Source organism: Megalops cyprinoides, chromosome 12 (assembly GCF_013368585.1).
Source record: "Megalops cyprinoides isolate fMegCyp1 chromosome 12, fMegCyp1.pri, whole genome shotgun sequence".
Lineage (NCBI taxonomy): Eukaryota > Metazoa > Chordata > Actinopteri > Elopiformes > Megalopidae > Megalops > Megalops cyprinoides.
Window position 1 is genome coordinate 14,407,095 of NC_050594.1, and position 60,948 is coordinate 14,468,042.

Below are 60,948 nucleotides of genomic sequence, written 5' to 3' on the forward strand. Positions count from 1 at the left end.
TACATTGTTTTAAAGGCATAAATAAGGTTTTATTACCCCATGGTGTGAGATAACACATGTAAATCCAACTCTCCTATTTAAACGTACAGGAAGCAATGAAGAAGTATTGAAAGTGTATTAAGTTGTACTATGCAGGTGAAAATGGACCTCTGGACATTCCATCTCCTACTGGCAGTTCTGTGTATTATGTGCAATAAACAAACATATCAGAAATACCCAGTCCCACATGATTCATGGCACAAAATTCAGTTTACCTCTAACTGTGTGCAGTTTTTACATGTATGTGTATTATGTACGTTTAATACGTGTCATTGCAATACATTTTTGTGACACTGAAATGTTTGTAAGTGGTGTTGCATTATTCTTGCCCATATAAGCCAGCTTTTAAGATATCGGGTTTCGTCACAGAAGAATATGATGGAAAATGATGGCTTGGCTGCCTCCGTTATGCGTCGGGGGGTTGAAAATGGACTTCGTCCAGGAGCCAGCTGGACCAGCTCACTTTTTCTCATGTCCAAGAATGGATCGCGTTCTTGTGATGTGTGGGAAGTCTTATCAAGTTTTCCCAAACGCAGTGCATCTCGCATCGATGGGGAGGACTCACCACATGTCTGAGGAGGACATGGGTAAAGTTTCACATGAGCTGCAAATTAGGACTGAGGCTTGAGTTTCTGGGGATCCAGTTAAAGTAATTATACAGTGGACATTTATTGTATTTGTTTAATTGCCTTGATACTCTCCCATCATGAGCAAATGTGAGACAAATCTTAGACAGAAGATTCTGTAGGGTATCATAATAAATATTAAACAGAACATGATACTTTATAAATAACCATAATGATCAAATTTGAAGTGTGAAAAATTTATAAGCATTCATTTCCAACATTTCCAATGCTAGAACTGTACACAAACAGTTTGAATATGACACCAAGAGCGAACCTGCATCTCTTGGAAATCAAAAAATGCCAATATCTTATGTGACTGGGTAGGAGTACCTACAGCACCAAAGTTGTGATTTTGTTTAGAAATGTGGCTCATGTTCTAATCTCTACGTGACAAACGCGTTGCATGCCAGCTTTCAAGGAAATTTCAAGGAAAGGCTCGCGCTAAGGCCCGTCCCGTCTAGCACGGAACGTTCCCTTTGTTTCCACGGAGAGTCTTGCTGCGGACGTGCCCCGGGACCCGCCTGGCGCTGAGGCGGTGTTTTGCCTGGCGTGCCCGCCGTAGGCACCGCGGCGGGTGGGAGGAGGCATGGGAGCGGCGGAGTGGCGGAGCGTCGTGCTGGGAGGAGCGACGTGGGTGTCGCCTCTCCGGCTTCCTGTCCTCCGCCCGTGTCGGCTTCGCCGCTGCGCCTCTTCGTCTCTGCCCTTATCTGCTGCGGGGATCTGCTCTCCGGGATTTCAGCGAGCATGATTCATCACGTGTTCCTGTGAGCGGCGAAGTGACGAGCCTCATGCACGCACACACACTCACACACACGCATACACACACACACATGCGCAAACGCCAAATCTAGAAAAAGCTTTTGTAACCGCAGTAGTCTGATTTCACTTGCTCTAGTTTTTCTTTGTGCCTCTCATTTCCTGACACCTGTGTGTAGGTGTGGACTCCGGTGCAGGTGCAAGCTCTCTGAGGTTATTTTTGTATTTTTACAGATATTTTTGCACGTCTGCGTGTGTGAAGTTTTATTTTAGAGGCATGTACATTTATGCACTTGAATGGGGCAGAGAGTGGCGCACATATAAAGGTTAGAAGAGTCCACTACAGGGGGCATGTCTGTCTCTCTGCTTGTGTGCTATCCAGATCATCTTTGATACCTCTTCACTTTGTAGATACAGATGTCTAAACTACTTCATCAGCTGCATTTCCAAACTCAACATGCTGTGTAAATCAACACATATAAATGATCTTCTTAGTAGTGCTTTTTTAAATTTCTACGTTTGTGCTCGGAACAAGAGTTAAAGTTTGACACAAGGTTCTCGTATCATAGAGCGGACGTCATCCAGGATGAGAAGGAGCCCAAAATGAAGCAGGGGTGTTAAAAGTGTGGGTTTTTCCCCTCGCTTCTTGTTTTCGCGCAACAATGAGGGGCTTGACAGGGATTCCAGTGGGGCCGAGGCATATGGAGGGGAGGGGCCTGCGCTTCCTGTGCCGCCGGCTCCCGGTGGAATGCGCTGCGTGGGACAGCGAGGGGCGGGACAGGATGGGGGTCGGGTCCGATGATATTGGTGACATTGTGTGACAGCGTGAAGGCAGCGAGTGTGAGGGAGCCAAATGCGTGACACTGGGCCCCCTCAGCCGTGCTGTCCAGGTGCAAGGCCTCCCTCTCCTCTCTCTCTCTTTTTCTGCTCCCTCCCTCTCTCTGTCTCTCCATCTCTCTCCCCTACCATCTTAGTCTCCTCCCTCTCTATCTCTCTCTTTTTCCCTCTTTCTCATTCCCTTCTGCTGTCTCTCTCTCCCTCCCTCTCTCTTTCACTGTCTCTGTTTCTCTCTCTCACTCTCTTCCTCTCCCCCTCTCTCTTTCCCTGGTTGTTTCTCTCTCTCTCTCTCTCTCACTCTCTCTCTCTCTCTCTCTCTCTCTCTCTCTCTCTCTCTCTCTCTCTCTCACCCAGGATGGCTATGCTCTGCAGCTATTTCAGTACTTCCTGCCGCTGGCTAGTCACAGGTGCAGCCAGCGGGCCCACAGCCAGGCTTTCACACGTGCAGCTAGACCGTGCTGGCGATGACACCAGCGTGGGTGTGTGTGTATGCGTGTGTTGTAAGGGGGGGGGGGGGGGTGAAGAGGGTGGCAAAGGTCAAATGCCAAAAGGGAAGCTCTTGTGCAAACAGGCCACCGGTGCGTTCGTGTCCACAGGGATGCAGATGGGCGACGCCACAGCGCGTCCGGCCGGCTGCCGAGACAACGGCGCGCTTCTTACGCGGCACAGAGAACCCTCTGTGCTCCCGGGAGAGGGCGTGACGCCCTTATAATGTACCCGGCACAAAACGAAGGGGACGCAGGCACATCTGGAGCCTGCCCCTGTGGGGCTCCGGCCACAGCCACATCCGATCAACCCCCTCCCCCACACCCCCCCACCCCCCGCCAAAAATATCTGGGGAGGTCAAACAGGCTGAAAGGGGGGTACATTGCAACCACCTTGGTGGGGAGGTACATTGCCCCCTGACTGTTGCGTATGCTGTGGGACCGTGTCTTCTTTGTTCTCACAGCAGTGCGTTCTCCCTCCTCCGTGCTCCGAGTTTTGGGGCGGGCTCACGTGGGGTGAGAGAGAGCGCGTGAAACAATGCGGCGAGGAAGAGTGGAAGGCAAGGCGTGGAGACGGCGCAGACGGTGCAGAAAGTACCGCAAACGCGTAGGCGTGAGCGTGCTGATGTCTGATTGGCTGCCGAGGAGGATGGGGGGGTTGGGGCAGGAACGGGAGAGGGGGTGGCGGGGTAGAGAGCGTGCACCTCTCTCCCAGGACATGAGCAAAATGTGCCAGCGGCGGGTGACTCATCCTCTTCCTCAGTTCGCCCGCTTCACCCCCCAAAATGACGGAAAACCCCGCTAAAACGGTTCCGAATGCATGTTCCCATCAGCTGCTGCAGGCCAACCCACCAATAGCAGTGAAGCTGAGAGACTGAAAGGGCGCGCGCAGGGATCGTACGATGTTCTGAGGAGCAGGGGCTGCCTTTTCGTGAGATACGTCTTGCACGTGTTGCGTTTTCCCCTTTTGTGCAGAGAGCGGTTGTCACTCCGTGCGTTTTAATTCAAGAAAACGTCCCGAAGATTAACAGAAAGTAGATTCCGCAGATATAAATAGTTTTGGTTTTAGCATACCCTAGTCCTGCTGTAGTGCAGATCAACACACTAAAACTGGTGGATTTTTAAATTTGAGTAATTCTTTCTTTTTTATTTTTAATTTCTTTCTTTTTGATTGTATACAAATGCCGTGCATTCAGATAAGTTTTGGTCCAGGTTAAACCAGTATCTTAAATGGCAAATATAAGCCCCCTTGGGGGCATAAGACCTGCCCAAACAAGGCCCAGGAGCATCCCACCTATCCCCACTGTGGTTTGTCCTTGGGAATGTTAGAGTCCTCCTCTCCCTCTAGTGGTAGGTCTGTTCTCTCCCTCTTCTCTGTCCAGGGTATGGACAATCTCACCTTAATACTCTGCATCACTCTGAGAGTCCCCTACACACATGCATACGCACAGGCACGCACATACACGGGTTCACGTGTACGTGCACACATACATGCACTCACACACACATGAATTCACCCACAGGTGAATGCACACACGTATGCACACGGCATGTGAAGCTGTTCAACAAAGGCTGCCAAACGCCAAAGCACCCATTCACCCATGCCATTTCCAACATACTCCTCTCCCCTTTGCTCGTCTTTTCATCATCCTCTTCTTTTTTTTTTGTCGTTTGTTCAGCTGACAGCTGCAGGCGGTTCTGTATTCCCCTTTTCTTTCTCCCCACATGTGTCTGTCTGCCTGTGTGTTTTTTCCCTTCTTCCTTTTTCTCCATTTTAATTATTCCCCCATGAAGACACAATGCAGCAGGTTATTAAGTGCATGTGTGTGCGTGTGATAGTGGGAGAGATAGGCCCATTCTCTCTGTCTTATTTGTGCCCAGCTGTACAGTAATCAAAGGCCCATCTGCAGACAATGGGCCTGTTTGGCAGCCAGGCCCTAGCCGGCTCCAGCTCCCCCCTCCCAGCTGGGTGGGGACAGGGCAGTGTAACCCAGGAAGGCCCTGTGGGCTCAGTCTGCCCAGGGGCACTGGGAGATAGTGACTGGGATTTGAACATATGTGTGTGTGTGTATGTGTGTGTGTGTGTGTACCTGCGTATGTGTGTATACAAGTGTCTGTGTATGTGTGTGCATTTGTGTGTGTGCGTGTGTGTGTGTATCTAGTGCCCAGACATAATCTTCAAGCCTGTCAATATTTAAGCTGTACAACTGCAGTATGGGGTATTGAGCAGACAAACTCTGAATGTTTATGTGTGTATGTCAAAGAGACGCTTTCTGTGGGCACAAAGTTGGTAGTGGACTCCTGTCAAATATGCAGTGCAGCCACAGCTCTTTGAAGCTGATGCTTTATGTCTGGTCTGGTACACGCTGTTCTGTACCTGTGCTGTATCTTCATTTCTACTGTTCTTGCCATGTACCTAATGTGTGTATCTTGTCAAGATGACCTTATAGGAAGTTGTTCTGAATAAGATTGCTTGCTGCTTGAGTAAACAGCTGCAGCAAGTGGAATACAATAGCCTGTTTTGTTGATCATTTATGTGAATATATATATATATATAGAACCTGTGCTTATGATGTTGAACGTTAAAAAAAAAACTTTTCTTTTTTAATCTTTTCTGCGGCTTTGCAAGTATAGCAAACCAAGGGTTAAGACGCGCACGAAAAACAGGAAGTTCATCTGTCTTTTATTAGGCACGCAGCTCTGAGCTGCAGGTGATGATCTGATCTGATCTTATGCAGCGTCCTGTTTGCGTCGTCTCCGGCGCTCATGCCCACTCCGTCACCTGCTCCTCTCTCCTCAGGTCGCTCCGTCCCTTCCCTGCGCCCTCCCCGCATCCCAGACTGCAAAGAGAGCACCCAACCCCTCCCATCCCCCCCTCCCCTGCTACTCCGACAGGCCCCGCGAGGGCACAGTGCCGTGTTTCAAACATGCTGCACTGGGGTTTTGGAAACAGCATATGACACCATATGATACGATACAAATTTAATTACTCCCTTTGTGCAATTAGTTTAAGGGCCCCAGAGTTGCATCAAAACATACAGAGGTACTTTGACAACAGGCTAGACATGGAACAGAATATAAAGTCAGTAAAAATCTAGTAAAAGTTAATGTATGTTATGAGGGCAATAGACATGAATAAAAATAACAGATAGTCGAATAGAAATAAAAGATAATAGAGAACAAAAACAATATGCATAGAATAATAGAGAATAAAAATATACAGTATACAAAGAAATATTGTCAATTCATAAAAGGAAAGCTCCATAGTCAATGCCAAAATAGCATTCACTGCACTGCTGGCGGTGAATTGTTTTCACTTAAAATTAAACAGGTAGAAAAGCAAATGAGCATATCACAGGCACACATTAATGTTGCATCTTTTACCCTTGGTGCCTCAATGTGAGCAGTAATAATCCTGGTTCTGTAATAGAGCAGGAGGCATTACATGCTTTAACAAAAGGCCAGCCTGCTTGGGCCCAGAATTAGGGTGGATACCTGCTGCCATTTAAGTACTGAGGAGCACATAGGTCCTTTATAACCAGGAGCTCTGCAGATTGTGAACATGATGGGTAGACTGCAGGCAGTGTGTCTCACTCTAAATAAAAAGGGAGAGAGATGGAGAGATGGTGAAGGCGCCAAAGGATCTTTGTGTGTGTATGTGTGTGTGTGTGTGTGTGTGTGCGCGCATGTGCGCGTGTGTACGACGAGGAGAAAGGGGTCGGTCGCCTGCACTGGGAGGAAACCACGGCTGACGTCTCTCCCAAGCAGCTGCTCCTGAACACCCACTCTCTTCCTGTTGGAGTGTGTGTGTGCGCGTGTGTGGGGTGTGTGTGTGTGTGTGTGTAAGCATGGCAGCGCAGACCCTGATCCGCTTCACACCGGCAGATGGGCCCAGCTGCACCCTACCAAGCCCCCCCTACCACCACCCCCCAGATGGTCCAGCCCCTCACCCCACAATCCAGCCAAGGTTTTTGGCCAGAGCGCCGTGGAGCGGACAGACTCCCCAGCAGCAGACCCAGGCCCTGGTCCACAGCAGCTCCAGCAGATGCCTACCTGTGATGTGTGACATCTGTTACATCTGAATGCACACAGTGTTGGCCTACCCCTTTCAAAACAACTCCTGCAGGATCTCTGACAACAATGTGCGATTTTTACAGCGATATAACCTGCCCTAAGGACGTTTTTAGGAAAGCAACAAATTAAACACAGTTGACCTGTGGGTGGTGTGGGCCGAGTGCTGCCCTTCTTTTTTTAAAGACACGTGGCCTCGATAAACATCCGGCAGTGGGAGTGAGGCTGGCAGGCTGCGGATGGAAAAGAGAGGCGGCAGTGTGACCACACGCGCGGTGAGGTGGCGAGAGCGCCACGCTGCGCCTTCAGAGGAGGGAAAATCAAAGGTGTGAGAGTTTAGGCCTTCAGGCCAGGGCTTTTTTCTTTTTTTTTTTTTTTGAGGTGGCTCGAAAGTTTCCATTCTGAGCGGACAGCTCATCGGAGTCTGTGAGAGTTCAGAAGTCACGTCCGTTTGATTCTCTCACCGCAGCCCAGTTTCCATTGATGATTTTCAGCAGGTTTGCTTTGCCTCTGCTTGAGTATCAGATTATTCAACCGAACTTGTCAACATGTCAACATCTAAATCTGGGCCTAAATGATGCACCCTCAGGCTGTTGTAAACTACATAGCTATATAAAGCGAAGCTGAGTTGATCTGGTCTACAGAAATGGTCTATGGGCAGGAAGTCCTTGTGGCTAGGCCTAGGTCAGGCCTTGTCTTCTCTGGTTGTCTCTGCTCTGGCTGTGTGGGTATGCACTCTCTTTTTTAGTTTGGGTTGTGACATTGAGGTACATTGGCCATTGTCTGCCAAAGACCCACCTCAGACTATCCATCTGATTCCTTCCACCAGAGGCTGCAGGTTTCCAGGAGGGGAATCTGGGTTTGTGTTTGGGCTTGGATTCAACCTCTGTGGCTTGCGTGACACAGAGCCATGTCCACTGTCTGCTTCCGGTCTGAGAGAGGCAGAGTGCCCTGTGACAGCCTATGTTGCAGAGGGCGCTACACTAAAGCACAGTTTCGTGACAGAGTATTTGATTCAGCCCAGCTGGCTCTAGCCCAAGGTGACAGCACCACACAACACCAGATCTGCATGACCCGTAATGGTTCTAACTCCCACTGCCACCGAAACACATAACTTGTAAATGACGGAGCAGCAGTATGACTAATTGGGTGAGTTTAACCTCCTGCGCTTTCAGTTGCCATGGGAAGAGGCACAGTGGTGAAGCAGTTGCCATTGGTATGGGGGGGGAGGGGGAATTACACTGGTGGCCTTTGGGCATGCTCGTATGTTGCGTACACGCTTTTAGCAGCAGGGGTGAGAAGAGAGTATGTGCGAGTGTGTGTGTGTGCTGTGGTGAGCCACGGACAGAAATAGCTGCTGTACTTTTTTACACACGCAGGTCCTCATCGGGAGGCCGTCTTATCAAGCCTCAGAGTCAGCTTCGTGTGGGGGCGGGCGGCTGCAATGGAAAATGCGAAGGGCGGGGTTTGGTTATCGGAGGGCCTGGGAGTGATGCTCACGCTGTTACAGAGAAAGCGATAAACTAACCAGCGCACCGCACCTGGGAGCTCAAATGCAGAGGACTCGGGACGGGGGGGTCGGAGGGGGATGGGGGGGGGGGTCGGCACCCGGGGGGGGGGGTGGGGCGCTCTGAGTTGGACAGGCCGGGCAGCACAGCATGCAGTGAGTCCATTGGTGGACCAGCGGGGTGATGCAGTTGTGGGAGTTTGGATCATCAAATGGCATCGTAAATATGCATATGAAAATGTAATGACTAGAACAGCCCATATAGGCCTCACAGTCTAGAGTGCTACACAAGGAACATTTCATAGCAGCGAGCCAGAACTCTGTTAGATGAAATCTGCAGGGTTTTTGATGAAAAATCAAACTCCAGCCTTTTCTAAAGTCAGAGAAATCATGATTCTACTGTGTCCTGTGTGTTGTGCTATTAACATGCAAGTCACATTTAAATCAACTGAAACACTGTGTCACCAGGAATAAATCTAATGTGGATTCTGGATTCTGAAACTCCATTGAGTAGCTCTAAACCAGATCATTTCAGAACGTGCCAACATGCACACATTGTTTTCAAGCTAATAATCTACACATCAAAAAGGTTTTTTTTTACAGGTTGGAGAGGTGTATTGCTGCAGTGGATAGCATCCAGTATGACCATCTAGTGTGATAGGCATGAGTGGTAAATGTTTTATTGCTTGTAATAAATGTATGAAATTCATTTTTTTCTGGTATGGACTCTGATGCAGTCAAACATATTGTAGGAATAATAGCAGTATGACAATGATTTGTTGATGTGACACATTCTGGTCCTGTCTGTCTAGTAATTTCATTTCAAGTTCATTCAGTTATTTCTAGCTAACCAACAGCTGTGCTTTTGCAGTAAATGTACTGCATATTCCTATGAGACTGAAGTGGCCAGGGAGCAGCTACTGCAGGTGGAAGGATTCTGCAGATTTCAGTCCATTTTGCCTATCTGCCCGGGAGGAGTGATACCAAAAGTGAGAGGTTCTCTTTAAGAAAGGAAGCATCTCAGCATCTGGCTTTTGCCACTGGAAAAAAATAACATTTGTAAGCTGTTGTGGCACTGTGCTTGCTGGCCTGATTAGCTCTGAATCTACTGATTGAATGAAAGGATGTGGTTACCTTGAAACGCTCAGGAACAGTTCACAGAAAGTAGTGAAAATCATGCTGCTGTTACAGATGTGTCCAGCAGGGCTGCTCTTGTTTTGTGGGAGACAAAACTGCATAAGTGTGCATATATGGACTGAGAAAAAAAAAACGGAAATCAGAATCTGCTCGCAAAAGCATCAGCTCGAGGAAAGCTAAGCTCATTGGCAGGTTTGCCTTAGGACATGTTTTGTAGGGTTTTGCCCAAATCAAGTAAGAATTCATGTCAAAGATACAGTTGGAGTTCAAAACCAAATGACAATGAATAAAGTTCATTCACTGCGCATGTAACTGAAGTGGAAGATTTTGGAAGAAACAACAACACAAAAGAAACACTCCTTGTGAGCTTGATTTACTTCTGTATTTTGCCCTTGAGATGGGTGCTATTAGTTTAATTAACATGGGTTGGAATCTGACTGTTTCCATAGCTACAGCACCTGGCTGGCCAGAGGGGGTGAGGGATGGCGTTAAGGCTGCCTGCCCCACCTGCTGGACCAACAGCCTGCACCACAATCATGCTTTTCATCAATCAACCCGGAGCCGTGAAGGGCCATTGTAACAGGGTGACAGTCCTGCGGTGCCAAGTCCTTCCTCTGTCTTTAAACAGTAAGGGAAGGGAAAAGTATACGCACACATACATACACACACACACTCTCACAAACACACACATACACACACTCACAATCACACTCACAAACACACAGGCACACAAACACACACTCTCACAAACACACACCCACACACACATAGTGAGTCTATTCTGAGTACCATGCAGGGTGTTGACAGGTTATGTGAACATGTGACTTTGCAACTAGGCCTGAGGTAAATACTTTTTCCTGTCGGTACTTTGACCTTTTCCTCACAGATCTCCTGAATAAGTGTGAAAAGCTAAACCAGACTGGCAAAAGGGAGCCTCTGCTGACAATGCCACCCATGTTGACAAAAGGAAGATCTTGTTCCCACAAGCGAGCCACTTCCCTGTTCCTCACCCTCCGGGCACAGTGAGATTGTGTTTCTAGACCCCTCGCAGATCCCTTTGCTACTGTCCGATACTTACCCTCTGCAGTGCATAAGGGTTTACAGTGTTTGGGCATTTCCGTGCCCTGACTCATCTAATCTACATGAACAGCTATTTCAGAAATGGCTGCCAGTTTCACAACTTGTGCTGAATGAATGAATCAGTTCCTCCAACAGGCAGACGCCAGCAAATTAGGGCATAATTTTAGTAAGCAAATCTGGGGTGGGGAGAAATGCAGTGGTGAAACTTGTGAGGTGTAACAAATGTAGGCCCTGCCATATTGTCTACAGCGTCATTTGTCTCTCTCCCCAATCCCCTTTCAGGTAAGTGTTGTGCCACTTTGATGTGAAATTCAGTTGCCCTCATGGTCAGGGCCAGGGAGAGCAGTATGTTTCTGAGGGGGCCTGACATGAGTTTGCCCTGAGCGTCTCAGCCGTTAAACCACACGAGCCTGACTGGGGACTGAGTCAGCCAGTGTCAGATAAGGCCGCAGCGAGTCCAAGACGCTCGCTCAGCGGGTCGTCGCCCACCGCCCCGCAGGGCCCACGAGAGGAGGGGAGCCACCAGAGGAGGGAAAATTACTCGGGCAACTGGGCCCACGTCTTCCGGAATGTCTCAGGGGTGACTCTGCAGCCATGGCGACATCTGAGAAGAAGCTGCAATTGAAAAGGTTTCCTGAAGGCGGTGGAGCAAATCTGTGCGCCTGTAGTGAAGAGTAGACTGAGAACATCTGCCCGGGGCTGAACTTGGTATTCAGTACGAGAGTGCCTGAGTGTGTTTATTCAAAACCACAGGATAAGTGCCCACTGTCTGTCCACCAACCTGTCATGTGTTTTTGTATTTTTTTTTTTTTTTGGAGGAGGGGGGGGTCAGCTTAACAAAACACAATTCACCCAGATGGCTCCAGGAAGCTCCCACTCAGTCAGACCCTGCAGTTTAGGGACACGTGTGTGTAATTGTGCCGTTCCCCTGTGTGCCCTTCCCGTTCGGAGCCCCGGGATGTTTGCGGGTGTGAGCACACGCCGTCACGGGCCGGGCGGGACCCTCTTGGCGCCAGGCAGCAGCGCCCACAGAGACTGGCAGCTCCGGTCGGGGCCCTGTCACGCTGGCACCACCAGTGGCATCATTTTGAAAGTAGTATTAGGCATTTCCTGCTGTTTCAGTTGGTGGAAGGGGGGTGGGGGGGTGCACCTGGCTCACGCAGCTGCAGGCCTCCCTGCAGGGTAGGAGTCATGTGCCAGTAGAGCTCTGTGTGTGACCGAGAGCTAAGCCTGTGGGGGTGCACCTCTGTGACACTCTGCGTATGTGTGTGTGTGTGGATGTGTGTGTGTGTGTGTGTGTGTGCGCACGTGTGTATGTGTGTGTGTGTGTGTGCGCGCGTGTGTGTGTATGTGCATGTGTGTGTGTGCACCCATTTGTGCTTATATACGTATGTGTGTGTGTGTGCGTGTGCCTGTGCGTGTATGTGTATATTTGAATACACTTGAAGGGTCACTGACATACAGTTGTGTGTATTCTGTTGTTTGACATTCGTATACTGGAATGAGCTGTGTTGGACATTTACAGTAAAAAGGGCAAATACAAGCATGCCATCTCTTTCAACTCGTCTGTGTGTGTCACTTTTCAGTAATTGCACTGTTTGGAACTAATTTTTATCAGATTTTCTCTCCAAATCCTTAATCAGAAGAGGCCGCTGGTTCTTTGTTTTTCATTGCTTTCTGCTCTGTCTCCTCATATTGTGTCTCAAACTGGTGCACTGGTGGCTTTTGAACTTTAATTTAGAATTCACACCCCGTTGAGCGCCAGAGGTCACAGCCCACATTGGAAAGGGACATTTAAGGAAGACCTTCTGCCAAGATGACAGATTGACCACAGAGCTGAATGCAGAAAAAAAAACTGGCTATTTACTAAAAGAGGTAGCGAGTCTTAGAGGATATGACCTTCAGACCTTTTCAGTAAAGTGTTCCTGAAGGCCGTATTTCCCCATTCTTAAAATGACTCTTCCCTGTCCTCTTGTGAAACCGTGTTAGTTATTAGTCCTCCCTAAAATGGTTTCCTGTCTGCAGATGGCTTATTTCCCCAAGAAGACTGGACATTTCTTTAGCACTTAGTGGGTGAACTTAGTACATTAATGAGACAGGAGTTATTAGGACATGAACCACTTTAACATTACCTAAATAACACCCTCCTCACTCTCAGACACACACAAATAAAAACTAATTCCATTCAACTGTGATAGTAGCTTGGGTACACTTGGTATGGATAGAATACCAGTACCAATATGGATAGAATACTGCCCTCACGCTGCACCCGATGGGTGAAAAACTAAATTGATAAAGATTCAGGTCTTCTTGCAAACAGCATGCCTCAGCTAGAGAATGTGATGGTGATGTTCTCAAAAAGAGCAAATGAAAAAAAGGCTAACAATTACTATTCTCATGTTCCACATCCTATTTCCCCCAACTCCTATAGTCTCTTAGAATCATCTGGTTTTCTCAGAAGCTTGTTTGTATTGTTTAGAAAAGAAAAAAAAACCAAACCACATACCTCAATGCGATTGTTTTAAAATTACATGTCATTATGCTGGTCACTTTGCTGAGTGTGTGGGAATGGCAGATGTGCCGGAGGAAGAGTTAGCGTTTCTGGATGAGGTTCCGGCCGGAGTAATTCTCGCCGCTTTCTGCAGAGGGAGCACTGTATCTGAGAAACAGCTTGGGCTGCCATTGTCCACACAGCAAAAAGGGTGTCTTGTCCACAGGTAGTTCGATTTGATTGGCCTTTATGTACTGTAATAAATATGTTAAAATGAAAAGAGCATGTGAAAGCATCCGTGTGAGTGTGAGTATGTGCGGGCCCGTGTAACCCCCATCTTAAAATCAGGAGTCTGCTGCACACAGCTCACTGTCCCAGACCCTCGTTCCCAGCCTCAGTTCCATTTCACAACCGAACGGGCAAGGAGGTCAAGTGACCGGGACAGAGGTTAACAGTGTAGATCCTGATCATCGGAGCTGAGGAACAGGACAACCGAGCCCCCCCTCCGGGCGTGCGGGGGCTGTCGCACTGTAACAACACCCACCGTGCGTCGTCCTGACGGGAGGAGGGAAACCATTCAAATCTAATTTAGAGTGAGCGGTCGCCTTGACCCGCTCTGAAATCAGGGCAGCGGGGGGTACTGTGCACCACAGTCCTGCAATCCCTTACACTGTATATCGGCTTTTATAAGCCATTGAAACCCTTCAGTGATTTCACACACACACACACACAGAAACCTTGAATGAGGTCCAATCAGGGCAGCCCTGTGAAGAGTGAAGCCCCTGTGTTCTGATGGCATTTCTAAATAACCATGGGAAAGCCTACAGACTGTACTATAGAGTGTGTGTATTTCTGGTGGTGGGAATGTGAGGGCCACACATGAAAAAAAAAAGATCTTTTGACCTTTATTGCAAAAGAGTGACTTTACTATTAAGTTAAGCCTCACTGTGGGTCAGAACTAAGAGTACTCTTGCCTTCTAATTTTGAACACTTCACAGTTAATTTGATTTCTAAAAATAGAACACAGTGTGTAAAGAGGTCATTTGTCCAGTGTTTTTACCTGGTGCTCTTGCTGTTTTGGTCTTCAGTGGAAGGGAGATACACTCCTCCTTATGGGGCATTTAGATAAATCGAACAAATAATAGTACAACATTAGTTGTGTGATGTCATCAAATTAGTAGTCACTGTAAATTGTTTGCTGTCTATGGCCTTCAAATATTCTGCAGCAGTGGTAAGCAATGATGTGATTCAGTAATAGTAATAGTAATAGTTTTCTTCAAACTGAAAACCAGAGGGTGGCGTGTAAATATTATACATCTGGCTTTATTATATAACTGACTCGGTGTGTTTCAATCTGTGACATCACCAGTGCGTTACTTCACAATCTCTACCATCCAATGACAAGTTTCGTCCTTTTAGTCAATCAGATGTATTTTGTATTCGATCCTTGCAAGCCGGTTTGCATGTTGCATCAGAGAATGACTAATGGAAAAATGTCACAAAGGTGTTAGCGATATTTTTTTCCACTCTTCAACCACATCCTCACTGTGTTTTGTTGCAGGGATGTTTTTGTGTTTTTTTTTTTTTTCAAAGTTAACATCCACGCAGACCCCCTGGTGCACCATGGTCCGTGTTTCTTTTCCTTCGGCCTGAAGGCTGAGGAGAAACGGCTCCATCTGATCGTTACTTGGGGGCTTCTTTAACAATCAGAGCAATTGGATGCCTCACCAACCAGAAACACATGTTTACGAATGGCAGTTCAATTAGTCCTCGGCCTAGCCCAATTTCACGGTGTGTAGCCTCTAGACCTGCCTGGGCCATCAATTGCCCTTCCGTTTGAAGGAAACAAGAAGGGAAGGGGGCGTGTGCAATGTTGATGGATGAGCACACAGATCGGCTGATAGGGCATGATTTCAATCGCATAGCCACTTCCCAGCTTAGCCTCCTTCGAAAATGGGTGAAAACACTCGTTTCCTGTGTATACACGTCGTTTTGAATGCATGTGCCTGTGTGTATGCATGGTATATGCATGTTTTTTCATGTGAATCTCTGTAGGAGTGTGTGGGTTGAGTGTGGTGTGCTCTTGTGGAGGAAGCAGGCAGACTGGTAGGGGGGTAGGGTGTTAGTGTTACTGAATAAGTGTAGTCACAACTGCGTAGCGGGAACCTGCTGTGAGGTCACAGAGGGACCGGCAGTGGCCCGGCAGTCACCCTCTCACTTTCCTCTTTGTTCCAAAAACGTCGTCACAACGCTGTTTTCACATCGTTACTCCACTGCTCACTTCCTCCACCGTGGCAAGCTCCCTTAGTGAACAGTTAACTGTGGGGAGTTGCAGTCCAGCCGGGGTGCAAGGAGAGACCCTCAGTCCTCTCAAAGCAGAGGCTAACTGTCGTCTGCGATCACACCACGGAAAAACAAAGGACGTGCATGGTGTGATGGCAAACAGTGCACCCGTGGAGTGAAATTCCACTGTAAACACTGTACTTAAAGCAGATGTGTTCATCAGGGTTTACATATTGTATGAGCAACCACCTGAGTGTATAAATGCGCAATATTCCCAGGGCTCATAAAAGTGTGCTATAATACAAGAAAAGAACAGTATAGGTGGGACGGAGCACTATTCCGTACCTGGAAATCCCTGAAGATGCAGCATGTTCTGCCAAACACACTGTTTTGGGCATGTCGTAGCATGCTGTGTCTTACTGCTGAGGGTCCAGTGACTCCTTTTCTCTCCCCCCGCTTCTCACGGCCATGCAGGCTCAGTCCTCTCCCCCGCAGAAGGGAAAGTGATGTGGAGGGGGGAGGAGGGGGGGGTGCTATGAGCGAGGGACCCCTCTGCCCTTACTGTCTCCAGCCAGTCTGCATCAACATCTGGATCTCACATCAGTCCAGGGAAGGGGGAGTCAGGCGAGGGGGGCCTGAGGGAGAGCAGGACCAGGGCTGTACCCATCACTGCCAGACGGCCTGGGTCAAGCAAACACCCTGGTCTCCATCCATCACGGGCCCCCTCCGTCCCCAGCTCCATGCTCTCCCTCCGGAGTTTATCTCTGCCGGCCTTTCCCTCTCACGGCGCATGCCTGCGAAGATGTGCGAACGGAATGGAACTGGAAGCCCCGCGTAGAATCTCTGAGCGAGAAACCTTTCTATTCCGGAATGCACCTCTCGGGGGGGGTTCCGTTTGATCTCACGGCTCCTTGCACTGCGGAGGGCCACACTCAAGGCAAATGCCTTTCTTCTTCTTCCACGGCTGCAGGCATTTTGGTGCTGCTAGGACGCTGCATGTTGCTTGCGGGTTGACCCCACTGCGGAAATTTGCACAAAAATAAAATTTACATTCGAAATGAATGTTGTTTTGATCTACAATTTGATCTGACACTTCTTATATAAACAGTCTTTTACTCTGGGCTACCTAAAGTGTATTCTGCATTGTAGGAGAATGCAATGCGCATTCTCTTGGCAGGGATTTTTCTCTTACAGAAAACAGACCTGGAACTAGTGGAAAGGGGGTGTGGGCCTGGAGGGCAAATAAGCATAAGGCAGCTCAGCCAAAAGAGCAGTTGCCTGTATCATGCATCATGCTGTGATATTATGCATTAAACTGTGCTGAATAATGAGGAATTTTGTTTTGTGGTGAATTATAATTTGCCATAAATTAGCCATTTTAATTACTTACGTCATCTTCAGATGCCCCAGAGGAGGCCCAAGGGATATAGCAGATCTCAGTTTGGGAAAAAGAGGAACAAAGACCTTTCAGTAACTATAGTGACACAAAACAAGCATTATACATGCTATGTCAATGCAAATATGCAGAAAGAGGTTATATTTTGACGCTAATCCTTGATGCTGGCTAGCAGCTGCCTGACTAGATATGAGTAATATCTGACAAAGTATTTGAACCCACATCAAAATGACAACTGAACTATGTGTTCTCAATGGTCACATTCACTTGCACTTCGTGCCCCAGGTTGGCACCCCAGTTTAGTTTGACAACAATATGTTCTTTTGAAATGTGTTTACCTCTGCTTGTATTATCGTATTAGATATGCCAACAATGCATGAATGAGGTTTCTCTGGCTGCATGAGAATGCGAGCAGCCTCTGTGGCCTCCATTCTCCCTCTGCAAACCTTTCTGCAGTGCACTCACAGGTGTTTAAATCAGCACCTCCACCCATGCCATGCTGGGTGTGAAGGAGCTTGGTAGATTCTTACATGGTGAGGGGGAAATGTCATTCATTACAATATGATATTAGAATAATAAAAGTGGGATAAAATGAATTTTCAGTTCCCTTTCACCTTGTGTAATGTTCTGTTATGTTCTGTGTATGTTATGTGATGCAAGATATAAAAATTTAGAGTCTTTCCTTCTCTTCATTGTGAATTTATGAGGGTCATGCCATTGTATGTAAATAAAAACATATTGGTTCTTCATTTGCACCATAGCTTTAAACAGGCCTGCTTATACTTAGCCCACACATGGCCATGTCAAGTATCTTATCAAAAAGAGAGAAGTTTGTCTCAGCCTGGTATCTGGTATACCTAGAGGCCCCAGGCCACCCTGAGGCATAGATGAATCTGGCCTAGTATGAATGTGGCATAACATCCTGTAACACGCCCCAGCACTACCAAGTCTGGTAAAAAGCCACCAGGTTTCCCTCCTTGCTATGTGTTATCATCTAAAAAGCTAGCTAACTGCAGAGGTTTCTTGGCGTGTTGTACTTTATTCGGTACAGTTTTAGAAAGTCAAACCGGCTTGGCACAAAGGTCTATCTCTAGGCGGACATTGCCCGGTCAAGCCTCCCCATGGCACCATGCCAAACAAAATCCTTTATTTCACACACAAAAAAACCTCTGTAAACAAGGCTAAGCTAAAAAAAGAGAGAGTCAGGAATGGTGTGATGTATGTATGTTCAAAGTGCATTCCACAGGGCTCAGTTTGTATGCTCTGGGGTTGAATCAGCTTGGGCCCATCTGTATATATTTGTGTGAGTCTCTTTCTCTCAAGACAAGCTGCAAAAAAATAAGCTAACTGTGTCTTATTTTCTAGCCTATCCTACTGACATCAGGTATGAAGAACACCTCCCCCCTCCCTTTATACAGGAACTGAATCCTGAGTTTACCAATCAGAATTGGTGAAAAGATCAGCAGAGCTCTGCAGCCAATTCCTTTCCATCTTACAAACCCCAGTTTGAGAAGAGATAGTTTACTTGTTTGAATGGAATCATGAGAGAATCCAAGAAAGGATTCTGAACTCAAAGTTTTCTATAAAAATCACTCTACACTAGTTACACTAGCACTTAACTCAGTATCTTACTGATCTCCTGTAATGCACCTTGATAACTACTCTTAGCATAGTGATACACTTATTTGGAAGTCGCTCTGGGTAAGAGCGTCTGCTAAATGATGTAATGTAATGTAATGTAATGCAAGGCCAGCGACAATATCTACACAAGAGAGCTTTTCTGGTGTCCTTTATGACAGTAATTGTGAGTGCAGGGGCAAGCAACAATACACAAATGTGGGTCAGAAAATGAGGAGTGCACCACATGCAAGTAATGAACTCTTGGGTCCCATTTTACACTGAAGCAGACCTGGGAATTTACCAAGTGGGAGCTGAGTACCCAGGAAGACTCATTTATACCAAAGAGAAATCCTATGAAAAACCCATGCCATGCCAGTGTAGAAGGGTTTGAGGTGTGCAATAGTTATGGCTACACTAATTTTACTCCCCCCATAAAAAACACAGGTAGCTGTGTACTTATCAGTTGCACCACCCTGACACTCATTGGAAAAAAACATCTTATGAGCTAGATAGGCAGCACAGAATGTCCTGGGAGATGAAAGCTTGAGAACTCAGCTTGGGGACTGAGACAAAGACGTCTCCTTAGGTGTCTCAAAAGGGTCATAGTCCGTGGTCATGTGACGTATTAAAGTCTAAGCACTGCAGTGGAACAGCTGTGTTAGCCAAGATGACGAGAACAACTCACACTGTGTATGGTACTGACCACAAAAAGCTTCAAAAAGAAAAAATCACGTTTAACTTTCTTTTTTTTTTTTTTGTAAGTGCATTATATGTGTGGCATACATTATTTTTAGGAAGTGCATACCAAGAAATGCAGTGTGACAAAGGTTCCACCAGGGCGCAGTCCGGCACGGTTCAGTCAGCGGGAAGGATGTGGCTGAGATCTGCCTGTAACCCTGACTTGTTTTGGTGTACAGAATAAATAAATAAAACACATCCTTAGCCAACCAGTGCTCTGTTTAAGAACCATCATCTGCCTGTAGACACAGTCATATCACCATCTGCGAAACACTCAATACGGCGTAAACAGAAATCTGTTGTGAGGGTGGTTTGAGGTCACGTGCTCATTGCTCTGCGTGACGGGTCAGTGGGTCGAAGGTCAGATCGCAGTCTGCCCGCAAGGCGGGATCATGCAGATGTGTTTGCATTGAGCGTCTTTCTTGTTAGTGATTGTTAGAAGTAAGTAATAGCCAGTTATAGCAGTGGTGGAATTATGAATAACAAGAAGAATAAGAATCCCCCTCTGGTCAAAAGGTCATGACCTGCATCTGTATTTGTACTTCTGGCATGGATGAGTCATAGATATGTCTTGTGAAACAGCTGGACATGATTGTCCACAGTCCATGAGTGTAGTGTGAAGACAAGCATGTTGTTGAATCATAATGCTACAACCAGTATAGGAACCACAGCAGCATTTCAGCATACCCCCACATAGATTGTATCCTGTTGTAACAAAAGGTGTTCCATAGTCGCATGAATCGTCTTTGTTTCAGGTAACTGTACAGTTTCTGTACTTCTTTTGCAAGTTTCATTTGTGAACAGAAAGTAAAAGGATTTACTTTAAGATGTGCCTCTTCCAGGCAAATCGAGTGCAGCGTGTACCAAAGAGGTGAGAGAAAGCTCACAAAAACAGCTCTGGATTGGGCAGTACATAATGGATCTCCCAACACCCTAGGTAAGGCTAGCAAATCCCTGGCAGATAATGGTACAGATGCATTAGTGCAGTTATGCGCAGTCCTCTTGAACGATCATGACAGCTATCACAAACGATGTGTAACAGGGATAACAAAAGCTGTCTCATCAGTCTGAACGCAGGCACTGGGAGAGGGAGGGGGAGGGCCTCAAACTGATGGTTTGTGCTATTGATTATTCATAAGGGGACTGAGCTTTTTCTGAGTGTCCCTCTAGCATGATGAAGAAGGGAAAAATGTGTTGTACCTGCAGGGATTGTATCACCGATAAGTGGGTTAAGTGCAAAACAGTGTCCTGTGAGTTCGGCATTGTCCCACATCATGCTCAGAAGCCAAGCTGCAAAGACATCTGACCATACTTAAAGAGGGGAGGGGGGGGAGGGGGGGGGGCACTCAGCAAACAGTGGTCAAACAGCCAACTGAAACCCAAGGGGGGACTGATTTTTAAATGACTTAATCTTTTCTATAAACAAAGTGTACGGAAGTGTACATGCCATAAAAAGATGTGGGAGAGGGAGAGATGAAGAAAGCTCAGCTGTCATTGCTTACTAATAGAGAGAGAGAGAGAGAGAGAGAGAGAGAGAGAGAGAGAGAGAGAGCAAGAGAGAGAGAGAGAGAGAGAGACTGAGAGAACGAGAGAGAGAGAGACTGAGAGAAAGACTGAGAGAACAAGAGAGAGAAAGAGAGAGACTGAGAGAGAGAGAGAGAGAGAGAGAGAGAGAGGGAGACTGAGAGAGCAAGAGAGAGAGAGCAGACGAATGGCAGTTAGCTGCAACAGCAGGCTGCCTGCGACAGGAAACGCTGCAATCTGCGAACTTGCAAACTCTAATGGAAAATTCACCCAGAAAGTGCGGGTGAGAGAGGGAAATTTATTTGATGCGCAGGCTTTCACGTCTTATCTAAAAATAAAAATTGTTAGAACGCAAGCACACGCATGACGTATTAGCACCACTAACCACTATAGTGTGCTCTCAGGAATTGGCCTAGATAACACATGGGGGCCCTTTTTAAGAACACGCCAGTGTCGGCAGTTTAAAAAGACAAAAAAAACAAGATAAATAAGATAACCGCTGTAGGTTTTAAATATTTTGCACTATTTAAAGTATCTTCTTCCTCTTTTTCTCATGTTTTTTCCTGGTTTATCAGTGCAATCAGATAAAGAGGGAAGTTGCAAAATTATCTTGAAAGGCACCCTCTTTCACAAGACTGCACATTTTTGACTGCTCTCATTAATGTTTATATCTTGTTAATGTTGCACACCGCAACCTGCCTACCATTTCCCTGTCAATGTGAAGGACAAATGTTCAGTGATTCCAGGCTGAGGGCAGCAAATGATTACATACAGCAAATGATCACAAATGAAATTTATCCATAACTGAAGGGTATTCCAAAGCAAGACTGTAACCGACGCACTTGGCTTGACATAAAAATAAGCGTCAAAGGCTAATTGAACACTATGAGGAGGTTTCAGAACTTGCATTTTCAGTTCTGCCTTCCAGTGGTCTGTGATAGTGTGAAAACTTTCAGAAGATTACCACATGCTCTCTGATGGCTCTAAGGACACAAAAGAAATGAAAAAGTTCATTCACAAATTTCTCCAGGACCACCCTGAATTATGACAGTAACTATCGGCCAAATTCAAGCAGACGGAAAAGAGGTACCGACCAAGGGAAGATGGAGGTAGCAATGGCTGTCTGGGTGGAGGTGTTTATATTAAAAAAATACATTTTAAAAACACATTTGATTAATTTTGCATTAAAGGATTGGATTCTTGAATTTTTTTATGGATCTGATGTGTTTTAAATGTCTGTGTGACGTGTTTTGAGGGAAAGGCATTCATTCAGAGAGAGGAGGCTATTTTGTGGTTGAAAGAACGTTTGAATGGTTTTCAGAGCTGTTCAGAAATGATCAAAGGCAAGTGCATAACATCAGCGTAGTGCATTGGTGAGTTCAAGGAAGGTGATTGGTAGGGATCATGTGGGTTGTGTTGCAGAGGTTGGTAAAGGATTCCAGAGCATCTTTTGTTGTGAGTGAAAAGACTTGAAGACTGCATGTAATGCCTGAGAAAATGATCACATTTAGGCAAGTCCTGGAAAAGCTCTGGATTACTTTATTTACCTACACACAATCATTTTCTCATGGATTACATGCTGTCTTACAATCTTTCCACTCACAAAATGAGCACGCTGACATGTTCTCACAAGCGCTGCACCAGTCATGATTCTCATTTCATGCATAACACTATTATCCATGTGTCATATTTATACAACTCTAATATTTGATTTTTTGTAGATTAGGTCCCATAATATGACCAAAGCTGTCATAGAAACACCTTCCCTATCTGATATTGTGCACTCAACATGACATTGCTATAACAAAGTTGTGTTGGTACATAGAAACTGGCCCTTTGATTGATTTGATCGATTAGGCTGATGAATGTAGAAATACATCCATTTTGTAACATTTCTTTTTCTGAAGACCAAGAAATGTGGAATTTATTCAGTCAGCATCTGTTCCTCTTCAATATACACAATTAACGGATTCCCAAAGAAAAACAATTTTAAAAATTAGGCCTAGAAAACAATCAACCAGTCATTGATAAGAGTCCTCATAAGAACTCGAACTGCATTGTGGTGGAAAAAAAGAGACCAGAAATCATGTTTAAAAAAACAAAACCCTCCTCCATAGAGTTATGTTTTTGTCAGTGGGTGTGTTATACTGGGTGTGTGTATGGGGGTGGCGGGGTACCTTAATGTGGCATTTTCAGCAGCTGTCTCACCAACCCCCCCCATCCCCCTCCCATCTCCTTTGCCACACAATGAAACCAATACAAAGAAACAGGAAGTGCTTCTCAATAACAAGACACCAATCAAAGCCATCATTATTCTCCTTGTAGCATTTTTACAGAAAAATGCCTCTCAAAATATGTCAGCTGTGCGTGCATGTATCTTTTTTTGTGCATGTGTGTGTGGGGGGTGGGGTCGCCAGGGGCACTATAACAAATGGGGATATAGACAGGGGATATTGCACAACACCCACAATGCAGCAGTGTGAAAAGCACATACTCAGTATTATTGTGTCTTTGCTGAGAAGTTCCTCTGCTATGGCTGTAAAGATCTCTGCACATCTGTGCACCCTGTTGAGCAAATGCTCAGAGCTAGCTCTGACCTGGGCCTGCATCTGTGTCAGTGCCACCTGTGTCAAAATATAACAGTTACCAAGCTAACAAATTCATAATTCTCTCGTCGCATCGGTGTGACATTGGAGCAATGACTCGACACTGCCACAACATTGTGAGAATTGGGTAATGGGACTTGGAGACAGCAGCTCATGCCTCCTTTGATGCCATGTGCAGATTTCTTTTTGTGTTTTGACTAAGGTTCTCAACAGTCACATTCACTCACATTCTCACATTTGCTGGCAGAGGGGAAAAATACTGCAAAAATGGACACAGAGGCAGAATACAGTTCTTTAGTTCTTTATCTGAAAAGAATTGTGTAAGTTCAGAAGGCAAATGTGTCCTGTTTAACACAAACAGACGTTAGCTCTTGATGTGATTATCCAACCATCTCCAACAGCAGGGCTGCAGCAATTAACTCAGTGCATTGACTCAGGTGGATGTAACTAGAGTTTATTTACTATGTTAAGGGCGTCAGGGAGAGAGTTTACTAAAACACATATGGCAAACACATATACACACACACGCACACACGCACGCAGACACAAATCACAGAAGTGAAGCATGAGAGAAGCAAAAGTTGAAAACGGCAGCAGCAACAGCAGGCCTCTGAAACCCTAAGTCGTAAGTTACACCTCCAGGCTTACCTTCCCACCTGTGTGAGTGACTTCCACTCTTGCCATGCCACCTTCACCTCAAGTAAAATCCCACTCTGATTTCTGACAGTTAATGGCACCCCTTTCACACTGAGAGGGCCGTGCCAAGTCGCGTAAGGTCACACCCTGCCAAGCCTTGCCTGAAAAGGCTTGCTTGGTTTTCTATTGTAGGATGTATGACACAACATAGAAGATGTATGACACAACACTTGTTTGAACAGAAGCATAGCAGTAAAACATACCACCTTAAATACCTTAACAGGAAAAAAGTATATCATCACATAGCTGTGTTTTCCTGTCAAAATTAGTAGGCATACAGTGTGGTCAACAGTGTACCATATTGGTTAAGGAGCAGGACTTGTAACTGAAAGGTTGCTGGTTCAATTCCCCACAGGGGCACTGCTGCTGTACCCTTGGGAAAGGTACTTAACCCACAATTGCCTCAGTAAATACCTAGCTGTATGAATGGATAACATTGTAAAAACCTGTAATTGATGTAAGTTGCTCTGGATAAGAGTGTCTGCTAAATGCCAATAATGTAATGTACAGCCGACTGTGTTTAACTAAGGCTGTCATGTGTGTATTATTACAGAGGGCCAGAATAAATGTTTGATGGGAACATATGATGTGCAATTGTACATAAAATCTTTTGATCACTAAAAGGCTAGCTACCCTTCACAGAATATCATTGGAGGCTTTAGCATTGACTGAACACAACACAGTTTGGTAGCACTGCTCCAGGCTATCTTGAAGCCAGGCTGGGCACCAGATGGATCGTGGGGCCACAGTCTCATGGTTCTCAATGGACAATAAATCCAGTGAGGAACCAGGCAGACCCATACCAGTGGCAGTGAACATAGTGTTGGCACACCATTTTGGAAAAAAATAAATTAATAAGGTCGAAGGCTCTTCAGTTCAGCCATGGGAGGATTTAAGCAGTGTTCACAGTAGCACAAAACCGAAGGTCATCGGTTTGTGATGAGATGGGGGTGCCACACTGATTTCACGTGACAGAAAGCAATACAGTAAAGGGTGGGCAGAACCTGTGATGGAGTGGAATTTACTTCAGCTTTCACAGCTGTGCGCCATATAGTGTCAGTCATGTGACTTGTTACTTTCAAACCTAACGAAACATTAAGGTTGCTGGGAGGGGGGGGGGGGCTGTTTTTAGCACTTGGTCCTTTGTTGTGAACCTTATCTTACCTGCTTTTTTTATCTCACCTCTGTATATTAAGGTCAGCAGCTCAGTATCTTAGCTATTTGCTGTTTGTTCAGTAATGCTTGGAAGGATAATTGATGATAATTAATGGAGTTTACCATTTTCTTGTACCCTGGGGGAAAATCCAATTCTCAGCACATTCTCAAGGTGAGCTCTAATCCAATCTTGTAATTTCTTACATCAGCAGAGGACTCTGCGTAAGTAACACTCACTGGTGCTTTCCCCACCCCCTCACACAGCAACCCCCTCATCCCCCTGCTGCTCAGGGGCTGTCAGAGTTCACTTTCATTAGGGTGGACTTTTTGAATGCGACTCATCGAATGCCGAGGCTATACAGTCGTACTAGCACACTGGCATAGTTAGCAACCCTGTGTGTATGACACCAGAGAATTTCCCATGCTGGTGGTGGGCACCCATGACTGGACTATTAGAAAGACCTGTGGTGGGTTGTGAGATCAACCCACCTCCTGAAAAAATAAGTCAATGTTTCATATCATATGAAATATCTTATGATCATATCACATAACTGTAAACCTGTCCAGCCTACCTAGTTCTTACACATCTCCTGACCCTAGAAAAATGTGTACGTACATGATAGCCATGAATGTGTGATCATGTTTCCACACCAGAATTGCATGTAATTTTTAGCGGGGTCCATTGGTGGGTCAGCAAGGCTACTGATGGATTACATAAACATGTGAGAGAAAGCCAGCACCTTCGTCTAACAAATCTACTTGTTAATTTCCCCAGATGTTGTGAACCATGTCATTAATATATAATATGCAATATTTGCAATATTGGTACATCAGTACTAATGATGGGCATCTGTCTCTGTTTTTCGCAGTGGGGCCCACTCAATAAAGTCATAATTTAAGAGCTGTTCCTTGTATGGATTTCTTACCACCTCATTGGCTGAATGCACTCCACCCCTCTGATAGATTCTTATTGGGATAAGGTAGATATTGTCACGCAGCACAACAAATTTATGATGACTATGAAATTTTGCCATTTATTCTACTAGAATCTTGTCTACCCTTGACCCACCACGTGCCATATTCTCATCACCTTACACAGGACTGGGACGTAGACTTTCTGGCTTCAACTGACAAATACATTTGTATGTATTTGCAAAAACCATTTTTTATGAGCCCTTTTCTTGATCCTAAAATATGAAAAAGCCACTGCCTTGTAATTCAATTCAGTTGTTCTGCAAGTGTTTTATATTGTTTTAGCCTATCCTTTTAATGCTATTGAATTGCATTATTGAATTGAATTCACTAATATTGTCTTTATTTCTATCTCCTTTTCTATTTTTAATAATATCTATGTTTTCCTGTTACTATTTTGTCATTCTGTGTCTCATCATTGGTTTTATTTAATTTATATTATAACTAATTAAACAATTATTTAAATCATATAAATAAATTTTGTAAGTATACTGAGTTATTTCTCTTGCACTTTATGCATTTTATGCTCTTTTTGGTTATCTTTCACACAATAAACAATTGCAAATGAGCATCATGTCACCATATGGTGAGACAACAGTGCTTTGTTGTGTTTTTTGGGAAAAAATTACAATGTTTCTCAACAATAGTGGAAAATGCTTCCATACACTAAATGTATCATGAGCTCGAAATGTTTGATAACTCTAGGAATAGGGGAGATCTGCTGGGAGAGGATCGTTTCCCAGCATGCACCAGTGCAATCTGTTCACAAAAAATGAAGTGAAGTTGTGAGAGCATGCACAAAGTACGTAGAGAGTGGCTCCCAGTTATCCTTTCCTTGGCACATTTTTAGCAGTCTTTTGAGTTTCGTCCCTGCAACAGAGACAATGACAACTTGAGTTTTGAAAGTGAACCAGGAACTGTCTTGTAGGTTGGACCCGTCCTCTTCCTCTTTAGCCTTCTTTAGTCCATGCTTGTTTTGCCTGTTTTACTGTTCACTGTCCTCACATTAAAGCGGTCATTCTTATCAAATGACATACATTTTGGTTCATTGTCTGCACAGGACAATGGATTCCCTACTCACTTAGACAGCTGTATGAAAAAAATATGTCCATTTCAGCCTGACAACTTCACTACCAGTACAGCAATAAAAATATGTTTGGGGTATGTTCCAAAATAAAGATATGAATAATACCAAAAACATACCAACCAGCTACCAGGGAAGAGCTGATTTCCCTGAAATGCAGTCATGTTGGTGGATGGGGTGTATTTTAAGCAAATGACACTGTAGACAAAATATGCTTTAAGTAAACTATGAGATGAGGGGGTGTGAGAAGCATGGACTTGGACCATCCAAAAAAGATAAAAAATTTCAGTTCATTACTGTGGTTTTACATATAGGGTGCTGTTTAACTCTACGGTGCAATGGAATATTTAGCCTCTTGAACACAGTGTGGAACCTTAGAAGGAGGAATGTTGCTTTTGTTCTCCTGATTGTACAATGTTAAACTATGCAGTACAGCTCTCTGTGATCCCTCTGGAATGAGTGTTGTCCTCTAAGAAAGTAGCTTTTCAAAAAAGATATTAGTATCAAATGGGTCAAACCCTGACATACTTTTCCTAACAAAAAACACTTAAAACACATGTCTTTAAAGGGATTAACTGAGAACCATTTCAGATATCATTTCCAGTTCTCAGCCTCCTTCATGGGAATGAATGGAGAGGGAGTATGGGAATGATGGGGTGTGTGTGGGGGGGGTGGTGGTGAAGGGGACATGTGTTTGATTAGCTTGCTCGACCATGCAAGACCATCTAATCAGGTCAATTAATGTCCCAGGCCAGCCCATCATGTGTGGCTGGCTTTCATGGGACAGTGACCCAGATTGGCGAAACCGGGGGGTCAGTGAGGAGATCATCAGCTGTGCTCATGTTACGCCGAGACGTTTCATTTCATTAACAAGCTGAGGAGAGAGGGAGCGGAGGAGGAGGAGGAGGCGGAGGAAGGGGGGGGGGGACCCAGGGCGCTGGTTGGTGACAGGGGGTGGGGCGCTGACAGCGACATGATGGGGAGAAGTGACATGGGGGGGGGGGGGGGGGGGGTTAAGAACCAGACCACCCCCACACACCCCCTTCACCCCCCACCACCCAAAATTGCAGCCTTTAATCAACTGAAGATGCTGAAGGAGGAGAGAGAGGGAGGGAGAAGATGACTGCAGCCACCCCTCGTTTCCCAGAGACCCCTGACCCAGAAAGAGACACTCACTCACTCTCTCTCTCTCGCAGACACACGCACGCACACACACACTCACAGGTGCAGAAATACCCAGGGACTCTTCTGCCCTCTCTCTCGCTCCCTCGTTCCGTCTCCGGGCCTCAGCAGCTTGACCAGCGGAGGCCAGAGCAGCAGCAGGCGCCTTTCCCTCTGGCTTCTTCTCACTCGTCTTCTGTCCTCTCCTCTTCTGCCCTTTTTCCTTTTTTAGACGAAACCTCTCCAGCGCTCGCGGATTCCTTTCCATTTCCCCCTTTCTTTGCCGTCACGTGGCCCTCTCTTTAACCCAGGGAAGGTGGACACATCTTTTGTGCCGGTTTCTGTTTTTGTTCGGCCAGACTAAAGGCAAACTAACTGAAGTAAAGTTACGTCTGGTAGTGATGAATTTTCATATTGCATAAGCATTTGTGGGGACATCCCTGATTTCATACTCTTACTATTTAAATTGTATCTGTGGCCCTTGTCTTAACCCACCCACTGTGGCCCTTGTTTTGAAGCACCCCTGTGCTGAACCTGCATTGGTCTTGAAGATGCGACAGTACAGCATGTGAGTGATAGCCCTGGGGCTGCTTCACCCTGCATGTCCTGTGGGAAATCAGGCTCAGCTTGAGCAACATGGCTCTACACTTCTAGCAATGATCATTTTGAGCTGATGAGGGAGATGGGTGTGTGTGTGTGTGTGTGTGTGTGTGTAAGGGGGGGGGGGGGCAGCAAGATGGTAGGGGGATTGTGAAAGCATTCACAGGAACTGGATCCTCTAGCTGGCTCTGAGGAAACCACAGCATCCACTCTGTGGCCTGACTCCCTTCCAGTTTTCAGTTTGCTGATGAGCTGGACAGATCCTCCCTTGCAGTAAATAGACTTCGCTGGGGTTTCAGATCCGCACAGTGGAGACGACCGGCCGGGAGGAAACACAACAGAGAGGTCTGGCTGAACCATCGCTTCATCGCCGTCTTTTTTCTTATTTTTTTTTTCTTTAGAAATTATTTTTGGCAGACTACTGGCCCCCCAGTCTCAGGCATACTTTCTGCAGTTCTCCAAGTTCGAATCTCCTGTTCATTCTCTCTTTAAAAATGCTTCATGGAAAATGTGTTCATGGTAAACATGGCGGAAGAGTCCTAGGACCATGGCAAAGGTGTTCCAGGCCTTTTTCTTCAGAATTTCAAAATTAAGTGATTAAGTGACAATTAAGTGATTAAGTGACAATACTGCTGTGTGACATTATCATGGACACTTGCTGTGATGAATGAAAATATTGCATACGTTTTCTGCCATCAGATAAATAGCTGCATCATTTTTAATGTATCACTGTTTTATTTGTCGGTGCAGCTACGCTGCTTTCCTGCTCTTTGGAAAACAGCGTATAGGTACGAGTCACATCTCTCTGGAACTTCCCCTTCTGTGTCCATTTCCTCTATTACTACTCCTGAGACCTGAGGGGGGGGGGGGGTGTAACAGCAGGACAGGCAAACCTTAATCTCTGAGTTTCCTGTGGCCTCCACTGAATGAGCCAGCGAACCAGGATGCACTCACGCCAGCTTCTTTAGAAGGGATTGATTTGCAATTTAAAAAGTAGGAGCACAAAATCAGGATGTCCCCACGAATGCTTATGCAATATGAAAATTCATTACTGCTATATTTCCGCCAGATGTTGCCTTACCTCAGTTAGTTTGCCTTTAGTTTGGCTGAACAAAAGCAGAAACCCACGCCAGAGATGCGTCCACATTCCCAGCGTGAAAAAGATGGCCTGATAATAAGGTTAAAGGTCCCTCTTAAAGGATGATTTTTTAGTGGGTATCATGCTTCTTTTTCATTGAAGCAAATTATCAACACACAATAATGCAATTATTATCTAATACAATATTTTATACAATATTTATTATATATATTTATTTATATTTATTATTATATTATTATACTGCAATTAAGTCAATCAATTGGTTAAGCATGTATCTGCAAAGAGATGCATTTCCCAGATATTTCCAATTATATGCAAATAATAGATGGTTAAATTAAAAATGACCATATGTTGGGCCAGAGGCATTTGCCCCTTAGGTGCCGCAGAGTGACCAGAAAGCAAACTGGCTTTCTACTGCTCCTTGTTTTGTCCGGCCATTTCCATTCAAGTGAAGTAGCTCGCTATAGCCATAAGAACCATGCTGCATCGTTATAATACTTTTCATAATGTTCATGTCCTTCAAAACATGTAGCATGAAATCCATTTCATGTTCACTCCAAAAATGGCTTTTGCCATTCATGTTCTTTCTCGTGGACATAGCATCATCAGTAACGTTGTTAATAAAGAGGATGTCATTTTTCTTCTCTCAGACATGTGCAGTCTTAATATGTGCAGTTGATTAAGGTATTCACATATTCCAATTGTCCTGTAACGATGTGAATAAGATGTATTCCAGTGCTCCACGTATCTCACTGCGATACTGTTTAATGTTTAATGTTTAATATCCCTCACATCACTCAGTGCAGGGAGTGAATTTGCCGCCATTTTCTGCGCTCCCTTCTTCTTCGTGCCCCGGCTCAGACCCCAGGGGATTCTTATGAAACAGGAGGTCTTTAAAGTGAACATGAGGATGATTCTATTGGAGCTGAAGGTGAGGGCAAAGTTAATTAAGTTACCACCCTCAGGACACTTCCCAGAGAAGCTGCTGTACATTTGCAGCCCCTTTGTTATCTTGCTATCAAATCTGTCGTCGGTGCACATCACCACCCAATGACATCCAGTGTGAAGCGTTCACACAAAGCGGTGCTAAAATTTCAAGGAGTCAGGCTTTTTTTTTTTTTTTTTGGAAAGCGTCATTTTTGTGTTTGTACTTTGTGTTCTCCCAGGTAGGGTTTCTCAAGCACGCTTGCCTCAAATGATAGAGTTACACTAAACTGAGGCAAAGAAGAGAAGGCATAATTATTGTTAAACTGAATAAAATGCACAGATGGTTACAATCACCGTCACCACAGTTATGCATCAGCAGCTCAGAATTTGCTCTTTACATTTTCACTGCGTTCCTAAGCAGCATTTTTAAATGGTCTCAAAAAGTCACACAGAGAATGTTACGTGTCAGCTAGGACAGACATATGAGGATGATACGTGTGTGACATATTTCACAAACCATCCACCCCTTTGCAGCTCAAGGATACGATGTTGCATTGTTGCACAGGAGACGGTATCTAGAAAAGAAAGGCACCAGCCAGGCACATCTGCAGCAAGGGCTTTGCGCCTGCCTCACTGCTGAGGCAAGTCTCGGTCTTTCAAGAGATGTATAACTCTGCTAAATGTCACAAATCAACAAAACCAACAATGGTGTTCTCCTCTGGTGAACCCCCTTGAAGATACAAAAAAAAAACAGCTTTTTGTTGTTGTCATCTTCTTCGATCTCTGCTCTGTGGTTCAGTCACCAGGCATGTTTTATTTTCCTCCTTTTTTTTTTTTTTTGCTGTTGTTGTTTTTCAGGTAAACGTGGCCCCACTCTATTCTGCCACTACAGAAGTGATATTTGTAAGGTCTGCAGACCACAGCACCTGCACTACCTGTCTGTGCATAAACGCACATGCGAGTGTCCACTGTGTCACTCTTCGGCATGAACTGCTCAAAAAACGATGTGTTCCAGGCTGATAAAGGCAATAAACGCGTATCTTTGTTACTCTCTGAATTCTACTAGTCCCAGTGAGACCTGGAACAATTAGCTTGTTTTTATTCTCTCCAAGGGATACACTTGACCTTCGGTGGGTCTTTCTCAGATCCTTTGCTATTTTACTCCCTTTCTTTCCCAGAGGCAATACCGTGGTACATCCCTCTGTAGAAGGAACTGTACCTATGTCTCAGTGACCTTCCCATGGTGCTCCGGTCACTCTGTGGGTCCTCATGTCACCGTCACCAAAGGAATATTTAAAAAAAAAAAACCCTGCAGAATCTGAAGCCTGTTAATATTTTACATTTGCAGAGTTAGTTACGGATGCTCCTTTGACTCAAATGTTTCCTGCATCTTCTAGATTAACATTAAAGATTCACAACAAGCTATTAACAATTAACATTTGTTATCATAGGATATTCTAACATATAGCCTCCTATTCTTATGTATAATTTCATCCGTGTTCGATTTATTGTTAATTTATGAAGATTTAAACAGTTTGTTTCAATGCTCATTTTAATCTATCTATCTATCTGTCTATCTATCCATTTATATGTCTACAGGACGTGTGTGCGTGTGTGTGTGTGTGTGTGTGTGTGTGTGTGTGTGTGTGTGTGTGTGTGTGTGTGTGTGTGTGTGTGTGTGTGTGTAAAAAAACACTGTGCTCGGTAAAATGCAATACATATAAATTTGACTGTATATATACTACTATATATATAACTCATAAACTTCTCTTGAAATTGAAAATAAAACCGTCAACAAAAGGCACCCTCAATCCTCAATCCAGGGCGAGTCGCGCGAGGAGGGGCCTTCAGCAATACGGTTATTAATTGAGTTTCCCACACATTTCCATCCAAAGCACCCCGAGACACTCGTGATCTTTTTGTCCACCCTTTCCCCTTTCCGAATAGGATCGTGTGTGTGCGCGCGTCTCTATGTGAGGGCACCTCGCATTATTCTGCACTTTCATCTGTTGTTACCAGTTAAGAAATAGAGAGGCTTTGTTGACGGCGGGTTGAGGAAAACCGCCTTGAAAGGTTTTCTTTAGAAGGGGGAGTGAAGGGCGGGGGGCGGTGGGGGCTGCTAATTATGCATGGCGATTGTTGATAGCTTGATTGTCTGCGTACAGCTGCACACAGAACCGGGGGAGAGGAGAGGGCGGGGATGCGGAGGGAGGCAGACTCACTGACGCCAGTCTCGAAATTCTCCCATCCATTGGAAAAGAGCCTCGATTGTGTTGAGGTCTTTCCGACAGCGCGGCTCGCGGGAGCACCTGATTCCTGTTCAGTCACACCAGTGTCACAGACGGACCACTCTGGAATCCGCAAATAAGCAATAACACAACGCCGCACACATTAACTCGCCAGCCACTGTGCATTGTTGTGGTCGCAGTTCGCCCTTCGAAATGAAAACAATCGGATTCAATAAGGGATTACTTTTGCCTTTATTTTAAAATGAGATTTAACACATTTAATACATTCATTTTTTATTCTACGTATTCGCTTAGGCTGACCAGTATGAAGTCTAAATCACGCATTTATTATGCATTCAAAATTTTCCACACATTTCATAACCTTGTCTTTCCCCAGCTGTGACCCTAATCGGCGACATGCCTTGGTCATACCAGTCATGTCCTTGTGACTTGCATGCGTATTTTCAAAAGAAAGAAAATTCCTGCATTTCAAATCGGAGCAAGTCATGTCGCTATCGGCAACAAAAGGGGGTGCATAGCGTCAGTCGGACTGATGCGGGGAAAATATAGCGATAAGCATATCATCTCTAGAAAGTCAAAGACAAAACATGTGTTAATGACCCCAACATTCCACAATAGTGCTATGAGTTCATTTTTCTTACTGTAAGATATGTTCACCTCACCGCAGGCTTTAGGATATGTTACAGAAGGTTCACTACAGTTAAAATACTTTTATTATTCATTTAAATTGTTATAATGTCAAAAGGTAGTTCTTGTTTCAAATAACAATTAGATTGCAGATAGTCGTTCTTAGACGTTTTTGTATGAAATACGTGCATCGGCAAGGCCTACTTTTGCAAGTAAGGATTAATTCATTAAATACATGTAGCTATCACGGTTGTGTAACTTGGACCCCAGTTTAGCAGAAGAAAGGCAGAGATCAGTACGCGCTGACACCCACATCTGCACGCTGCTGGAATGGGGGGTTGGATATCGCCCGGTCCGCCCGACTGACAGGAGCGAAGCTCATTGACTTGCTTTGGTGGTCGGGGCGGGCTCAGCAGCCTGAGTGACAGGCAGAGCGGGGGAGGAGGTTCTCGCCGGTCAAGGCGGGCCCGTTGCCAGAGGGACGCGTTGGAGCGGGTGAATGGATGACGTCGGGAGACTGGCGCCAGGCTGTCTGGAGCTGGCGCGTTAGATCAACACAGCTGGGATGGAATAGGACACACAGCTGGCGCGAGGGTGCATTCCTCCACAAAAACAGGATTGTGAGAAAAGGGAAAATAAGACCAAATAGGAACAGAGGGGACGCGCTTTGATGTAAACTAATAATGCATGGGGTTAAAAAGAGAATGGAGTCATTTCAGAATGTTTTAAAACGGGACGGGACGGGACGCGAGGTTCAATCTCTGTTATCCAGTGTTTATTTTTAAAAAATGGTAATAATTAAAAGTAACCCTCCCCGTTACATTTTTCCTGTCCCCATTTCTCTGTTCTTAACTTTATTTCTATTTTTCGCTGACTGTGGGTTGTTAGAAGTGATCAATAATCAAATACTGGCAGAAAGTTATTTTTAAGTAAAGGCATGCTCTACACGGCCAGACGGACTCAAGATGTTAACTTGACTACAACAAAAAGGGGGGAGAGTATATTGTGTATCCCAAAAGTTATTCAGCATTGAACCAATTTTGGGCTCATCTGCCGCACGTTACAAACACTCCTTATAAGATTCATATTTGAGATTTTTTTGGCCCGAATGTCATCAACCTACATGATTCCACAGTAGGCTATTTATGTTTTCTTTTCACAGAAGCATTACAGAGGTTGCCATAACCATTGGCACAAATAGCTATTGTATAAAAATATAAAATGAGGAAAAACACTTATAGCCTACAACTCGTCCGTAAACTGTCAAAGTAACATGCTGTGTAACATACAACAAGCCTAACATAACCAGTCGAAACTGCTTCAGAACTGTAGCTCAGCCCACAGATGGGTGGATGTGACTTAAATTTAAACGTTAAGTTTACATTTGACAGAATATAATGTGCGCTTCTCCCAAAATCACTGCCCTGAACAACATTAGCGGCGAATGCTCAGCAATACTGGCATGCTATTTACAGTGGGGGTGAAGACGCGTAATAGAAGTAGAAAGAAGGATAAGCCCTGACGCCAGACTGTCTGTGAGAGCAACAAATTGGGGGAAATAGGCGTATCTGACTGCTAGGGATCGGATAAAAGTATGTGTCATATTTTACACCGTCTTCACCGGATAATAAACAGTAAATCTGATGTTAACCGAGTCACCGCATCTGCAGAGCTATCCGTTCTGTGCTGGAATTCGGCCAGTAATTTGGGTATCTGATTGATTGAACTCCCCCGAGTGCCGCACTTTCTCTGGCATTGCTTCCTCATTCCTCGAATTACCACACTGCTTGACGTTTCAGAAGAGCCAATCGGAAACCACATTTTTACACTGAGTCGCGCTCTTCACGCCAGAGCGCCGTCTTATTGGTTTATGAGAACATAAGGGTTTGTTTATTTGTAGGACAGGGGCGGGGTTGCGGGGACTGCTGTCTATAAGAGCAATCCTCCAACGCACTTACTCATCCGTTCGCGGCTGACTGGTTGGTAAAAACGAGTAAACGAAGGGCAGTTACTAACGACTTGCAGCTATCGTTATCACTTCTAAGCATCTGTGTTGATTTCGCAATCGTTTATTTTCGAAAAAAAAAAATGAAGGCGATCAGTCCAGTGCGATCCGTCAGAAGCTGCTACGAAGCCGTGTGCTGTATCTCGGAGCAAAGCCTCACGATCTCTCGGAATAAGGGACCCGCCGAGGAACCCATGGGCGCTCTCTGTGACATGAACGACTGCTACTCGAAATTAAAGGAGCTGGTGCCGAGTATCCCGCAGGACAAATCAGTCAGTCAAGTAGAAATACTGCAACATGTCATCGATTACATATTTGACCTGCAGATTGCGCTTGAAGACAAGTCGTCCGAGATGACCACGCCAGATGTGGTCCTGTCATTAAAGGTGAGGGGTCGAAGCGTTTTGTATTTACTGTGTGTTAAAGCAAGCGTCCTTCATTCATCGGTGTTACAGCCGTTCCCTATGGCTCTTCAGAGGATGTGAAAGGAGTGAGGATTATGACGCCGTTATACCAAGACGGACCCTGGGCCATACTACTTCAAACTAATTTCGTGTTATCTGATATTGTTAGCTGGACTGTCCTTTCCTGCAACAAATGTGTTCCTTAAAATTTAGTCATTCATTCATTCTTATTGACGGTATATGATCTTCCAATGTGTTGCTACTCAGAGGCGAGATGCTGTGTGGCAAATACTTATAGACATGGTTGTGCTTGCAACATCACATGTGTCATTGCTAAAGAGATGTGCTTCCATATTTTTTATTACAGGCATCGGACATTAACTGTAATTTCTCAAAAGAAGACGGGGGACTGTGCCACTAGCGGAGGAGCATGACTTCAGTATAAACGGTCAGTTTTGGTTTAACGTGGTTTCCATGCTACTCTCTTTTAAAGTCTATGACAAAAGATTTTAAAGTAGGTTTCTTGATAGCGACAAAGAAATGTTGAATTATGCCACGCGTATTTTTAAGAACACTTCCATATTATAGCCAGATGCCATCCCAGTCAACCAATATTTGAACCTATGGCATCCTATGGTATAGGCTACGGCTGTTTATGTTAAAATAAGAATTCGTCGTCGTCAAGGGGTCCATTTTAATTTAATTTACAGCGGTCTATCGAAATGACGCTTATTGATTGATTCGTTTATTCAGAGGATTGTCGTTTTTTAGCGCATCTTTCGTTTTTTTAGCTCCCCTTTCACGGCCTTAAATAACGTTTTCATACCTATCCATGCCTTACGTTGGTCGCCAATTAGCAAATATTGCACGAGCTGCGGATTTGTCGTTATCAGTCGGAGGTTAATGAAAGTTCCCCTGCAGGCGCCAGTCTGTCTGCGGATCTGCCCTCGAGCAGCCTGAAAGGAGAGAGGGAGAGCGAAATCTGACTTTTTTCTCCCCCCCCCCCCCCCCCCCATTCACTCCGCAGGTGCGGGAAACGCATGGCTCCACTTCACTTCGGGCAAGACCGAGAGGAGGAGGAGGAGGAGGAGGGGTGGGCTCTCTTTTTGAAAAAGGGAGGTGGGGTTCTTGGTACAAGATTAACCTCGGCCTGTTGTCACAGCCCCTCTCTGGTCACCAGACGCCTCAGCACACCAAAAACGCAGAAGAATTTCAAGGACCGATGAAGCTATTTTCTTTTACCATTTTACCCCTCTGTGTATACATCCAGCCTGTTTTTTTTTTTTACCTTTTTTGTCATGTTACTGGACTTGGACTTGTGGTGCAGTATTTTGTATCACACCCCAGCTCCCTCCCTTCCTTCCCTCTCAAAAGACTTTCCAGGCTGTACCCTCAGACTTTCATTTTTTCTTTTAGCCCTGGTCCTTTGTATTTTTTGAAATGTTTAGGATTTCCGTGCACCCAGGTCTAAGTGATTGTGTACATATCTTCGGTGTGGGACATGGGGTTGGCTTGGGAGGGGGTGGTGGGGATGGGTCTCATGGATGATAATTTGAACTCAAATAATAGAGTTCATTGTGAATGTTTGTGGGGATTGTGGATTCCTGCGGACGATGTAGAATTGCCAAGTTTTATAAACTTTTTATAAAAGTATGCTTTACATGTACCTTTTTACATAATAAAAAAATGAAGAAATTAAAGAGTGGTGACTCACTGGAGTGTCTGACACTCCTCGTACGTGTCAGCTTCACGTTCAGTAGAAATGAACTGCAGTTCAGTGCTTCCTTATGCAAAAGAGTCTTAAAAACAAGAAATCCCCAGGTTTCCTGTCGGAAATCTACCCTTGAGCCAAGATAAAAAGTAAAAGTACTTAAGCAATGAGTAATGCGTGACTGGGGGCGTGGTGGTTATTTACAGATGTGGATATTTTGTTACCATTTCAATACTATCAAGGTTGTGGCTGGCAGATAGCAAAACCCAGTGATAGTTTTGTTGGACATGCCAAGTGTTGTAGCACTAACTGTTTGGAGTAATTTGGTACGTTCAGTTGTAAGCCCTTTCCCTGTGTCTCCTTCTTTGAATACATGATTGCTTTATACAAGAAGTGCAGCAATTAGATATGCATGTCATAGGATCCCTGAAAGGGAAACCACTGTTTTTCAGGAACTTGAGGTACAGCACAGGGTTTAAGTTGGGTCACATGCTTGCCATTTTAGCTTACCTGCTCAAATCACATAGCAGGGTGCACCTGAATCACACAGCACTGAGTCCTGTGTTCAATCAGCACCTAATCTTGAGCTCTGACACAATTCAATGCAAGTGGTATTTTTTCCACAAATAACAGTTAAGGGAGTTCACTAATCATCAGAGCGAAAGCAAAAGAAACATGCACTGGCAAACAGAAATACTTGCATTTAATGGTATCAAAACTGAGGACAATTGTTGATTGACTCCTGGTTAGAATGTTGTCCCAGGGGCATGCCATGGTTACTCCTGATTCCCTGCAGTGTGGATCATTTTATCACTCGCTCTGTACAAACATGCACAAACCTATATTAACACAACTGCATATACAGTCATTGTGGGGGTTCGAAACGTAAAGGGTGCCTTGAATGTAGGTCTGTAACACACTGGCATTTTCCATTAAGAGTTTGGTTTTTAATTCACTATGAAGTGGAGAGGAAACGCTATATGCTGTGATTAAGAAGTGAAACCGCTTTAGAAGCCTCATTTGCTAACAAACCGCTTTGCACTTTAATTGAATGGCCCGCTTACTCAAACTTCAAGAGGATGTCTGTGGTAAGGCACAGGTAACTGCTGCCGGCACAAGCTGTCCGTGCCCTTCAAAGAAACTACAGTCTGAAAGCGAACACAAGCCTCAAGCATTACACCTGTGTGGGTCACACAGGTGTTCCTCCAAAGCGTAGGTGAAACCGTGGGTGTGCCCACAGGGTTGGAATGACCTGCTGTGACTTCACCAGGTCCCGGTGAGCTGGGGCACAATGAATCCAGACACTGTGCTGCTGTCAGCCTGGGTTTCCTGCCTCTGTCAGCCTGGCACAGCCCTCTTGCCCTGACATGGAAGATAGCATGACAAGGGTAGCAGTTTTGCACTGGTGACATTCAACCCTTGAAACGAGATCCCAAAAGCAAGGTATCGGCTCTTTTCAATAGCAATGTTCCTGAACATGTTTGTTCATGGAGGGCTCCAAGCACAGTTGATGCCTCAGTATTCCTTTTTTTTGTTTTTGCTATTGAGTGTCATGTTCTGTGAAGACATACAGGTGTGTCACCTCTGAGCCACCATACAAATAAAGTATTGTAGCCTTGGGGCACTAGTCACTCAGGGTGCAATATTATGGGATGCAAAAGAGAAGCGGATGCAAGACATAGCCATGGCACCCCCTGATTAAATTCAAATCTTGTACCCTCAATGAAAAGAGAAAACAGACTGTGTCTTTCTGGCCAGGCACAGACAGCTTGACCCATTTTTGAGTTCCTATATTTCCCTGCCACTGTATGACTTGGCACCAGTTAGAGTCTCAGGTGTCTAAAGCTGTCAAAAGCCAACAGGGCAGAGCAACCGTTGTCTAGGGAACAGTGTAATGGCAATACCAGTAACCAACACGCACCCGTATGCAAGGGCTAACAGAATTGGCAGAAGTATGTCAGAGACTTCCTTAATTGTCATTAAATGTCATTTTCATTTTCACCAGTGAAGGGTGGGGTTAGAAGTGTTCTTTCTCAGATGGGAAAAGAGGATCTGTGACATCTGTGACATGAGCAAACTTGTGCACTGGAATGGGGTCTCACAATTCTCTGGCCAGTCTCTCATGTCTTTCCAGACAAAGGTTCACACACATAGTGACTGGGCCCTTCCCCATTTGTTTAAATGGCTCTGATTTTGCTTTAAACTGGCAGTTTTCCCCCTCCTTCTTGACTAAGTTCTCGCTTGAACCTTGGACTTTACTTTTGTTATTTGCTGTAAAGGTAGGATTGAGAGGACTTCACCTCCTGCATTTTTATGTCAGGATTTAAATACCAGTATTTGAACCAGTTTAATAACCTATCACATAGGCCTAGTGTGCTCTCAGTGTTGCTGTGACATTGCTTAAAAGTTACAGTAACTTTACAAGAGTGACTGTGCTAACGTGCGGTTGGAATATGACTGGGGTTCATATCTGCATAAGGATTAGCCTTGTTTGTATTTCAGATGTAATGGATTACAGTTCTACCCCTCCATTTTATAACGATTACCAATATTTTTATTTTTATATGTATTTTTATATTACCAATAATATTTTGTTAAAATAGATCTTACTATACTTTTTCAGATATGTCATTATTAGGTAAATTCGTTTTCGGTGAAGGTTGGGGTATTACTTGAGGTAACCCCAGAGAAGAAACTGAAAGACAGCTTGTGAATATAAAAAAAAAACCTTATGGATTAAGATTAATATATGACCCGATTTCTAACGATCACACGTTTTATAACCGTAGAATCAAACTGTTAGGTATTTATTACCCAAGACGGCCGAAACGTCGTCTTCTCTATCCCGGAGTTCTGGGGGATCGTATTTGATAAGCACACCTGTGGCATTTAGTGGAAAACTCTTCTCTCGTCGCAGGTGTTGGCTGGCGCCGGGCAGTCTGCTCCTCCCGCCCCCACAATCTCTGAAATCTCTCCCAAAAGTTCACTTCGCTTAACAGTCTGGGACATTCCGGCCTCTTCTTCAACCCCACGGTCTGCCTCCGAACTGCCCGTGCCACCAAACACACGTGACCGTTTTTGTTGTTTTGTTTATTTTAGGCAAACTAACAAATATCTCTCCCTTTATATGTAAAACATCTACTGAAAACAAATGCTGTAGTATCCTGGCGGTGATTCATTCGCATTCCTACGGATCTTCATTACAGATCCTGGCTACCGTTCTTTGTGAATCAGTGATAATGCTGGCGCCAGGTACATAAAACCCCATAGTTAAATGCTGTTTGAACATCTTTTGAAAGTGAATTAAGGGGAATTGCAGTCTATTCATCACCGAATGTTTTTCTTCTTTTTGGGGGGGGTACAATCAAAATTTGTTGCAAGACATACCTAGAAGGTGAAGGTGTGAGTAACCTATTATTTAAATCTCACAGTTAATTCATTTAGGATTTTTACTTGGTGTTGATGTCATGAACATCACCTCTGTCTAACGGTCATGTAGATGTCGTTATTTATTGTCGTTATTTCCAGTAACTGTGTGATATAACTGCAACGAACGGCGTACCGGAGCGATCTCATATAGAAAATAGCATAGCCCTATAGGCTCATTTCAGCTGCTGTGGGGACATCCTGTGGTTACAGTGAGAATCTCATGCAGAACATCTGCTTTAAAACACTACAGTATAACTGCAGGCATTGAATAGGCCTACATTGATTTCAGTATCCAAGTTACGGTCCTGCCCCAATGATACATACGCGAAAGCCAAACAAAGCGGTTAAAATAGATACAAGCAGCAACAGCCGATAAATCGGCTATCGGCTATAAGCGCCTATAGGTGGCCGAGGAGTGGTGTGTGTGTGTACGTTTTCAGTTATGACCGTCAACTGTGAGACAAGAATGCCCTCTACTGGATTAATCGTGTACTGCACAGCTACAAAGGGCATCGCTTCTGTGAATACATAAACACATACATAAAACCATACAATCATCACCCACGATTGCTTTATCAGGCTCCATTGAATTCGTATAATGTGTATTCTTACTTTAACTGGGGAAATGTCTTTGTCTACGCACTGTAGAATTCCTAGTTATTTCCTGTTGAAATACTTTATCCCATTGTGAAGATATGTCCAATGGAGATAGCCTACGTCAAAAATTAAACTAACAAAATAAGTTATTGAAAAAAAAAACAATTGGAATGAGTAAATATGTGACAAATCCTTTACCTTTCTGTAATAACGATACAGTATGGCCATCATAACTTTGTACAAGGCTGCTTTATGTACACCTCAGGTGTGTTATATTAAAACACACTTCATTTGATTATTATCTAATATTAGCCAATGCACGTGAGCTGGGGACAGTGACCCATGTAACTCTTTCTCAATGGGCTTAATGTATTTTACTGTACTCTTAATACAGATGAATGGCAATGAGAGAAGAATTGCTATTCATAAGTAAGTTAAGCACTGCCCTTAATGCGAAAGTTCAACCTGCATTTGCATTTGTTGTCTGGATGCAACAAAAATGTATACATATACACATATGTATGTATTTTTGTTGCATCAAGACAACAAATGCAATATATATATACCATATGCATGGTATGTGTGTGTGTGTGTGTGTGTGTGTGTGTATGTGTGTGCAATGGTGCAAACATTTTTTTTTCATCTGAAATGAATTGCAGCCTTCAAAAACACAACCACTATCCTCTTTTTAGTTTTTAGGTATCATGTAACATAGGGTATTACTCGTCCTCTCCCTCATGTAATAGAAAGTAAAGTAATGCCTCCAGACAAAGCAGCAACCAAATACAATCCTGCTTCCAATGATATTATGTTGACTTTAACAGCAGGTGGGTCCTATTTGTTTTCAGGTGTATATGGAAGCCAAGCCCTGGAATGCTGATTCAGTCAACACTTCTTGGATTTGTGACATACAGGTATCATTCTGGCTCTGAATGCTGACACCTTTGAAGCAGCATGTTTTTCTCTGTCCTGAGAGCATTTCCTCAAGAAGGACCCCAACACAATATTCCACTCTCTCCTGGCAGAAAGTTGGCTAGGGGAGGTATACTCCTTTTAATCCAATGACTACTGTTCTTGTGCTGTTTTAATCTTTAGTAACTGTGTCCATGGCTGTCCAAAATGATTGAGCATTTGAGATTTTACTGTTTGACATTAAAATGACACCATTTGCATTGATTGTTGCAGTTGAGACTACGTGTTTGGGTACTTCAACCCTTTCAACAGCAGTATTTGTTTACATTACATTCACTTGACACACGTTCTTATCCAGGGCGGCTTCCAGCACAAGAGAACAGCCCTCTAGCGAAGATCCTGTCCAGCAGATGGTGCTATTCTGTGCATGTGCTGTGACAATTTAACTCTCCAGCATTAGGCTGAGTAAAAACATAAGCGTCTACAAGAGAAATGTGTACAGAAATTCACACAGGGAGATTTGGTCCTCATGCCAATCTGCTGCAGTTGGTGGCCACGACATTTTGTTCATAAAGGAGAAAATTGTAGAGGATGCCATTTTCATTTGTTTGGTTTTGAGGCCTCTATGGTATCTGTACATACTTTTGCTAACATTAGGTTAGGTGTTTTTCAAACTTTTGCTGGATTATGGGAAATTTTGAATCTGGACATCAAAAATGGGTGCTTGTCACAGTCACAGCGTAATCATAAAAAACTATATTTGGATCTTGTCTCAATCAATCAAATATGCATAGTACTATGAATTTTCTGCAGACAATTGGATATCTGTTTATTTTCATTTAAGGAACTGACTTCAAAATGTAACATACTGCATATACTGAACACACATGGACTCCTGGAATGATCCCCTCCAAAGATGGCCTTTGATGAAGAGGCATCATTAAAAGAGGGCCTTTTTTCCCCACTGCTTTCTTTCTCAACAGCATAAGAAGAATCTGTCACAATTTATGTTTTTTCAAATGTTTTTCACAATTTACTCTTCCAGGAGTAATTTAGAGTCCAGGCTCTAGTGTGATCCCATTCAGACTCCCATGACTGAAAACATACCCTTTCAGATTTCACCTGCATTCCCAGAATGAAGATAGGACTTATGTCTGTCAGGCACAATATTATCACTCCAGTCGATGAATGACATGTCATTTAGTGGAATGTTGCTCATTCAAATTATTGTAAGGCACAATAAGATTAATAGTATGAGGCAAGGTAATCTTGTTCTTGTAATCTTGGCTGCTTTAAAAGCTGTGTTCCCGTTGCTCTTCTGATATGCGCTGAATTTATCCTGCTATAATGCTCATCTTTCAAGAGGGAAGTGAGTGGGAAGTTCTGGGTGCAGCGCTGCATTCACTCCCTTGTGAAACAGTGTTTCCCATAAAAGGTTCCACTGGAAGGAGCTGCTGCAGTGGTAAAAACTAGGTCTTGTAACCTAAACTTGCACTGATTCTCAATCCAGCTCCTGCTCCGCACGTTTTCCATCTTTCCCTGCTCTACCTACCTGACTGAACTCATCAGTGGCACTTTTAATTGGCTGAGCACACCTGATGACAGCATGTTAATCACACTAATTTCAATCAGGTGTGTTTGGAGCAAGGATAGATAGAAGATATGCAGAAACACTGAAAAGGTTGCAGGTTCATGTCCTGGGTGGGGTACTGCTGTAGACCTTTGGGCATGGCACCTAACTGGAATTTCTTCTTATACACCCAGCTGAACACATGGGTGATATATAAGCTATGCAAGTCAATTTTGACATGGATATCTGCAAAGAAAATCAAGTAAATAAAGAAACGAACACTCACCATCATCATTATCAGCAGCAGAAGCATGGCTTATAAATGATCCTCACATTTTGAGCATACCTGTAATGTTGGAGCAATAAATCCTCCTTGATATAAGTTTACATAACTGTCATGGTTACCAGTATGTTGTGCCTATGGTTGCTCATTTGGTTATATGTTAGGCACTTTCTAAGCTATGAGGACAGGAAAGGTTTTCCTTATGATCATTTATAGAACTATGCACACCACTGTGTCATATTTTATGTCTTGTTACCCTGGCACTGTTTTTAGTGTAGTTCTTTATGTCTGATCTGTTACCTGCACTTCTGTAACTACGCTCCTGTTCTTGCAGCTCTTACTGCAAGATAAAAGCATCTGCCTGATAAATAAAATAATGATATAATGTGATTCAGTCTGTGTCTACGCTGTGTATGGAAGCAAACAAGTGGAACCTCAGAGCTTTGATTCGAGTAAATGAAAAAAAAAATCATAATTGTTGTTAACTTGCCATAGTGTGTTTAGCTGCAATGCAATATCAGTGCACACTTGATGCAAGGAACATGATACAACATATTAAGCAATTAGGGTTAACTGCAAAATAAGCACACTTTCAATTTACTAATTCAGCTATTTATAGAAAAAAACCACATTAATTCATGTTTACATTTCATATGAACTAATAAACAATGTAATATTACACTCAAAATAGCAAATGAGTATAATTAATCCATAGTCCTATTTGTTAATATGAGGCTATATTTTATATATTTTCCAGCAGTGGTTGTATTCTTGGAAAAGCTGTATTTGGCTCAAATGACGTATCAGCCAAAGACTGTAAAGAGAATGGCATTCCATGGAAATAATTGAATTACAATGGGCTAATTGCACCACCCATATAAATGGTTTAAACTGTGTGTGTATTCAGCTCAGCAGACCACTGAATTCTATTCAAATTGGAATGACTACTGCTCCGAACCTCACAGAAGAGACACAGTTGTTTTTGTTGTAGAATTTTGTCATCCAGTAGTCTATGTTAACATTTACATTTACTCATTTAGCAAACACTCTTATTCAGAGTTGAAACCCTGAGTCTGAACCTCTGGTATGGTCATTGCAAATGACCTAATAGGACTTTGAATGTGTGTGTTTTGGATTTTTAATTTGTCATAAATATGGTACTCCACCACATGTACCTTTCAGGCATCCCCAGATAGATTAGACTACGCTTTTTCTGAAACAGTTGAAACCGAAGAGTTGTGTGGTGAAGTGTCTTCCTGAAAGAGGTGGTTAAAGTTTGCCCTGTTGTACCAATCCTAAGGTGAAAATTTAGATGTGAAATGCAGCACTTTGCAATACTGTTAAGTAAGTCCCAACCCACTTTGCAACAGCATTGTTGCCTTGTATGTAATTTGCAAATTTAAGAACAAAAACTCAGCCCACAAGCAGTTATCAGCTCTTTGTTCTGAATATGGCCCAGTTATCTTCTTCTTAAATGCTCTTCATTGTGGCTCTATGCATTGGCAGGGCTCCAGACAATGGATGCCAAATAAACGGCTGTCATTGCTTTACTTATATCCTATTCATAATCAATATGTCAATGACAGGAATGAATGCTAGGATTCTGTACATGTGAATTATGGAGCACATTAGTCTAAGTTTATATAATTCGTGTTCCAAAAAAAATACCACAACCACCACCACTACTACCTCTACCAGCTATATGCATGCTCACACTAGTCTTGATTGTGTTGCTTCGTGTGTGTTCCCCTGTGGAGACCAGTTTTGATAAGCAAACCCAGTTAAATAGACACTAATTATTTGACTCCCCCAGAATCATTTATTCACATCACCACCAATTTCACTTTGAGAAAGGTCTACTGCAAAACTACATGGCACTACATTGTCAACTGAAACTGAGAGAGATATTAAAGAGAATTATATACTATGATATATTTAACATATCCCTATATATAATGTACATACCTTTTATTTAAAATAAACACAGATTGTGTTGTTCTGTCTTTATCATTCTGTCGTTATATATACAAGGCCATGCCATTATAGCATATTTTGAATTTTAATTTAAAGCAGCTACAAAACCTCATCACGTGCACATCACACAACGGTGTATTTTAAAGTAGTGAATCTCCTGAATGTGTTCAGGATGATTACTACTAATTTAAGAAATTAGTTTCAAAATTAAGAAAAAAAATATAGCTTTATGGGGTTGGTTTGATTTAAAGAAGGTGAAGCATATATATATAACCAAAAATCACAAACTATCTGTATTTCATAGTCAGTTTGCTCACGGGACGCCATTTAACAATGAATGGCTACCCAACACAGAAAGCAGAATATTTGGCAACCCTTTCTCTTTACGGCTAGGCACGCCCGGCCCCAACAGTTATATGCAAATACGCACTAGAGAAACGATTGTACGTTGCTCTGGACCAATCAGAATCCAGTTACAACCGTGGGAGATCCAAATTTCGCGGGACGTAGTTTGGCGCTAAAACAGCAGTTCTGAAATCTACTGGGTGTCCAAAAGCTGGGCAATTTCGCTGTAGCTGAGACTTTGCGAGATATTCAACAGCACCTGTAAACATCCGAGGCATCCTATTAAATACGCACCTTTTTCATTCATGCTGGTTTGCAAGATTTTAACGCCAGACTCTGCTGATTTCGAGAATAGGAATATTGATACAGTTCGAGGTCGATTTGTTTGTAAAATATAAGGTTAAATTTAATTGTCCGCTACGCTTAATTGGACCAAGGAGGTAGACGCTGGTAAAGCCGCTGTTGGAATTTGTTGAATTACCTAGCTAATATAGCTATTTGCGGAAGATACATTCTTTTGGTGCATATTTGACGCATGCATTTTGTGCAATTTCATTGCACTCGTTTGAACGACCGAATTGTAGCTGGCTTTTAAAATCACCTTTTGTGATTAGCTAGTTGGCTAACAAGCTAGCTAGCTGGCTGTTAGCTAACCACAATTATTTTCCTGCTTGCTAAGCATTGCATTGTGACCATTATTTCGGCTTGCACATCCGAAAACACTTGGCATAGTATTCCCTGCCGTACAAACTGCAAACCTGTTGTCAAACGTTCGCAAACTAATCAATTTGATTTAACAACGTAGCTAGTTAGCTAGCTAAGAAGATGATGCGGATACCCAAAGGGGTTTCTCCGGCTTCAGGCAGAGGAGCTGTTGCACTCCCAGGCGTTCAGAAGAAAGTTCTGGCTGGAGTGAATGCAGAATTTTACAATACCGGACTCTCCAGCCCACCTATCAACTCGGTACCGGCTGGATATTTCACCCAGATCTGCAACACGACCACCGTGGACCAGCGAGCGAATTGCCTGTATGCAACCCCCCATGGACCTGAAGTGAAGCCCATCAGGTCGGCCTCCGGGAGACTACCGGTAAGTTCTTGATAGTTTACTACATACCTCCATGTAATTTTTTTAAAATGCATAAAATAAATTGTTACACACGCAGCCTGGTCAGCAGACACCAGCTGTAAGCGGCAGGATAGCTATCAGATCAGAATACCTTACCAGCTACTGTAAAATAAAGTGTATACTGCTATTAGGAATGTCTTCTACCATGTGAAAATATGATATGGGTTTCTAAAGATGCACACTGATCAAGTTAACGTTTTTTCCTCATTATTTGTCGGTTAAGTGTCATAACATATTGTCAAACAGCTGGCTGGCTCGGTTACTGCATTTCGTGTCTGTAGTGGGTTAACTTCATGCATTGATCCCTGCAGTTGCATTTGATACTGCATTGAGCCAGAGGAGTGCTTGTTCTGTTCTAGTCAGTCATTAGATAGTTGGGTGTCTCAGCTCGAGGCGGCCCGCTCGCATCCCAGCTGTTGCAGTCGCACTGGCATTACAAAAAGATGGGGGGTGAAGAATAATTTTGGGGGCACCAGGGTTGATCTGCGTTCTCTGTGGGGGGTAGCTTCTAGCAGCAGGAGGAGGAGGGGCGGTTAGGTCGTCTGAGCAGAACAATCCTTAAACTGATAATGGCTGTTGTCCTAATAAGAGGGGGTCAAGCAGGAGTGGGCTGTCCTGTTGAAAATGTTGCTGCACTTGTATGCTTTGTATCTAAATAATTGGATTGCCCTCAGACAGCTCGAGAAATAAGAGGCGCGACCTCATGTCCCGATTAATACTAATATGTCCTGTTTAATATTAATGTCGGTAATACTATCTCATCCTTGTCGACCAGTAAGAACATCACAGGTCGATCCTGTTGCATGACGTTAGGCTCGAAGAGTTCCTCTTTTGTGAGCTCCTATCTGTTCTATCCATTTGTGTCTGTGCACTCACACCTGTTTGGACTTTCCCCCTTATTGCCCAGATCAACCTGCTCCTGTCCTTCCAAAGAGGTTAGAGGTCAGTAATTGGCGCAGTGGTCAACCGGTGTTTTGGCCCTAGCTGCATTGACCCCTTGCAGAGTTTTTTATAAATTAATTTAGAGTATAAAGTAACTTAAATTTATATTGATCAAAGAGCAGGGTGAATGCTAAATTGTAGCTGAAGTGATATTTTTGAACTTATTTTGAGGGTTTTTTTTTTTGGTGGTTTAAGTTAAGAAGTCAGGTGACCAGGACAGGAAGAGGTTAAAGGAACTGAATGTGCCAGACCCCTCCCTTGGTCTCACACAGTCTTGCATTGCTAATTTGCAAAGAATGCAAACCTGCGATTGTCTCCTGTCACGTGTTAAACAGGGAGGGGCAATGACTGGCGCTTGTTTATTCATAAGTACGACTTAAGGAGTTGAAACAGTTAAAACCCTGTTTTCCTGGCTGGTTTTACAGTATGTGAATCTATCCCTTCCTGTAGGGACAGTCTTGCCAAATGTATGTGCATTTTATTATTTCAAGGGCTTAGAAATGTATGATTCCGTGTTGGTATTTTTTGTCAATTAACACATTAATGCTGTTGATAATCCCCTTTTGTTACATGCTTGGTTAAATGCCTGAAAAAGTTTTTATTGAAGAATGTTACAATTGGGACAAAAATGTTTTGACATTTCAGAATTTCAGCTTTATCCCCATGCTTTATTTTCTGCAGGTATGGCTTTATTTCCGATTTGACATGTAGATTTCGCACCCTTTTTTGTGTATGTAATTGTATCACCATGAATTTTTTTCCTTTTCATGCGCAAGCCGCACAAAAGTGCAGGGTTTTGCAGGTCAGTAATAATCGGCATGGATGACAAATATGTTTAAATTAAGTCACTGTGAACTTCATTGAGAATAACTGAGCGTCCAAAACATTTAGGTTGTAGTCAGGTCACCTGGCCATGCACAGTTGATTGATGAAGTGTCATTGAAATCGTTAAAAAGTTGTCTTCACCTCCAAGTTCTGCGTTCATACAAGATTGAGAAGAAGATTGAGATGCATATACGAAGATTTGAGTCTGCCACGGTAGTCGAAGTGATCTGTCCAAATTTTTTTTTCCTTGGCTGGAAAAAGCAGCCTTGCATTGGTGCCCCTTTCTCCTTTGTTCTTTTCTTATTTTTTAATGGTTAATATACACCTCTGTGTCAGTTTCAGTGGAAGTGTATTAGCTGGAGGGGTTTCTGTCTACATCTTACAACTCAGCCACATCAAAAGCTATAACAGAAAACCACATAAAATATTAAAAAGGTACAGTGTTGTAACTTGTTTTTCCCTCTTTAGAGGTGCAGATGTTTTTTGTGAGGCTAGATAACTGTCTTGCTGAGACATTACAAACTCAGTGGGTTTAAAGTGTCACATTTGAAAATTGCAAATTCAGTGTTTATTTTCTTTATGATCTGTGTCCACATTGGAAATATCCTCATTTGTTTTAATAATCGGGAGCACAAGCTCATTTGGAATCTTTGATATTTTCTTAACCAGTCTCATACTCTGTAAAGTTAACAAGCTGAATAGCAACGGTACAAGTGTTTTCACTACAGGATGTAAACGGACAAAACCAAAACCCCCAAGCTGTTTGTCACTCAGTGCAGCAGCCTGCCTTGTGGAAAAACTGGTGTTTGGGGCTGCTGCTTTACAACACACGCTTGCTGATCCTTGCCCGAAATCTCTGGGGTATGACTCAGAATTCACATTAGTTTTTCATATTAAGTTAAATCCTGCGTTCTCTGCTTTTGTTACCCGGCATACCACCACTTCTGTGCTTGTTGCTGTGTAGTCTGGGATGCCCCAGCATCCCCATACGCTTTAGGTGTGCCCTAAGAAAACGACAGATTTGTGGTGTCCCTGCCACTGTACGTCTATGGAAACAGGCGTGTCATTTGTCAAATGTGCAGGAATTCAAGGGAAGCCTCCTAAAGTTACACAGTACAGTTTTGTGCTCCCTGACACGGAGCAGAGGTGTAGCTGCTTTTTCGATGGCTGCATGTACTTGCAGATTAGTGCAGGAGACACAGCACTGTCACTGTCACTAATGTGTGACTTATCTGTACTCCTGCTATTGATTAAAAGGGGAGAAACACTCTTGTGGTCATGAGTTGGAAATCAACCCCCCATCCATCACATGCTGGAGAAAGCAGAAATGCTCCTTATGTCAGTCACATTATTGTGGTAGGAAATGGAGAATTCCCCACTGTGTGAATGGTTGCTGAAGTTGCAGTATGCATACCTCAGAACTCTTAAGTTAAAGAACAACAATATGAATTTCAGATATAGATGAAGTCACCCATTTAAAAATTGCAGTGGTGGAGTGACGCATTCCCGCCCTAAGCTTTAGCCTCAGGGAACCTGGAACCCCATGCTGTGTGGCTTTTCAGTGTAATCGAGTGCCGTTTTGCTCACGTTGTTGTCTCTTTTGAAGCGTGAGGGAACGAGCCGTTTTCTAGCTGCTCCCAGACTGACTCCTGGGCTGCAGTATGTCAGGAGTCTTGCATTTCAAAGCCACCAAATCAATCCTGGGTTATCTTGTTTTGCCCTTTTTCCCCCCTTTGGGATTGACAACAATGGAGATTGACCTTTTGGTTGGGTGTGGTGCAGGTGAGGGCAGGAGTCCAGAGACACCCCAGCTGGGTATCCAAGCCATAGTTGGCCCTCTTTATTTGCAAAGCATCTTTTGCTGTTTCATAGTGATCATGTGGGTGGAACATAGAAGGCGTGACAACAGAAGAGTGTAACTTAATTTGCTGCGTGTTGCAAAATGAGCAATGTAAGAGTGAAGGGAGGTGGGTGCTGGTCAGAGGCAGCTTTTGCACATTCTCCTGCCTCAGTACAGTTTGGATAGTGTTTCACAGACAGCTTCAAATTATGTTTTTATAACTTGTTTTTTATGGTTTAAAAAGACCAAGCCCATGTTAAAACCAGTACAAGCTAAACACTTGCGGGACCTGAGGTTGTATAGAAACTACCAACTGTTTCAGTGGTTACCTGTACACCCACAGATACTTTAGTGTGTGGAATTTTTTGGGCATGTATAAATGGAATGTGTGTTTGAATTCATGGGGGTAAGTCTGCCACCCTGTGCCATTTTTGCCTGTATATAGATCGCCCAAATTCACATGAATTGCGTAGGTGTTGTTCTAGAAGCTTGCAGCAGTAATACAGGATTCAAATGCCACCTTTGTCATGCCATCATCAAACCAGTTGTGTGGCTTCGGCTGCTGTGTGTGCACCTCCTGTGGGATGCTCTGGGGGTAGGGCCACACAGCCCCCGGGCCAGTGTGGCAGCATATCTGCAGGCTTCCGTTAGAGCCTGTCTAATCCACCTGACTGGAGTGATAAGTGCCCTGCTGTCTGGAAAACCTGATCTGCTGCTTTCTGCAACATTCAAAATCCATAATGTTCCTCAGGAAGGGCCGGGCCATCTTTTTGTGGGAGGGGTTGGGGTGTTGCCCCAGTAAGACACGAGATGAGATGATCAGTCTGATTAAAATGACCCCTACGTGGGGACCTGTGAGGTGGAGCCCCGGTCTTATATAGGTCAACGTCACAGGAAAAGGAAGTCAAAGTTGCACATCATCTTATGACACAGGGCTCGTGTGAAGCCATTGCTTCCTCTCAGAGCGTCAGAATGTGCCGGTTTCCTGCATGTTTCTTCTCACCGAATGAGCTGGCACACTGTGTGCATGTGTGCGCGCGTGTGTGTGAGAGAGCGAGAGAGAAGTGGCCACAGGATTGACTCAGCAATCTGGTATGTTGTGCCGACCACAACAAAATAGCATTGGGGTTGTGGGGGGCGGGGGAGGAACCCTGGGGCAAAGTTTGTAACTTGTGACACTTTCTCAGTACAGCTTAATCTTAAAGTGAGTAACTGAGGGGTTCTGTACCATGTGACCCTGTAGCCAGAAAAGAGGCTCGCAGGGGGATACTGTGGTGTGGTCTTTCTCACTTTTGGGGTGGGGGGGACCACCACCACATAGCACCACTTTATCTTGGTGCTTGTAAAAATCTCTCTTGTGGTTTCTGTGGAGTAGTATAACAATCTGTTCGCAACAATTGGAGTAATTTAAAAGCTGTTTAGGTGTTCTCCCCCTCCACCATTTCCCGTGATGGAACCATGCCAAGCCCTGTTGAAACTTAACAAGGCCTGGCAGTCTCTAACCACCACACTACACTGCCACTCAGACTTGCTCATAGGTCGAGGTGGTAAAGACGCTGCTGGTGTCGTGGTTCGGAGCTGTCCTCACTGCTGCTCCCAGCTGCTGCCTACACCCCAGATGTCTCCAACAGGTGGAGGGGCTGCAGGGGACAATGCAGGCCTTCATCCTCCAGGCCTACAATTGATGAGTCCTGTCCGAGCATGCTCAGATCTGTCCCTGTCGGGTCCCCGAATGCTGTCAGGGGTCGTTAGCGGTTGTGTGCAGGCCTGGGGTACAAGGCTTGGCCAAGATTATTGGCACCCCAAGTTCCTTCCCCTATTTTTCCTGACAAGATGAAATGGAAAAGTCTCTGTTTTGGTTGTTTTAACGTCCTGGCGTCTTACCTCAAGAGTGTATTTTTATTTAATGGCACAGGGAGAGCAAGAGTTTCCACTTTGGTTAAGACTTGACTGGAAAGTGTGTGTGTGTGCGCTTTCTCACACACTGTACAGTTCGGGGCCCAGAGCAGGAGACACTTATCCAGTTCAAGTGAGGTCACACTCTGCGATAGGTACTATGTTCACACATCGTCACAGTGAATGGGTCAAAGGCTGAGCTGTTGGGGCTGGTAGCTGCCCTTGGGGATGGGGGAACACCCATTATCACCTTGTTTGCCTTCATGATATAAAGCAAAGAGTGCTGCACCCCCCAGTGGCCTGTGCTTAGCTGTTGCACGTGGCCACTCCACTCTGGCCACTGAGAGCACATGTTTCCAGGCTGCGGAGTCCGGAATGCCCCTTCAGCTGTTGATGGTTGCAGCGTTGTTGCAGGTCTTTGGTAATTTATGGAGAAGATAGTGTTTGGGGGGGGGGGGGCTGCTCTCCTGGGGCACAGCTGCGTGGGCCTCGTCTGTGGTCTGACCCCCTCCGTTTTATTTTTGTACGGTGAAGCGCCTCGGGGGTCACAGCGGTAAATGAGCCACTAAACTGCCTCAGCAAAGTGCTCATGGAGCTAATTTTGGTCTGGGCAGCAGTCTTGGAAAAGCAAAAGCCTATTAACTTCACTAACAACTGTGTGTGTGTGTGTGTGTGTGTGTGTGTGTGTGTGTGTGTGTGTGTGTGTGTGTGTGTGTGTGTGTGTGTGTGAAGCCATCACCTGCCAAACGGTAATTACAGATTTGGCTAAAAGCCTGCTGATTAGAGCTATGTGTGTTAACATGGAGCTGTGCGTCATAGATTTGATGCTGTGCTTACATCCCTGACCTGTCGTTTCCTGCTGTGGGCTGGAGTTTCTTCATCCTCTGTGAAAGGATGAATTAACAGTTTGAGGGGAATTTTCCCTCATTGTCTTGCCTGAATGAGTGACTTAACGGCAGGCAGTTAGGCTCTCTGTCCTTTGTGTGAAATGGTGAATTAACAGCGGTGAGCTAGCATTTCTTCCCTGTCCTGTAATGGGTGCATGAATGAGGTTGCACCCATTCACATGACACGCTCGTTATGTTGGCCCTGTGACAGTAATTAGATACAGGGGGTGGGGGCACGTAAAGGGACGTCCTGTCGTTTGGTGGGCAGTGAGTTTGGGAGATGGCCTTGTTTATTGAGCAGGTCCAGGAGTATGTGAGAATGTGGGGGTGTGCATTGTTCACTGATGGCACGGCATGTGAGCGGACCATACTCCCCATGCCTCCCCACCTTAGCTTGTGTATGGTGAGTGTTTTGGCTAAGTGACTGCCATGCTGTCGTGTGCCCACACTGTGGCCATGCAGCTCTTGAGTGGGGAGCAGCTGTGGTGGGTACCTGTGTCTGTGTGTTCTCCGGTCTCACCTGCACCCTTCCTCTCTCAGGCCAAGAGGAAGCTGGATCTGGAGGACCCCCTCTACCTCCCTGACTTCCGCACCCCCAAAGGAAAGGGCTGTGCGGCAGCCGGCAGAGTCCCCAGCCCCAAAAGTGAGTATCCCGGGAGGAAGGGGGCAGGGGTGCACAAACTGAAGGCCAAACACAGAAAATGGCAAACTGCCCTCTAGCATGGAACCCACGATGTCCAAGATGGCATCTTTGTGCTAAAGTACATCATTAAGTCCAACATAGCATTTCTTTTTAGCCATGGACATACATGATTAATAAGTCTCTGCTGGATTTAACGGAATATTAAAAAGGTCAGAATGTGGTGAGTAATCTGGGTTATATTTGTCAACATTTCCAGCCCTTCTTTAAACACTCATGCATAATTACAGAGCTGCTGAACCAGCAGAAAGACTACTTTTCATGCCTTGCTTTAACCGGGGTATTCCTCAGCTAACATGCAAAAGCAACAGTCAAGTAATTCACTTTCTGTTAAATTTACAATTCTGCAAAGGGCCAGTGGTGGAAAGCTATAATTACATGTTAGTCTTTTTGCCAGACAGAGAATGATTTATCATGACAACAACTTCCAACAGAAACGACTGGATTCCTTCTTTTTCCCCCCAAGACGGAATATCATGTCAGAAATAAAATGCTATGCATAATTAGAGGGAGAAGACTCTTCTGGTGGTTTCTGAATGGAAACGAATAAGGTTCCTGTTTTAGAGCTCAACCTCAACATTGCCGATCATACCACCACAAGAACCCACTGTTCTCTCCTTCATAGCATGAATGATGAGAGTATAAAACATCAGTGTTGTGAGTCTCAGTATTTCCTGCTCTTGTTCCCCTACAGCATTGCCCTACAATTTAGGGTTGGGTGTTGTTTGAATTTTAACGATTCCGATTCCGCTTATTCTTGCTTATCGCAAGACATCAAACACTGTACACCGCCGTGCTGACGTTTGGTCGGATTTGATGTGCAACCTGACTTGCAGCTAATTAGCTTCCCACATGCATTGCACTTTACCTTGTCGTTTTCTTTTCTAAAGTGAAGCCACACTTTTGACCATTTACCGCGGTCCATCTTTCACACTGTTGTGACGTTAGCCATGCATGCTAGCTCGTTTGTAACCCTTTCGCACGTAACTTATTTCTATGCTATGTAGCGTGCGTGTTACGTTACATGGTTCGTTATGTTTTCATCAGCGTTAAGCTTCTCAGTTTTCAGTTAGCATTTGCTATATTTTTAACGTTAAATTGCTGTTCCACTCTAGTGTTCTAATCACACTGGTTTTAGCATACGCGTTAAACTGCTAATCACACCGGTGTGACCATATGCGTGAAAGGGCTAAACAAATGGACACGCTTTTGCATTGATGCCGGACATAGTCACGTAGACAGGTCCTGGCAGATAGCTACGTACGTCCTTGCAGATATGTAGCCTTTGTTTGCAATAATAAAGGGTTATTGCATTTAGGAACCGTTAAGCAGAACTGAAAATGAATTGGCATTTTGGATTCAGTTCTAATTTGGAACCGAGTTTCGGTTCCCAACTCTACTACAATTGTGTTTTTAATCTAATCTAAGGGAAAACTGTGACACTAAACCTCTGCCCCTCTGTCCAGGTTCTGGGAAGGAAGTATAAGTGTCATTTAGGTGCACACATGGCAGTGTTTTGTAATGGAAATAGTCTAGTGTGCGCTTCTAAACTGAATCGCTTTTAGGAAGAGATGGTGTGAAGACATTGCGTTCTAACCACACGTTTCCTTCTCTTAAAAAATCAGCCCCCAAGTCACCCGGAGAACGCACCCGCTACGACACCTCCCTAGGCCTCCTCACCAAGAAGTTTGTGGGCCTGCTTAGTGAGTCGGCAGATGGGGTTCTGGACCTTAACTGGGCCACTGAGGTTCTGGAGGTCCAGAAGAGGCGCATCTATGACATCACCAATGTGCTTGAGGGCGTCCAGCTCATCCGGAAGAAGTCCAAAAACAACATTCAGTGGATGTGAGTAAAGGCCACTGCATTATATCGTCCAAAAGATGAGATGAGATGCTGTGTGGGAATAGCAAGAGTGTAAAGGTGCCCCTCAAACTCCAGCACTGACATGTTTACTAAGGAGTTTGATTGGTCAGTGGATTTTCATACAGATGTTTCCCTGTTTACAGTTTTTCAGGCTGTCACCATGTGACAGTTTTGGGGCTTGGAATGTGAGAGCCCACTGAACAATCATACTCATGCGAGAGGTCATGGAACAACTTTGTATTTTTGTGTGAAAATTATGTCCATAAAAGTCTGCCATAAGTTTTTAATGCTACTGTGGAGAAAATTTGAGATGTGCGATTTGCCTCTGCATTGATGTTTAAGTATAATTGCCCTCATTCTCAGGGGTTGAAGGTTCTTTGGCATGTTAGCATTGTGTTATTGTGTAAATGAGTAGAATGAGCATGCTCAGTGTGGTTCTTGACTGTAATCATGGGGGCAGCGGGTTACCAGTGTTCTTAGCATGCTCTCTGTCGCACGCTCAGGGTGGGCGGCGTGTTTGAGGGTTCTGCCGGAGGTTCTGAAAAGGCGCGTGCCTTGAGGAAGGAGCTGAGTGATCTGGAGCGTGCAGAGAAGGCCCTGGACGACCTCATCCAGTCCAGTACCACCCAGCTGCGGGAGCTGACAGAGAACAAGGACAACCAACGATATCCTTCCAGCAGGGTGTTGACACCCAGCTCATGGGGGTTGTGGTGGCAGTGGGGTGGGGGGGGACAGAGGTATGCACAAGTGTGCTCAGCAGCCTAGTTGTCGGAAGGTTGCAGTTTTGCTGTTGAACCGGCCATTTCAATATTCATTGAATTGCAACTGTGGTGAGGAGTTTATAACATTAGGAGTTTCAAAATGGCAACGAGGTATGTACCAATGTGGCTGCCATCTCTCAAATATTCAGCTTTCATTTGCTGTGGTACCCTTTACAATTAGTTCTGGATCTCAACTTCTCCTTCCATGAGCACAAAAGATTACAAAATACATGATGATTTATAGTTACCATTGCTCAACTGGTTACAAAAGTTTTTTGATGAACACACCCAAGTGGGGTGGAGTACAAGAGAGCAGCTTTCTCTTCCTTTTTGCGCGATTCATTCACATGTTTTGAGAATCATTTGAGGTTGGACACAGGATGCTAATGTAGGGACATCTTTCCTGTCCCTGTACTCAGATGTGGGAGAAATACTTGGTGGGTTTGATGGTACATGACAGGACATGGTGGCTGTGTAGTGGCTTTTCTCCTTGACTCCTTGGTACGCTGGGGTACGTCACGTACCAGGACATCCACTCCATCGCCAGCCTGCAGGACCAGACTGTCATCGCTGTGAAGGCTCCCTCTGAAACCAAGCTGGAGGTGCCGGAATCCTCAGGGGTGAGTGTGTGCGCACACATGCACAAACCGCTGTCCTAGTCCCTTTCCTCCTTGAGGAGTTTCTGCTTTCCTAAATAAAAGCAGTGAAAGAAAGACAGTGTCAGGTGTTGTAAATTGTAGTGACGATTGCCATAATAACATGGTCTAAGATATGTCGACAGTCTGATTCATACCCACACCTGAAGAATGTGGTTGGGAATGTTTGCTGTTTAAAGTTTACATAGCTCTTATCACTTGTGATGTGTAATTTATGTTCTACTTTTATGGTACCTTAAGAAAAAGTTGACTAAAGTCATCAACAATCTATGCGTGTATCCAGGACACACTGCAGATCTACCTGAAGAGTAAGAATGGGCCCATAGAGGTGTACCTGTGCCCAGACGAGGTGCTGGAGGATGGGAGTCCCGTGAAAAGCAGCACCCCCAGGAAGGAGTGCCCCCCGCTGGCCACAGAGACCCCAGAATCCTCTCTGAAACAGGAACCTGTGGAGGGTAAGGGCTCACTCATCTGGTTTGAGAAGGGGGAGAAGCTGGTCTGGGGTTCAGCCCTGCTTACGCACAGACACACGGCCTGCTATCTTACATTTGCATATCCAACTGATTTCAAATTGGACGACAAGTGGAATGAAAGTGCACAAATCTTCATTCCCTCGACTGTCTTCCAGCTGCTAAAACAGACATTAACATTCACATTTTATTCATTTGGCAGACGCTTTTATCCAAAAGCAACTTACAAGTGAGACGAAGTACAACACAAATGGACAGAGTGATATGAGGCAGTGGATTTCTGAATTGAAGGCAATGTATGACAGCCAGCACTGTGTTAAACAAATTCAAATTCCCTGCCATTTCCCTGATGCTAACCTTGCAGTTACCTTGTTACCATTGACAGTAACAAGGGAATTACATGTAGCATATAATGTATTCATGGCTAATATGGTATTGTGTCCCCTATGGGCATGTGAAGCACTCTTACACAGAAAAGCTGGCCTGAGGCAGTGAAAGGTGCACACTGCATTTTCGGCTGGCTGAGTAAGATTTCTGTGCATGTTCTCCTAAATGATATTTCCACTTGCATTTTGTGGTTCTGCAGTACACAGAAAACATGAATCTTAGAAGCACTGGTGGTGCTAGGGTGTGATTAACCTGTAAGTGCAGTGAGTGCAGAAAAGTTTTGCAGGTTCATCTTTCTGCTGGGTATTTCTCCTGTTTAGCTGTTACATTTAGCTGACGTTAGCATGTTCTTTTCTCATTAATTGCATCTATTAGACTGTTTGTTTTGAGAACGAGCTCACTTGGTTTCATTCCAGTGGACTTTGTTTGGAATAAACAGACCCCCTCCTTCTCCATCTTGTCCCCCACAGCAGAGATACCGAAGACGGCAGCGGTTTCCAGCAGTTCCCTGCTGGATGTGGAGGGGATGCTTGGCCTCCCTCCCAGCCTGCTCCAGATCACGGAGGACCAGCTCCCCGGCAGCTCCTTCGCCTCTGACACCGCTGCCCCATTCGTCAGCTTCTCCCCCCCGCTCGACCACGACGATTACCTGTGGAGCCTGGAGGACGGGGAGGGCGTCTCGGATTTCTTCGACACCTACGACCTGGGCGACCTGCTCAAGAGCTGAGGAGGGGACCCTGTCTGAGTTCAGGGGAAGGGAAGGGTTGCAGGTGTGAGGGGAACTTGACTGCACTGTGACTCCACTGCCCTTCCCTCTCTCAAGGATTTTTTTGTAGTTTAGTAGTTCTCTCTTTTTGATATTGTAGTAGCAAGGTAATTTTGTAATAATTAGTCATTCACTCCCAGCAGGGGGCAGTGAAATTGGCACTGACGTGGATGTGTCCGGGCCCCAGTGCTGCCAAGATGTCCCTGTAGCTCAGACCGGGCGTCACGGCATCCTTCAAAGCTCCTGCAGCCTTCCCTCCGCCTCCCCTTTGCAGCATGTCTGTACAACTGACGCCTGCCTTTGAATATCCGTGAACAGATCCTTTTATGCGCATAGAGCAGTGCCACCTGGACATTCACTGGCAGGCCCGACTGCATGGTATAGAGAAATATTCAAATGTGAGATTTGACTAATTTGCGATTTGGTAATACTGGAGTCTTAATGCGATAAACTCCAGGATGTTATCAGTGTATGACAAACCTCTGGCTGAATTTTCAGTCATTAGACAATATTGGGTGCTTTTATCCTGCTAGGTGGGTTTTGACTTTGGGGAGGGAGGGGGGTAACATAAACACTCAGGAATAAGTCTCTCCAAAGCTAGGTGTTTGTACTGTTTTCCTCCACTAGAGGGAGGCATCTGTTCTGGTAGCACAGAACTATTTCAGTCTTGATACACCCACGGGTTTACAGAGTTGAACTTCTGAATGTAAATTCTACAGGGTGCTGCCCATGAAGGGCTAAAAGGTGAGATTTTCCTAGCTATTTCAGTTAAGATGTAGAATTAGGAAGGTTGAGGGGTAGTGTCATGGACAGTTATCATATGTTTTCAGT

At 44.5% G+C, this 60,948-nt stretch overlaps 2 protein-coding genes across 2 annotated transcripts; both read left to right on the plus strand.

The window, feature by feature from the left end:
- The first annotated feature begins 35,731 nt into the window (after nucleotides 1–35,731).
- Nucleotides 35,732–37,875, plus strand: id3 (inhibitor of DNA binding 3). The gene is made up of 3 exons (XM_036542339.1): nucleotides 35,732–36,157; nucleotides 36,543–36,623; nucleotides 37,203–37,875. The coding sequence occupies exons 1-2, from the start codon at nucleotides 35,855–35,857 to the stop codon at nucleotides 36,594–36,596; spliced, it is 357 nt and encodes a 118-aa protein (XP_036398232.1). The 5' UTR covers nucleotides 35,732–35,854; the 3' UTR covers nucleotides 36,597–36,623; nucleotides 37,203–37,875.
- Nucleotides 37,876–47,821: 9,946 nt separating this feature from the next.
- Nucleotides 47,822–60,078, plus strand: e2f2 (E2F transcription factor 2). The gene is made up of 7 exons (XM_036543019.1): nucleotides 47,822–48,085; nucleotides 55,055–55,157; nucleotides 56,840–57,059; nucleotides 57,581–57,742; nucleotides 58,344–58,458; nucleotides 58,778–58,949; nucleotides 59,822–60,078. Exons 1-7 carry the CDS (start codon nucleotides 47,822–47,824, stop codon nucleotides 60,076–60,078), a joined length of 1,293 nt encoding a protein of 430 aa, XP_036398912.1.
- The last annotated feature ends 870 nt before the right edge of the window (nucleotides 60,079–60,948 follow it).

Coding starts and splice junctions, on each gene's coding strand:
- e2f2 (XM_036543019.1), top strand. CDS start 47,822: ATGATGCGGATACCCAAAGGGGTTTCTCCGGCTTCAGGCAGAGGAGCT. Junction 48,086..55,054: donor CGGCCTCCGGGAGACTACCG/GTAAGTTCTTGA, acceptor TTCCTCTCTCAG/GCCAAGAGGAAGCTGGATCT. Junction 57,743..58,343: donor GAGAACAAGGACAACCAACG/ATATCCTTCCAG, acceptor ACTCCTTGGTAC/GCTGGGGTACGTCACGTACC.
- id3 (XM_036542339.1), top strand. CDS start 35,855: ATGAAGGCGATCAGTCCAGTGCGATCCGTCAGAAGCTGCTACGAAGCC. Junction 36,158..36,542: donor ATGTGGTCCTGTCATTAAAG/GTGAGGGGTCGA, acceptor TTTTTATTACAG/GCATCGGACATTAACTGTAA.